The 72,089-nt window shown below is 41.3% G+C and overlaps 1 protein-coding gene and 1 long non-coding RNA gene across 2 annotated transcripts; both read right to left on the reverse strand.

Annotated features, from left to right (window-relative positions):
- Nucleotides 1-10,434: 10,434 nt before the first annotated feature.
- Nucleotides 10,435-10,962, reverse strand: LOC124214323 (uncharacterized). Its single transcript, XM_046616583.1, has one exon. The coding sequence runs from the start codon at nt 10,960-10,962 to the stop codon at nt 10,435-10,437; it is 528 nt and encodes a 175-aa protein (XP_046472539.1).
- Nucleotides 10,963-16,527: 5,565 nt separating this feature from the next.
- LOC138190663 (uncharacterized) lies at nt 16,528-17,236 on the reverse strand. The gene is made up of 2 exons (XR_011176685.1): nt 16,982-17,236; nt 16,528-16,626 (listed from the first exon to the last, which is right to left on the reverse strand). It is a non-coding gene; the product is annotated as an uncharacterized lncRNA (long non-coding RNA).
- Nucleotides 17,237-72,089: the final 54,853 nt, after the last annotated feature.

A 72,089-nucleotide genomic window follows, 5' to 3' on the forward strand; every position in this document is an offset into this window, starting at 1 on the left:
TACATTGAGTAGTTTCATGCAGTGTTTCGAGAATTTTTGTTTTTTTAGCTTCTGACATAGCTGTTAGAGCTTTAGCTACTCTATCGCCTACTTTTTTTTTCACAAACCTCCCATTCTTCAAACGTGAAGTCATTATAAATAAATTATTTTTTAACTCCAAGATAAAAGTAACCTCAAAACATTAAAACTCTGTAGCACACGTCTCAGATATAATAATAATATACAGAAAGAGAATACAATGTTGCCAGATCTGAGAAACGACGCAATGGGTATATTTTTGGACTTCTGCGCACGTTCGCGCCACTGAAAATGTACACTGCACCTCAACTTTTTGTTATTGCATCATAGTATAGTTTACATAGGGGGACTGTTTTAGAAGTTGAGGACCACTGCTAGGTGGGAACGTCCTTAAACCGTGGACCATGATTCACACAAAGTCGATAGATACCATAAGAAAGAATAGAAATTATGAGCAACTTCGTAACGATACTATTCAAAGGCAGAAGCCTTACCTTGGCTGGTCACTTCAGGCACACAAACTGACTCTAATTTAAATCAAACTTAGAATAAAAGAACGAATGTAGAAAGGAAGGAAAGGACTTGAATTTACAGGAAGAAGTTAACGATAGTGCAACGATAGAGAGTATGGAAAAACGGTAGATACAAGAACGGTAGAATGAGAGGAAGAAGAATCGGCAGCTTAAATCGAGAGAACAATCGGGAGGATGCGGAAAACAAAGCTGTCGCTCAGCAGGTCAAGCGTAGAATAGGAGGTCGTAGTTCGTCTCGCCGATCTCGCGGTTGTCGTGAGGTAATTCTTCTTCTTTGATTGGTGGGTTGACCCCCACCGCAAATAGGCCATCCCCCTGTAGCGAATATTGGTTACTGCGTTGTCATACGTTTTCCAAAATTTTACCCGTACTGAAAGATGACACTGAAAGTCATATTGCTAGATATGATCGACTAATTGTATTATTTGGCAACAAATCATCTCGTAAATACCAGCATCCACATCAAGATAAAATCATAAGAAGTCAATTGAGGTTACTTGCTCGGTTTGTGATAGCATTAAAAGACCTAGATCCAGAAATTACGGATTTGCAATCTCTATATGATCCTAAATTTTATGATACAGCTCTGAAAGCAGTGAATAAAGTGGCTAAATTCCGCGATGAAGACGGTACTTATGAAACTCCAGCTCCAGCTGCGGCACTTGGAACATGCTTGAAGAAAATTGGAGCTATTCTAAAAAGTGACTGCATCAAACGACATGATGCTGAGAAGAAACAGCTGACTATAGACTTTTTGAATTTACTCGAAGAAGATTACGGTTGCAGTGGAAATAAATCAATTAAAAACAATACAATAATAAGGAAAAATGAATAGATGTTTTGTTCAATATCTATACCTGTGTATAAAATAAAAGGACTGGCTCATGGTTCCATAATTGCTTGAAATACTTATCCTTTCATTAACCTCGTGAGTTTTCTTCTTCCTTATGGGCATTATACTTGTAAGTCCAAACGAACCTCACTGCTATGTTCTGATCGATGAGATATTATTTTTCATGTCAAGGTTGTTTCAACGACTTATTGAGTAATTATCAAGTGAATAATGGCATTTAATTTTTGATGTATTTGTGTACATGCTGACGTTACATTGGGTGCTTTCCAGCTACTGACACAACCATTGAACTCAAATAATACTGGAACGCACTTTCTCATAAGCTACTGCAGTAGCCAAGCGTGCCGAGAGCCATAAGCTGCGATTGAAAGCGAATAATTTTTTGAAGAAGTTATCGCAATTTTTCATTGTTGAAACGTATAATTTTTGAAAAACTGGTAATTCGAAAAATTAACGACGGAGCCAGGAATCGAACCTGGTATCTAGCGATGCTTTACCGGAGCCTTACTCCACTAGACCACCTAGCCGCCCTGACTCTGATGTCGTTAATTTCTCTCAGTGTGACATACTATTACAGCACAAGAAAACAAATTTGAACTTACTGGTGATGAGAGGAATTAACGACATCAGAGTCAGGGCGGCTAGGTGGTCTAGTGGAGTAAGGCTCCGGTAAAGCATCGCTAGATACCAGGTTCGATTCCTGGCTCCGTCGTTAATTTTTCGAATTACCAGTTTTTCAAAAAAAAAAAAAAAATTATACGTTTCAGCAATGAAAAATGCCTCGTGATTAATATTAATATTGATGATGCATATCCGCATTTCAGTATTAGACGGTCATTGACTGTCTTACGAGCTTCGCATCAAGAAGCGTAAGATTCCAAAATGTAAACACACTTACAGACATTCTTACAAGTTGTGTCTCGAAGAGGAAGAACACTTTCTATATTCACATATCGCAATTTTTGTTAATTGAAGTTTTGAAGCAAGCATTACTTCGCGTGCGATTAAATATTGAATGAATTCTCAAAGTAATATCAAAATTGAAAATTATAAAATTATTATCAAACATAGAAAATTTGCGATTATATTTATTTTAGAAAATATTTGAAGGTTCAATTACACCCGAAAAAAGTTAATTGCAAAATTTCAATTATCGAAGAAAGCTATTCCTGTAAGAAAAAAATTGCTCCACATGATAACCCTGAAGTGATACACGTTTTAGAGTCCTGAAATCAACCATGGTATTACGAAATACATACTTGGGTGAACAGAACACTATAAGCTAACAATATTCCGTAAAATCCAGTACCGAGGTGAAATTTGAGGCATCGAATTTGCCGTCGGAACCAAGTGTACTCTGTGCACACTCTAGAAAAACTGTCTTTTTTGTAGAAACCGCGTTAACCTGAAAGCAATGCGTTTCGGAGTCCTGAAATCAATGCGTGTCGGAGTCCTGAAATCAACCGTTGCATGACACGATGCACTTGCTTCAGTTACTTGAGAATGTTGCGTGATATCGTTTAGGGTAATTCAGCGATAGACTGTGATTTCTCATATGAAAATTAAAGTACTGTCAAGACCTGAGTTTGCCGGAAAAAACGTAGGGGTGTCTTTGGAATTATTATTATTAGTTTGGGCATTGGAGAAAACCCGATCAAAAAATCATAAATGAGCCGTAGATTTTGTATTCACCCCAACGCGTAATTTACAACCGAAATTCGTATCTCGAAGAACTGCATTTTACAGACGGTGGCGCGGGGGGTGGAGGTACTTTGAATGGTAGCGGAATGGAATGAAAATCTGATGTGAAACGAGCTGTTATTTATAAATAAAACGATATGTCATTACTTCAAAGCACAATATAACCCCAAAGATCTGCGTTTCAGTGATGCTCATACTCTACTTCCAGAAGAATGCATTCATATATTCTGTTGCTAAGACTGTTGTCATCACCTGCAGAGTATGGTGTGAAAAATTGGAGTCATAGTTTTAATTTCCTCGTTTGATCTCAAAAGAATGTCAAGATTCTTCACTCTTATTTGAATACATATTATTCTCAGTCCTGAAAAGAACCCTTCCATAAAACATAACGTGACCGCAATTTTCATATAACAGGTAATTAACATGAAGGTGAAATTATGAGATTGGATTCCGATGCATTATGCAGTGTACTGGCATATAACGAAAAGTATCAAGCGATGGAGGATGCAATGCAATGTGTATCCGGTCATAAACAAGCGATTTCTCGTAATGAAATGTAAACGACGCTCCCGAGGTTGATTATCATAACCTCAATCGTCTAAATTTAAATAGTTTTTCATTTACGCGATTGACGTCCTAGAAAAATTCATACAGGATTTTAGTGAAAGATAATGGTTGCATACAGATAACTAGGACGTGAAACACTCAAGTATTCACAATTAAATAAGCGATGCATGTAATGTCCTGAAATGAACCCTTGCATAACGCAATACATACGTGGGCAAAGACAATACTTTTATCGTACATTTTCCCGTGAAATTTATCACTGAGTTAGGATTCCAGTCATCAAAATCTCATTTCAAACCGAGTGTACTCTGTGCACAATCTAGAACAATTTTCCTTTTTGTGGAAACCGCGTTAACCTGAAAGCAATGCGCGGCCGAGTCCTGAAATCAACCGTTACTTGGCCTAATGCATTTGGGCGAATTACTTGGAGGATGTTTCATCAGATTATTGACGGTACTTTGGCGATTGAGGATGATTTTTCATATGGAAAGTTTTTTCAAAACTTCTGTATTCCAGAAAAATCAGAGGGATGTTCAATTGAACGGAAACAATTTCTGATCCTCGAGAAAAACCGCTAGTGCTATCACCGATACTCTAGACATTATTCTCAAATCAACACATTCAACAAACTCAACTCATTTTTGTTCCTCGCAATCAGGTCACGTTGCTCGTGAAATACTCTTTATGCGAGAAATCATGACCAATCATTTTTCAATTACTTGGATTGAAATAATCCGAAACGCCCTGATGTGTTCTATTCAAGTGCCCTGTCCCATGTAATATTGTTTCTAGGATTCTGACTCAAGGGTAGATACTGGAATAAAGCTTTCAATTATTTCAAATATTCTTTATTTTGATTAAGGTATCCAGTTTTTGAGATACATTTTACTCAAGAAATCGTATTGCCATGCTCAATGGAATAGAAAAATACGAATTAACGGTATTTTCTCTACACAAGTATAACCTGTGTTGTAATGGTTGATTCCAGGACCTTATATACAACGCTTGTGTTGCCGAGATTTTCGAAACCTTATGATGTTTTAGTAACCTATTTGCTATCATTCTGGTCCACTGAAAATGAAAGTGAATTCTTCTGGAATTTCAGTATTGTCAGGGCACTACCGAAAGCTCGACCAAAAGCCAGAAGTCTTAAGGTTATATCTGAACACTGGACAGCTGTTCACATTTATTGTCAATTACAGCTCGTGTATGACTTGATGGACATTGCATCTGACAGTGTTTCATTGTTTTTTCTTAATGTTTTCTGAAATACTGTGAAAATCTTCAGAATCCCGTCGGCGGATTACGATTTGGTCTTCAATGTATACAACGTCCGTCGTCTAGGTTATGTTGACATGTAACACAAATCACTTGATGATTGTAAGAATTTTACTCGAATTTGGAAATTGTGGTTACGTCCTGAGTTGAATTATTCGTTTCCGTTAGCTCACAGACTTTGATTACTAAAAATCTTGATAAAAAATATCGTATTGTAGGCTTTACAGTACGCTTCACATGACCGGAATCACTTTGGAACGATATCTAGGTAAAATAGTAAAATTTCCATAAAATAGGCGGCGTATAATCAAATGTTGGGTTAAATACAGCTGTTTTATTTGATAAAATACATGTCTTGGCCTTTAAATTACCATTTTCAGGTCAAGTGTATAACAGTGTATAAACTTGTATAAAACTGTATAAAACTGTACATCATTCCATTTATCGTCTGTTTCAAGAACTGGTCCTGGAACTGTACAATATATCGAGTTTATACGATTTTATACGATTTTATACTATATACGGACCTGAGATGTACCAAAACACACCTATTGGTTATTTCAAGGTCAGACACGAAAAGCACCATAAGCCGTATACATCTTTCAGGTCGGATCTGAAAGTAACCAAATGTCCTGGAAGAAACCACTACGTAACCGAAAATGACCTGGCAGCGACCATCTGATATATATATAGATACATATACATTGTAACCAATATTTTTATATAGTTGAGGGTAAAACGATAGAACGATAATTGGTTACCCTACGGCGCAGTCGCTAACCTGAATAATTAGATAGAGAGAGAGATACTAAGGGAGAAAGATACGATTGTTGGGCGCCAGACGCACATGCGTCAAAAATAGATAATTAGAGAAAAAGACAAAGGTAAAGGTAAAGGTAATAGATGAAGGTAAGGTCAGGTTCTACGACGGTTTTGCACAGTTCGCTCAGAGAGACAAGATAATGGTAGAGGGGCGGAGTCGAATCCAATAAATAAAATAAGAAACAGGTGAAGCAGGAATAATGTCAAATATATTAGGCAAGAAGCGATAAGTTTAATGACAAGCAAGCAGCTGAAGAGATTGAGATACAATTACGATAAATGCGATAATTAACAATATTTACAGCCAGAGAAAGGTTAAGCGAGAGAGTTAACAAATAACGAAACGTTTTCCGAATAAGCGGGAAATATGCGCAAGCTCGCGATACTAACGGTAATGATTAACCCGGTTTTATGATAGATAGGCAGAACAGAAAAAGATAAACTGTACTTAAATTAAGCGGTAAGCAAATAAATCATAAAATATGAGAAGCGATTATGAACACATGCGAAATACAACAATTATGGTAGTTATCACATTACCAGAATGATCAGAGATAGGCAGACAGGGAATTATGAATTACAAGGTAAATTCAAGCGACAGGTCAAGTAGAAAATTAGCATAAAATATAGAGAATAACAGATAATACGTAGCCTCTAGTTTGCGGTAAGCGCGAGAGAGAGAGATGATATTCGGTACGATAAAAGGCAACTCAAGATAAGACAAACAATATTCAAGATAATTACTATGCAACGTACGGCAAACCAAATAGACTACGGACAACTACGATCAGCGATATTAGCGAAGAAAATAGTGAAAAAGATGTTATGCGATACGGCACAATACTCCAATGTCAAATGAACGACGAGCGGGACCGCGCAGCGATGTAAGATCGCTCCCGCGGTACACTCACTAAGATACGATAATCAACGGTAATAGGTAAAGAGACAGATATAACTAATCAGAGAAAATATAACAAAATAGCAATGCTCAATAGCTAAGATAAAAATTGATCCTTCAACGGAACGCGCTGCTAGACAGCGATATTAGACAGTCAAATATTCCAGAAGAGACAGATAATAAAATAAGCAATAGTCACTACAATGCGTAAGTAATAGTCAACCAGTCGCGAAGTTACTTGCAATAAGACAGAGAAAGGGACAAGATAAGAGATAAGAGAGAATGAGGTACGAGCCCAGGTGGCTCAAGCAGACCAACTGCAAGATAAAGAGAAAAGATACGAGCCCAATTGGCTCAAGCAGACCAACTGCAAGGTAAAGAGAGAAAGAGATAAAGGTAAAGGTACGATATATTGCAAGTAATCTCGTGGCTTCACAAAATAGAAAAGGAACCTCACTTACGTAAAAGAAGATATAACAGGTGCGAGAGAATGCGATAAGGTAGCGATAAGACACAGAAGATTACGATAGCACGTCGGTATGATACGAGAACTGAACGTAGAGTGACGAGATGAGCGATGATCCTGATTTTCGTCGAGCTGCTGTCACGTGATTCTTCCTCAAATTTGCGGTATTTCAATTGGACCAGCAGGTCGCGTAGGCCTGGTCCACGGGTAGGCGGCGATAATCCCTCGCCGCTTGTTTTTCTTTTCCCTCGACGACAGGTATCGAGGTATCGGGACGTCGGAAGGTGGTTAGAGATGTTTTCCTTCAGCTGTGTATCGTTGGTGAGAGAGGGGGGGGGGGGGGGGTCGTACTGCTCATGTGTTGCGATATTGAGGTGTGCGGCAATATTACGTCACCGGCCCTTTGGACTTGCGACCGACTGTAACTCACTCCTTGCTTTACTGGTACTCCCCGTTGTAGCTATTTCGTCGGCGCTGCATCCCGGCCCTCGCTCATTGAAGCCCTCATGCCGGAACGATCTGGTGGTGATGGCCCTCAACCCGGATCCCCACACTAGATCCACCAGATCCACGTGGTCAGCATATCATTAGCCTATTCCACGCCGCAGTCCTTCGATAAGACGGTTCGTGAAGAGAAAACCGTCTTCTATTGGATAGTCAACGACTTAGTAGATGTTAGGGTCGGTTCAGCTCCAGGCTGATGAGTATCGTCGACGGGAGGCTTCGTTGTGTTTTTGACGCACAGCCCTGTACGCCGCCTAACGATGCATTCGAGCGGTAGAAGCATTCATTCGTGGTTCGGCTCCTGGCCGATAAGTCTCAAATAGTTGGAGGTGCTGTTTGTGCATCACGCACGACCCTGTTCGACAACTAGATAGGCATCCATCGGGAGTGGTTTCAGCGGTATTCGTCCGTCTGTAGTCGGTTGTGGTCGATGTTGAGCTGGTACGTGACCCCTGTCAGGCAGTGTCCTGGTATCTTGACGCGAAGGTCTCGCGGATGGTTCTCGTAGAGCATTACAGAATTAGAAAATAGCATACAATTAGCTTAGTTAAGAGAAATCAACTTAAAGATAATTAGTCGTTCATTTTTGGAGTATTGGCCTCAGACGTGCTTTCGTTATTTTTAGCGATATCTGCACCTAGGGGAATGCGATAATTAAACAAAGTGACGGGGTACGAAATACCACGTCACAGCTCCCCCCTTCTTACGGAGGACCGAGGAGGTCCTTTGCCATTCGGAAACCATTATGTTGACTACTTACTTTTGCATGTGACTAGATGATCGTTAGGGATGTTAGAGATAGTTGCGATAGATAGGATTGAAATTGAGAACCCATGCGATACTTGACTTAGTTGAGAGACTTTGGAGTACGGCCTGCTGATTCTTGGCGAAACATAGTCTTCCAAGTTCTACTGTTGACCTGATCGGTTGTGAGTGAAGGAAGCGAAAGGATGAGCTAAATTTTTGCGAGAAGGTAGAAAGTTGATTGATTCGATTGCTTGGTTGAAGGGTGTTGTTGCAGAGGAGTCCAGACAATTTATGCGGTATAGAGCGATATTGAAATATTGGCCTCATGTAAGGTGTTATTCTGGGTGAAGCAACCAAAAAAAAGCAACCGTAAAAGCGTTATTTTTAAGATAATTGCGATAAAAGGAGTTTTGACCCCAAGTTGTCACTGCGTTATATGACTAGACATCGCAAAGATGACGCGGTAGAATTTAGGCGTTTATTTTACCGAGAGCAGGTTTTTTTAGTTTTTACTTTCTTCAATTTTGAAGAAGTCATGATGTTAAGGTCGAGTGGGGTTTTAATTGTTGGACGTCATTTTGTAACCGATTTATGAGAGTGGGGTTAATTGATCCCGTATCGGTGAATATGACAGAATTCAGGAGTGGATCGTGGGCGCACCGTGAGTGATTGGATACCTGTGATAAGGTGGATCACTGTTACTACGTCAGCGAGAAAATAATTGTGTAGTGGTAATAAGATAGTTTATTCACAAAAGCCTAACGGCAAAAAAAAAGAACAAGAACAATTTTGCGATAATAATAAAAAAAAAATATGCGATAAGAAGAAAAAAAAATTGCGATAATAAAAAAATTGCGATAAAAAAAAACGTTTGCGGTATAAAAAAAAACGGTAACCTTGGCGTGAGGCTGTGGTAATTGCGGTAATATAAAAATGAAAAAAAATTTTTGCGGTAATAAAAAAAATTTAAAAAAAATTGCGGTAATAAGAATTAAAAAAAAATTGCGGTAATAAAAATTGAGACGGAAAATTAGCGAGAGAAAAAAAAAGTTTGCGGTAATAAAAAAAATTTAAAAAAACTGCGGTAATAAAAATTGAAACGAAAAATTAGCGAGAAAAAAAAAGTTTGCGGAAGATAAAGAAAAAAAAACGGTCTTAAAATAATCGAAAATCGCGGTGGACGGGGCCGCCGCCGCGCCGGGTCCAATAAACATCCGGTTCCCCCGGAGGTGGTGGGGAGGTGCCTCGTAGCCTGCTGGGCACTTCGGTTGGCGGGTGGCACTCCGGGCACTCCGGGTGCAGATAACCATATATACCACACTTGTAGCACGCCCGATCTTCGGGCACCCTGTCTGCACACGCCGACACCCGGTGGCCGTATTGCTGGCAGATCCAGCACGAGCCGTACGGGGATCTGCCACCGACCACCGGTCGCGGGTACCTCGGTTTCACCAGTGAGACCGCGGGTGGTGTTGGCCGGGGGTTGGTGCTGGCCGCCCGGGGCGCGGCCCTCTCCCGGGTGTGATGGTGGTCGGGTGGGGTGGAGGCCCGTTTCACCCCCGTTGTCGGCGGCTGGTCGTCAACGGTGACCCTGGTCTCGCGGGTCTGGGTACCGGCTGACCGCGTCTCGCACCGGATGGACGGGTGCCCTGACTGGGTCGCGACCTCGTGCCGGCCGAGGCCGTTACCGGCCTGGGTACCCCGGGTGCTGTCGTCCGGGTGCGGATGTATAATGGCGGCCTGTCGCAGGGCCCGGTAGCTTTCCGCCCGGTCCTCCTGGACCTCCAGGGCGGCGGTCGTCAGGTCCAGCCAAAAGGCCGGATGCTGACGCCTCAGCTGCTGCAGCAGCGGCTGGTGGCGAGCCAGCCTGGCCCAGCGCCTGGGTTCTGCCTCCGCCTCGGGGAACTGCGGCTTCTCGAACTCCCCTTCCATCCCGCTGGAGTCGCTCATGTTCGATTTGGTTGCGGTATATGTGGTTGCAGTATATGGGTGGTTGCGATATTGAAATGTTTTGCGGAAGTTTTTGCGGTATCTGTGAAAGTCAAGTCTAATTGTTACGATATGCCTTTAAATGCCCAATATGGGTTTTCCCAATCACCTTGTTGCTAACTACGTCGCTGAGTTCAACTACTACAGGGGAGATGGTTCTGGTAATGCGATATGGTCCATGGAATTTCTTAGCCAGTTTGGCGCTGTAATTCTGAGCAGCCGAAGAAAGAGTATGTTGGCGTTTCAATACTAGTTCTCCCACGGAGTACGGCTGGGTCCGATGACGGCGATTGTAATAACCCGCTTGTCGTTCAAACGCGTTAGCCAGGTTTTCGACGACCCATTCCCGTAACAGTTGGAGGCGTTCTATATGCTCCTTCCAGAGTTCCGGACTCTGTCTTTCCACTTGTACGTCGCCGCTGGCTATTCGCCGAAGAGAGTTTATTGGAACTGGTGTCCGACCGAGATTTAAGAACGCTGGACTCGTTTGGGCGGAAGTATGATATGCGGTATTGTAAGCGAAACGAAAGTCGGGTAGGTGAAGGTCCCACTCACGGTGTTCTTGCTCGAGGAAAGCGATAATCATGGTTTTTAACACGCGGTTGACTCGTTCTGCGGGATTTGCTTGAGGGTGATACGGTGGCGTCGTCGTGTGGGTTACGTGGTAGGTATCGGCAAGTTCTTTTATGGTTTTGTTTACGAATTCGGTGCCATTGTCAGTCAGTAGTACTTTGGGGGTGCCCCAGCGTGATGCGATTAAATCGGTGAAGGCGTCACTAATATTACGACTGGTAGCCTTGCGCAAAGGACAAATCTAGACCCATTTCGTAAACAGGTCCTGAAAGACAAGGAGATAGGCGTAGCCTGAGCGACTGGGAGGGAACGGACCCATTATGTCGGCGGCGACTACTGTCCACGGTTGTTCGATGACCCTACGTCCCATTAAACCTGCTGGGGCCCGTTGGTCAACCTTGCTTCGCTGACAGGCGTCACAACGCTTAAGGTGTTGGACCACGTCGTGATACATGTTAGGCCAATAGTATGCAAGAGCTAATCTGCGGTAAGACTTGTCGACACCTAGGTGACCGGCCTGGGGGTCACTATGTGCTTCTTGCAAGGCGCGAGAATGAAGATTTGCGGGTAGGACTAGTTTCCAAGCATCTAGATCCTGAACTAGGGTACCGATTATTGGATCTTCGTGATGAAAATATAACTTGTCCCCATCTATTTTCCAACGCGGAAATTTCTTAGGCTGCGATATTACTTCGGCTCTACGACGATCGTACCAGGGGTCATCCGATGGTATTATAACGGCGGCTACTTCGGGGAAGCGGGATAGTGCGTCAGGAACTACGTTTAGCGCACCTTTACGGTGGATGATTTCGAAATCATAACTAAGTAGCTCGAGAGCCCAACGGGCCAATCTTCCCGTGGGGTTTTTGAGATTATGGAGCCACTTTAGACTACTATGATCGGTAATGACGGTAAAATGGTAGCCCTCAATGTAAGCGCGATATTTCTGTATGGCCCATAACACGGCGAGACATTCCAGTTCGGTCACTGAATATTTTCTTTCGGCGTCCGATAGGGTTCGACTGGCATACGCGATAACACGCTCCGCGCCATCTTGAGTCTGGGTTAATACTGCCCCGATTCCGACATTACTAGCATCCGTGTGTAAGACAAAAGGTACTTCAAAATTCGGGTAGGCTAATGTTGGTGCGGTAGTTAAATGAGTTCGAATTTCATCGAATGCGGTATTTTGTTCCTGATCCCAAATCCAGTCCTGAGACTTCTTTAAAAGCCTAGTTCACGGTTCGGTAATTGAGGCAAACTTGGGAATAAAGCGACGATACCAAGATGCCATTCCTAGAAAGCGTCGGACTAACTTGACATTAGTCGGTACTGGATAATTAACTACCGGCGAAACTTTATCCGGGTCTATTTGTAAGCCGTGTTCATTTACGAGAAAACCGAGGTACTTGACCTCCGAGCGACAAAACTTACTCTTTTCAGGGTTGACGGTTAATCCTGCGGAATGAATGACGTGTAAGACATGTTTGAGCCAATGAAGGTGCTCGTCGAAAGTTTTAGTAGCTATTATTATATCATCCAGGTACGCAAACGCATGTGGATCCATATCCGGTCCTATTAGTCTATCTAATAGCCTCTGAAACGTGGCCGGTGCTCCGGTTAGGCCAAAAGGCATCCTAGTGAAATGAAATAGTCCTTTCCCGGGGACTATGAATGCGGTAATTTCACGGCTGTCTTCGGTAAGCGGAATTTGATAATACGCCTGGCTAAGGTCGATGGTCGAGATATAGCGAGCTGAACGGAGCTTGTCTAGGATACTGTCCATTCTAGGCAGAGGGTACGCGTCTTTCTTAGATACCTGATTGACTTTGCGGAAATCTATGCAGAAGCGATAAGAACCATTTGGCTTCTTTACCATTACTATAGGGCTAGCCCATGCGCTATGAGATGGTTCGATGATGCCGGCTGCTAGCATTTTGCCTACCTCTTCATCTATAGCCTCCTGTATTTTAGGCGATACGCGGTAAGATCTCTGGCGGATCGCGAGAGCGTTCCCTACGTCAATTCGATGGGAAGTGAGCTTGGTTACTCCAATGTGTTCAGGCATAGGCGGTATTTCGGACTTCATAAAGGCTGCTAATTCGAGATTTTGCTGTTCCGATAAGGTGACTAAACCGTTGCAAAAAGGATTAGCAGCTACGCGTGGATCATTATCGAATGTGTAAATACGCTAAGGGTCATCCTGGAAACGCCAGGTCAACGCGGCAAAATTCACTACGATCCCGAATATCCGAATGAAGTCTAACCCAATGATACAAGAGAAGCTAAGACTGGGCACTAGCCGAGCGGGAATATTATGGTACACCCCTCGTAGCATGACCGGTAAGTCCACTTCACCGGTAATCTGTGCCTCCTGTCCGGCGGCCATTTTGACCGGACCTAAGCGAGACGGTAAAATTGGAAGATTTAAAGCAGTAACTAGCGATATAGCCTCTGGGCCAAGAAAGGTGCGAGAAGAGCCACAATCAAATAGTGCTGCGACTGGTTGCGATAAAATTTCGAAGTTGAGAAACAATAGCGGAATTCTAGCGGGCGCTTGGATCGGATTACAAAAATCTGACGATTCGGGTGACGGAGGGGATTCCGCGGTTCCACGTTCGTGCGGCTCCATCACTGGTTTCCCGCACACCGATTCGGGCACGTCACCTTAGTATATCCGACTTTGCCACATCGGAAACAGTATAGACCGGTCGCGGGTTCGGGACAATTCGCATATCGGTGACCGGGTTTTCTACACCTATAGCAGATCAGCGTACCTTTCGGGCTCGGCAGAAAGGGGTTGCCGGCGAACTCAGGAGAGTTATTCGCGATGCCCGCGGTATCCGTCTGAGCCGTGGTAGCGGTAGGAGTGGTTGGCGCACTGGTATCGTTTCGACTATTGAATCGCGGGGTCTTAGCACGCGGTTGTGCACTTCGACCGTTGGGTCGGTTACCCTGTGTCCCACGATTAGGTGTTGATTGAGCGAATTGGGCCGCGTTGGCCAGTTCCGTCTCGGGTTCCGGGCCTTCCTCGAAAAAGTTAATTGCTGCGATATTATTGCGATAGGGCTTTGGGTTTCTTTGCCCGCGGTAAGCTAACTCGGGTAGTACCGATCGTTCCGGGGTTGGCGGTGCCTGATAATTATTCGCTACGCGGAAGCTGATTTCTATCAGACTCGCAATGTCTTCTAATTGATCGAGGTTCTGTAATTCGTCCCGTCGAATTGCAACCTGTAATCGCGGTAATAAGTTGCGGTATGCGTAATCTAACTGTTCCTCTTCCGACCACGCGGGCCTCAATCCGTCGAAATACGCCCTCATACATGTCAAATAGTCAGCGACTGACTCGAATTCGCCCTGGGTTCGCCTACGAATTTCCTCCCTCAATGCGAACTGCAATTCCGGATTGACAAATCTACGGCGCCACGCGGCTTTAAATTCTGCAAAAGAACGCCACGTCTCGCGTTTGTTGCGGAACCAATAAATTGCGACACCTGACAAAAAGAACGGGATGCTATTTGAAATATCCTCGTCGCGAATGTTAATAAGCGATCGGCCCTCGTCTATACGTGCGAGAAATGCTTCGGCGTCCTCGTTACGCGTTCCCGAAAACTTGAGATTCCATTTCCTCATAACTTCGTACGCTGCTAACGCTGTCGGTCTAGACGGTGATGCGAAGTTGCTGTTCATGCTCGTTCGCGGGAAGTTATATTGGCTGTCCTCGAAACCCTGGTTGCGGAAGGCAGGTCTCCGCAGCGGCGGTGCGTCGCGATATTCATAAGGCGGAGAATTCCCGGTGCGGTAGTCAAACGGTTGCGGATTCGCCGGGTGATACTCCCGTGGTCTCAAAGGCGGCTGCTGAACGGGCGCCGGCTTAGCCGGTACGTCATTGCCGGGCAGGAATTCTGGCGGTATATTTCGCGGGCTAATTCGGCTAGGCTGTGGTTCCGGTGGCCGCTTCCGAATCGCGCCGGTTGCTGACGTATCGGGGTTACGGTTCGACGGTCGCGTCACGTCACGAATCTCATCGTCGGTATAAGGCGCGGGGTTGATTGGTTGCGTCTGTGTGGGTAACGTCATGCTATCGCTGTCGTCTGTCGGTGTAGCCATATAAGCGTCGTTGAGAGCAGGGGGGTCATCCATGCTTAGGCCGTGTTGTTTACAAAAATTCGTCAGCCGCTGACGACGGACTGGTTATATGCCTGCTGTTGACAACGAGCGTCCTTCTAATTCGGTGTTTAACTCGGCGTCGGTCAAGGAGTCTACCCACGCCTTAGCGGACGTGTGTATTGACATAAGAAGTATTGACTAGCGATAGGTGACCCGAAGAGAAAGAAATTGCGGTATTGCCAGATTATTGAATCGGTTAACTAGCGTGACCCTGTAAAGCCGGAAACTGCGATATAAACAACGGAAGATTATGTTATCCTACCCAAGCCAAAGGTTTCACAATAAATTTTGTTGCGCAAGAAGGTTAGTATGGTAACCTCGCTGAAGAAACCAAAACACAGCGATCTAGCGAATCAATAACAATTTTGATTACAACAAGGGATCACTCCTGCCACACACTAGACTGAGCAGTTTATAAGGTCAGGATGTTCAGGTCGTATCGTATTATCCCTGAGTTTTTCTATTGTTATTATTCGAGAGGTACGTCGGTTATTCTCTGCAGTATCCAAGTGTTTTTATGTTCGCGATAGTTATGGCAGTTATGTTGTGCGATATTTAAATATTTTTCGACTTTGCGCTATTTAGATAGTTTTTGAATTTGTGTTATTGATGGCGGTAAAGCCGTGCGATATTTAAACAGTCTTGAATTTTCGATATCTTTAATTTAGCGATATTTATGCTGTACTCGGTCGCAATGTGGAATTCTTATATTCAAAATTTGGTTTATATCCAATCTCGGTCGCGGCAATCAATTAATTTAAATATGCTGCTCAATTGTCTGAGTTCCTCGCAATTTTATCAATTTTTGGGGTTTCTGGGGTTCGTGTTCGGTCTCTTACTTTTCTCTGGTGCTTTGACGGTATACGATAAAATTTGCTTTCACCACTGAATAAGATAATCCCTCTTTATTGGCGTGGCCCCACGTTGGGCGCCATTTTGTAACCAATATTTTTATAAGGTTGAGGGTAAAACGATAGAACGATAATTGGTTACCCTACGGCGCAGTCACTAACCTGAATAATTAGATAGAGAGAGAGATACTAAGGGAGAAAGATACGATTGTTGGGCGCCAGACGCACATGCGTCAAAAATAGATAATTAGAGAAAAAGACAAAGGTAAAGATAAAGGTAATAGATAAAGGTGAGGTCAGGTTCTACGACGGTTTTGCATAGTTCGCTCAGAGAGACAAGATAATGGTAGAGGGGCGGAGTCGAATCCAATAGATAAAATAAGAAACAGGTGAAGCAGGAATAATATCAAATATATTAAGGGATCGTCTCAGTGTGACCCTCCGAAAAATCACTGATTTTCGCGAATTTTTTTTTTAATGTTCAAATAAACTAATCGGTCCGGTTTTTTTTTATAAATAAATACGTTTATGAAGAATACAAAATGATTTTTTTAAAGTTTATTTATTGAGTGCATCATTGTTGTATAAATTGTTGTAATTTCACGTGAAAAAAAAAGGTGCTGCACGGTTTCCACGATGACGGCCGCAATTTTGATCTGAAGAAAAAATTTCAAAAAGATTATTGATCTATAGGAAAGTCGCTATCGCGCTATGGAGGGGTTTTTTTTTTTTTTCAAATTTGACAAAATGGCGGCGGTTTGAACAAAAAGTGTCGAATGTGGCCCTTTTTTTCGACAGTTTTTCGTAAAAAAAATAGGAAGTTTTCAAAAAAAAAAAAAAAAGCTTCCATAGCGCGATAAAGAATGACGTTTAAAATGTTCTCCCGAAATTGGAACTAGATATCTTTAAAACTCTTTCTTTGAGAGTGGAAACCGTTTTGAAAAACACCATTCTGAGAAAAACGCGTTTAAAGATTGAAGTTGGAAAAGTTTATATAAATCGTTTACTTACGATCAATCGGCGATGCCAGGTCTTGATTTTTTTCTTGTGGGTTTCTCTCGTACGTCTATCCGTGGTGGATGTCAAAAACGAACTGAAATGCTTGGACAGTTTATTCTGCAAGGTTATAGAACCTAAGCACCTTAGTACACGCGCAGGTAGAAAAACCGTTCCCTTTCTACAAGAAACGCTGTAGCGACCGTAATAATTTGAATTTCGATTTAAAAATTTGAGAGAATGTTTAGAACAGTGTATACTATACGATAATGCAAAAAAAAAAAACAATTTTTTGAAAATTTCACACTGAGACGATCCCTTAAGTAAGAAGCGATAGGTTTAATGACAAGCAAGTAGCTGAAGAGGTTTAGATACAATTACAATAAATGCGATAATTAACAATATTTACGACCAGAGAAAGGTTAAGCGAGAGAGTTAACAAATAACGGAACGTTTTCCGGATAAGCGGGAAATATGCGCAAGCTCGCGATACTAAAGGTAATGATTAACACGGTTTTAAGATAGATAGGCAGAACAGAAAAGATATACTGTACTTAAATTAAGCGGTAAGCAAATAAATCATAAAATATGAGAAGCGATTATAAACACATGCGAAATATAACAATTATAATAGTTATCACATTACCAGAATGATCAGAAATAAGCAGACAGGGAATTATGAATTACAAGGTAAATTCAAGCGACAGGTCAAGTAGAAAATTAGCATAAAATATAGAGAATAGCAGATAATACGTAGCCTCTAGTTTGCGGTAAGTGCGAGAGAAAGAGAGATAATATTCGGTACGATAAAAGGCAATTCAAGATAAGACAAACAATATTCAAGATAATTAATATGCAACGTACGGCAAATCAAAGAGACTGCGGACAGCTACGATCAGCGATATTAGCGAAGAAAATAATGAAAAAGATGTTATGCGATACGGCACAATACTTCAATGTCAAATGAACGACGAGCGGGACCGCGCAGCGAGGTAAGATCGCTCCCGCGGTACACTCACTAAGATACGATAATCAACGGTAATAGGTAAAGAGACAGATATAACTAATCAGAGAAAATATAACAAAATAGCAATGCTCAATAGCTAAGATAAAAATTGATCCTTCAACGGAACGCGCTGCTAGACAGCGATATTAGACAGTCAAATATTCCAGAAGAGACAGATAATAAAATAAGCAATAGTCACTACAATGCGTAAGTAATAGTCAACCAGTCGCGAAGTTACTTGCAATAAGACAGAGAAAGGGACAAGATAAGAGATAAGAGAGAATAAGGTACGAGCCCAGGTGGCTCAAGCAGACCAACTGCAAGATAAAGAGAAAAGATACGAGCCCAATTGGCTCAAGCAGACCAACTGCAAGGTAAAGAGAGAAAGAGATAAAGGTAAAGGTACGATATATTGCAAGTAATCTCGTGGCTTCACAAAATAGAAAAGGAACCTCACTTACGTAAAAGAAGATATAACAGGTGCGAGAGAATGCGATAAGGTAGCGATAAGACACAGAAGATTACGATAGCACGTCGGTATGATACGAGAACTGAACGTAGAGTGACGAGATGAGCGATGATCCTGATTTTCGTCGAGCTGCTGTCACGTGATTCTTCCTCAAATTTGCGGTATTTCAATTGGACCAGCAGGTCGCGTAGGCCTGGTCCATGGGTAGGCGGCGATAATCCCTCGCCGCTCGTTTTTCTTTTCCCTCGACGACAGGTATCGGGGTATCGGGACGTCGGAGGGTGGTTAGAGATGTTTTCCTTCAGCTGTGCGGTATCGTTGGTGAGAGAGGGGGGGGGGGGGGGGGGGGTCGTACTGCTCATGTGTTGCGATATTGAGGTGTGCGGCAATATTACGTCACCGGTCCTTTGGACTTGCGACCGACTGTAACTCACTCCTTGCTTCACTGGTACTCCCCGTTGTAGCTATTTCGTCGGCGCTGCATCCCGGCCCTCGCTCATTGAAGCCCTCATGCCGGAACGATCTGGTGGTGATGGCCCTCAACCCGGATCCCCACACTAGATCCACCAGATCCACGTGGTCAGCATATCATTAGCCTATTCCACGCCGCAGTCCTTCGATAAGACGGTTCGTGAAGAGAAAACCGTCCTCTATTGGATAGTCAACGACTTAGTAGATGTTAGGGTACGTTCAGCTCCAGGCTGATAAGTATCGTCGACGGGAGGCTTCGTTGTGTTTTTGACGCACAGCCCTGTACGCCGCCTAACGATGCATTCGAGCGGTAGAAGCATTCATTCGTGGTTCGGCTCCTGGCCGATAAGTCTCAAATAGTTGGAGGTGCTGTTTGTGCATCACGCACGACCCTGTTCGACAACTAGATAGGCATCCATCGGGAGTGATTTCAGCGGTATTCGTTCGTCTGTAGTCGGTGGTGGTCGATGTTGAGCTGGTACGTGACCCCTGTAAGGCAGTGTCCTGGTATCTTGACGCGAAGGTCTCGCGGATGGTTCTCGTAGAGCATTACAGAATTAGAAAATAGCATACAATTAGCTCAGTAAAGAGAATTCAACTTAAAGATAATTAGTCGTTCATTTTTGGAGTATTGGCCTCAGACGTGCTTTCGTTATTTTTAGCGATATCTGCACCTAGGGAAATGCGATAATTAAACAAAGTGACGGGGTACGAAATACCACGTCACAATATGTACACTGGATTGGACTAAGCGTGGTCCCGTCACGCCAATTGAACGGTAGCCATTTTGTACAGATTCTTGTCACTTCAGATATGTATATATATATATATATATTCATACATATACATATATAGATGTGTATATAATGGATTGCGATGGAAAATTACGGTAACAATTATTGAGGTAACAATGAGTACCTGCGTTTTTTGCAAAACTAAGCAATCAAAATATTGTGGGCGATCGTTTCACAAGTGTGTATACAACGCTGAAGCGTTCTGCAAATGATAACTTGCAGATGTCATGTCAGCATACGAAGTATTCACTAATTATATTACGAGTCTCGTTTTCGAGACTACATCGTAGTACCGTCTACTTCACGTTAGTGTGTCACGAATATTCAGAGCTTATAAAAAAAAAGAGAGCGCCTGGCCCCCTGGCGCTGCGGTTGTTCCTTCTCCAAGTCATAACGTTTTTCGTGCGTAAAAGTGTAGCACGTTTAGAGCATTGTTCCAGTTTATTCATCAAGAAAAATCATGGGAAAATCACACAAGAGGAAGAAGAATAAGGAGAATAAGAGCGAGAAGTTCTTTAAAAAGTTGAAGAAGATAGTTGATGCGATGCCTGATAGCTCTTCAGATACGACTTCGAGTAGCCCGAGACGCGAGGTTATGCAAACAATTGCTGGCAATCAGGAGACATCGACTAGTCGTCAAGGTATTTTCTTCTGTTTTTCTTTCGTTATTTCCGTAGACCGGGCGGCTTTGCCGTACGGAGACAAGTTCACAGAAATTGTCTCGGGTCGAACAAAACCTAAAAAGGTTTGAGCGGGTGTCGCTCGCGGAAATAACGGGCCATAGACTCGGCGGTTTTGTCCGTACGAAGGCAGACTCTCAGAGTTCTGCCTTGAGTCGATTGTGAATGTAATTCGCAAAAATGAATGATTATTGCATATTCCGCATTTATCATGGCCACATGACTCGGCGGCCCAGGCCGTACGAAGGAAATCTCTCAGAGTATTTTCTTAGAGTCGAACTGTACGATTCCCCTGTATGGAGGAATCGGCAGATGGCCCAAGGTTACGATCGCGTAACTCGACGGCATTAGCCGAACAAAGATAGAGTAATTTTGTCAATCACGAGGTTGTTGCGAAATGAGACTCGTTTGCGTAACAAATACGAGAGGCTGTCTTTATCGCAGGTTAATCCATTGCAGGCTTGTCACCAACGAACGACAACAATGGGGGAAATATTCTCCCCGTCGCATCGGTTGATCCATCGCGAGATACCGAAGGACAAACTCCAGCGGATGCTGAGAGTCAGGCTACAGAGGACGCAGCACAGGCTTTCGACGAAGAGACCCTGCGTATCCTGGGTGCCCTTGAAAAATCTGGTACGCCAGAATTACAGCTAAACTCAACTTTGGCACAAAATTGGGAAAAATGGATAGCCGAAGGACTCAAGAAAGACGACCTAGAGGAGTTGTTGTCAAAGTATGCGCGAACAGGCAATTGTCGCTTGGAAGCGCCAGTGTTAAACGCAGAAGTAGCGTCATCGCTCTTCGAGTCGGCCACGAAACGAGACAAATACTTGAGAAATGCGCAAAATATTCGCGGTTCAGCTATGGCCGCATTGGGTGCTGGAATTTCGTTGCTGTTTACCCCCAAGGAAGACGGCATTGACGAGTATCAATTGTTGGAGTATCTTGCCGACGCGGGTCGACTGCTGGCACACGCTTCTCGTCTGGACTCGATTACACGAAGATCGTGCATTACGCCGTCTCTCGACAAGAAGATCAAGGGAATTCTGGACGAAACTAAGCCCGACGCTTTTTTATTCGGCGAGAATTCGCCAGGAAAAATAAAAACGGCAAAGTCGATCGAAAAGGTGGGCTTGGAGTTGAAGGCTCAACCATCGGTGCCCAAGGCGCCTCTTCGTAACTCGAATTCGGGAAACTGGAAAGGCCCGTCGTCCAACTCGTTTCGAGGGGGATCTCGGGCGGGCGCGAACCAGAGAGGATCGAGGAAGACTGTCAAATTTGTCCCGAAGTCGAATCAGTCGTATCAACAACGAGATCAACAACGAGCTTGGAGCCAGAGTCGCAAGCAGAGCTCGTACCAACGCTCGCGGGACAGGCCTTAGAGGTAAATAAAGCAGCGGGGCGGCTGCAAAAGTTTCTCCCCCAATGGGAAAAGATCACGCGGGATCGATTCATTTTAAACTGTGTAAGAGGGTACAAAATTGAATTTGACCAGTCAGTACACCAATCTCTACCGCCCCTCCTCAGCAAAAATTCAATTCTGGGATATGAAACTGGCGAACGCCAAATTGTTAGATCTGGGCGCAGTCAGACCCTGCTTGCCATGCCCGGGACAATTTATTTCGTCGTATTTCTTAGTACCAAAAACAAACGGAAAAATGAGATTCGTGTTAAACTTGAAAAAGCTCAATAACTTTATAGTCACGCAGCATTTCAAGTTAGAGGACATTAGAACTGCGACGAAACTAATCTCGCGAGGTGATTTTATGTGTAACATAGATTTACAAGATGCATATTTTTTAGAATCTATGCACGTGGAAAGCCGGAAATATTTGAGATTCATTTTCGGGGATATAATGTACGAATTTGTATGCCTCCCGTTCGGTCTATGCACAGCGCCGTATATTTTTACAAAAATCCTAAAACCGGTAGTGAATTATTTACGAGGGAAAGGATTCATCTCGACAATTTACTTAGACGATATCCTCTGCATCGGCTCGAATCTTAACGCGTGTCGCACAAACGTAGAAGTCACTATTAAAGAACTGCAGTGACTAGGGTTTATAGTGAATTATCAAAAAAGTAGCTTGATTCCCAAGAAAGATTGCACTTTTTTAGGATTCGTTATCAACTCTCGAAAAATGAGATTGGAGCTACCGGAAGTCAAGAGAAAGAAAATGGTAGCCGTGATCGACGACTTTAGCCATCGCAAGTTTTGTACAATTCGGGAATTCGCTCACCTCATCGGGAAGTTAGTCGACTGTTGTCGCGCAATTGAGTATGGATGGTTATACACCAAGAGATTCGAACGAGAAAAGTTCTTCGCCCTGTTGGTCAGCGGGGGGGATTACGATGCACAGCTCGAATTATCCGCAGATTTGCAGATCGAATTCGATTGGTGGAAACAAAATATTACAACGTCATTTGGTCCGATAAGAAGTTTTCGATTTATTAAGGAGATTTACTCGGACGCGTCAAAAACGGGCTGGGGCGCGTATTGTTGTAATGAAGGCACACACGGTTTTTGGAGTGACACCGAAAGGGGGCTGCACATTAAACAACTCGAACTAATTGCCGTCTTTATGGCCCTTAAATGTTTTGCAAGCGAATTGTACGATTGCAAAATTTTACTAAGAATCGATAATACGACAGCTATTGCATATGTGAATCGAATGGGAGGAGTTCAATATGCCGCTCTTCACGGGATAGCAAAAGAGATTTGGCAATGGTGCGAGTGTAGGAAAATTTGGATTTTCGCATCTTACATAGCGTCCAAGGAAAACGTCGAGGCCGATAGGGAGTCGAGGATAAAGAATATAGACACGGAATGGGAACTGTCGAGTTGGGCATACGAGAAAGTAATTTCGGAATTTGGCAAACTAAAATTGGACCTGTTTGCATCCAGGATTAACGCGAAATGTCAAGCTTATTGTTCGTGGCACAGAGATCCTGATGCCTTAGCTATTGACGCGTTCACGATCAACTGGAAGTCGTAGTATTTTTATGCATTTCCACCGTTCGCATTGGTACTCAGGTTCCTTCGAAAAGTTATCGCAGATCGTGCCTGTGGGATTCCGATAGTGCCGAATTGGCCTTGGCAACCATGGTTCCCTATATTTATGCACCTTCTCGTAGAGAAACCGATGATCTTCGCTCCCGCTAAATGGCTTTTATTGTCTCCTTGTAGGTCTCTCCAGCATCCATTACAGAAATCACTGGCTTTGATTGCCGGGAAATTGTCGGCGAATCTTACCGCCGCAAGAAATTCCCGGACTCAGTGATCGAGACGTTGTTGGCTTCTCTCGCCGAGAGTACATGGAAGCAGTACCCGGGACCCATTAAGCTATGGGCGAATTTCTGTCGAGAGACGGAAACAGACATTTACAAAGCGAGCGCGAACCGCATTCTCGAATTTCTGCAAATGAGATACGGTTCAGGAGCCTCCTATGGCACATTAAACGCGACGCGATCGGCGATCTCGTTAATATCGACGAACGACATGACTAACGATCGGATTATCAGTAGATTTTTTAAAGGTATTCTTCGGCTTAGACCAACGAAACCTCGATACGACGAAACATGGGACGTCGACATCGTACTTACGTACATTGCGAACTTATATCCTCTCGAATCATTAAACAATCAACAATTGTCAGAGAGATTAGTTACGCTGTTAGCTTTAGGTACGGCTCATCGAGTGCAAACTTTCTCGCTCATGAGACTTGACAATATTTGTCACTCGGCACAGGGCTTCGAGATAAGGATCTCGGACATCATTGAAACGTCGAGACCAGGGGCTTTCCAGCCACTTTTGTTATTGCCGTACTTTCGCGAACAGCCTAGACTGTGCATAGCGAGCACGTTGAAGAGATATTTGGAAATAACAAAACCACTCAGAGGCGATTGCAGTAACGTACTGATCACTTCGAGAAAACCCTTCAAATCGGCGAGTACCCAGACAATAAGTCGTTGGATCCGGTCAGTGTTGGCTAAGAGCGGCATAGGACCTGAGTTCACGGCGCACAGTACAAGGCACGCGTCTACGTCGGCTGCCTTGGCAAAGGGGTTGGATATTAGCGCGATAAGAAATACAGCGGGCTGGTCAAAGGACTCGCAGGTATTTGCAGAGTATTATAATCGGGCAGAAAAGACTTTGCAGCAACCGTGTTCTCATAATATTTATAAGTTATTGCATAAGATATCATTAATTACATTTTGTTAAAATCGAAGTAAGCGAATAAAAAACCGCTGATTCTTGTTCTCGAGAGACCACTGGTCTGGATACAAGTTACGTTTTTGTTGCCTGAGGCTGTTTAGAAAATAATAAAATAATTTTTTCTCTGAACATCTAAATTTGATCTCGAAAACGAGACTCGTAATATAATTAAACGATCAAACGAACTTACCTGTTGTGAAGTTCGATCGTAATTATATGTAGAGTCTCGTTTGAGATGATTACATCCCACCCATTGAACGTTTTATTTCCGTTCGTTTCTATCATTCCCTCCCCCTTTATTTATGGAAATGTGTTTGTTTTATTATTTTCAATCCTTATGGAGTACTTTAAACAATATGACTTGGAGAAGGAACAACCGCAGCGCCAGGGGGCCAGGCGCTCTCTTTTTTTTTACAAGCTCTGAATATTCGTGACACAATAACGTGAAGTAGACGGTACTACGATGTAATCATCTCAAACGAGACTCTACATATAATTACGATCGAACTTCACAACAGGTAAGTTCGTTTGATCGTTTAATTATATTTAACGAATATTATAGCGTAATTCAGATCTGGCGCACTTTTTGTGATAACTTTCCCTACAAGATGGCGGAAATTCAGCTGTTCGATTGGATGTACGAGTTTTTACGTTGGGTATACGGTAACACCAAATCCAGTGTAGTTGTATATCAGTGCTTTATACGAATACACGCTGGGTCGCCGTACTTTGATCTCTTCTTCTGGTTTGTCACTTCGTTACTATCGCAATGACATTCTTCCTCATCAAGGGAATTGGTTGTATTTCTGTTTCAGATGAACAGGAGCTTCGGAATCACGTCAAGCGTCAACTCTTCATTTAAGAACGTGAATGTAATGATTTTCGAAAAAAGTGTCCAACAGTAGAATCAATCTAGTAATCTATAAACCAAGCGTGTACGAAAATTTGTCTTAAAAATTTTCAAATAATTCTGCACGGTATGGATTCGACAGGTCAAGCGGGAGAGAAAGATGTTGGAATTGCCATGCTTTAAATTACCGAAGGTATGTACTCCGTGTTGACTTTAATAATGAAACGAAATTTATCAAGAAGAAAAATGTACTCACGTGAACTTCACTTTGACTAAAATAGAGAAATCCAAAGGCATTACGATTCCACACGTGATACACATCGTCGGAACATGAGTTTCATCGACAATCTCAGTTAAATTTACACAAGAATGGAATTGTCATTTGAGAAACTACAATATGCTAGTATTTGAACAGTGATAATAGGTTCATTTATACTCGTTTCCACACCACCGCAAGCGGTAGAGCACCCGGCGCGTTTTTTTTTCACGTGGTATCCCCAGAAGGCCTACTCCACGGAGAACGGTTGAAAGATTGATCCTAAGTTCTTCGAAAAATTGAAGATGACTTTATGTCACACAATAATTATGGTGAATTGTTTTTCTCGATTCGATTTTACTCGCGTATATTCGCAGTTTGTTTAAAATTTTTCAGTTCACATAATCCGCTTGCTATATATTATAGATGAAAGATGACTGTTTTAATAATGGATAAGAGATGGTTGTTTTATTTATAGATGAAAGATAGCTGTTTCAATTATGGATAAAGAGTGATTGTTTTAATCTCATACATGAACGGCGATCGACTCCGGAACCTTTCGTTCTGACTACCGATGCTTCGAAATATGCAACTGGTTCCGTAGTTGACTATAAAAAAGACGGCACTGACCTTCCAGTGGCATACGCATACAGAATTCTGAAAAAAACGAAAGTTAATTACTCGGTATTCGATAAAGAATTTATTGCCGTCATTTGGTCCATAAAACATTTGCGACCTTATTTATACGAAAGGACATTCACACTATAATCACTGATCACGAGTCCCTACGATGGATCAAGAACGTAAAGGACATGACATCCTGACAACTACACTGGAGATTAGAGCTAAAATGGTATTTATATACCACTTTTGACGTCCCGGAATGAAACATCAACAAAAAAACAAAACTAAAACAATTTGTTCTTGCAGATCGCTTACACCGAAAAATCTACAGACTATCACCGAAGCACTGTTTTTGTTAAGGGACTCGGGTGCCCGATACGGACTGATACGATCAGAGGGAGGACCGCGACGCGAGGTAGGTCATCTTTATGATATTGCGTTTGCGCTTACCTTTTAATCAGTGATGCTCGTTTCTACCCCCGGCTCTGGACTGCTGTTTCGGATGATCCGTCCTTCCACCTCGGATTCCGGAAGCGGTGAATACGCCCGAGGACTCAGGATGTGATTGTAAACCTCTAACTCGTTTTTGATGCCTCGGATCCGAGCGGCTTCTGCTGCCTCTCGGTTGCGACGGCGTCTTATGCTGATCAAGTGACGACGTATAGTGGATTTAGAATTGGGTTTCGGCATATTTACGACGGAATGGATGAGTATGGGTAAGCGAGAGGAGTGCACTGAGTTAACTTTAACCTATTTTTCGTTTTCCAGCCTTTTGATTCAGAGAAATTATAATATCTATAGATGAAAATTCTACCGCTCAAGCTGCGAAGCCAATGCGACTGTTCAGTTCAAATACTGAATGCGAAGTGACGTCTCGGTCCGCTGCGGTTAAACCGTCTGGCTTCGGAGGGGATGGATCCCGATGCGCATGTCCAGTTCCCCCACTATTGGTTTTGGATGACACGTAGGCCCCCCTCTCGCTCGGACCGTCCGCTAGTGGTAGGGATGGGTATCGAATGCCGAAATATCGATATTTTTATGTCGATTTATCACAAAGCTATTATACGATGTTCCGATATATTGGTGCAAAAATATCGACATCACAAATATCGTATCGGATTTGTACAAAAAAAATATGCGATGGGAATATAAATAAAACATTATTATTGCAATTATAATATTTGCAAAGATAACTAAATAACATTTTTATCCGTTTTATTCTTCTTTTATCCTCAATGAATACATAGAATGATTAATATTAGTCGTGGAAACAATATTTCTATTCACTAGTGATAATATCTATCGTATTTCGTACCTGGGTTTATTTCACAGTCTTGAAGTTTTCTTTCGATATTCCGACTCCTGGATATATACGAAAAATCACAACATACACCAATTATCAGTTCGCAATTCGTACTGCTATATTTTAGAATATAAATACATAATTTTTCTAACATTTATTCCCATTTCGAATGATTGCTCAGACGAATTAGTTATCATACTTGTTGAATGGATATACATTTCTATTCATTAGCACCCTTTCTCTCGATCGTATTGTTTTATTCGGCTTTTTTTTCATTTCGAAATATCCTTTCGATTTTTTTGAGTCGTGGATATAGATGGAAAAATGTTACATACATCTATTAAGACATATTCTCACAATGTCAGTCAAATTCGTTTGCAATTTATACTGCTATAGTTTAGAATATGAATAGATCGTAATTTTTTTCATCGAATAATTGCTCAGTCTATTCATTGGCGAGATTTCTCTCGATCGTATATTTTTTCCACATAATTTCTCCACATAGTTGGTTGTGCAACTGTTCGAAACAATGACTTGCAGACAGTGTTGACGCTGTGCCACTTTGCCATCTTTTGTGAAATGACGCCGAACTTTAAATTTCAAAAGGGCCATCCTGGATCACTTCTCCTTGAGATCGAAACAAAACATTTTTTCATGAAGGCGAGGCTCACTACGGACGATAAAAAGCTAGCGTGCGGGAGAGCTGATGCAATGCGGTTCGTACAAGACCGATACAGAGAGTTTAGCCGGGTGAACAAAACTCCGAAGAAATTTTGACGTATTTTTCTCGAAAACGCCTTGGTGGAATAAAATTAAGACCGTGTACCGAATCTCGCTCATGCGCGCATTCAGCGCAAAACAGTATAACGTGCTCTAATTTTTTGAGGTTATGTTGTCCTTATCCTTCGTCTTGGTTCTCTCCAGCGATTTATATATCTAAGTATATTTTTTTATATTTAAAATGATCTTACTATAAAATCATTACGGAGGGAAGCTTTTCGTGAAATGAGTTTTGTTGCGTTGCGGAGAGAGTGAAGTGTCTCTCACGCAATGGCGACTCCGACCGACGAACCGACCACGAGGCACACCGTTCTCCTTTTTCTCCTGTATTATCTCTCCATCCGTTTTGCGTAGTATAAAAAAAAAAAAAAACGAATATCGAAGCGAATATCGATGAAAAAATATCGATATACGCTGAAAGACCATGACCTCTAATTCGATTCGATATTTCGGTATATCGAATTAACGATATCGATATATGTAATATCGAACTGATGTCGCCCGTCCCTAGCTAGTGGTGTCTTCCACTGACATATATATACACTGGATTGGACTAAGCGTGGTCCCGTCACGCCAATTGAACGGTAGCCATTTTGTACAGATTCTTGTCACTTCAGATATGTATATATATATATTGTAACGTGGCAGTTCGGTTAGGCCTGCCCGTTACAAGAGACTCCCTGAACCCTGGGCGAGATCCCGGGATAAGGGTCTAGAAAATCGAGTCGCGGAATAATATCAGAGAGCGCCAGAACTGGAGTCACGCACCCGAGCTTCGACAGGGACGAAATAGAGCATTGCGAACAAGATATTTCAGGTTTTTGTTTTTTTTTTTTTTTTTTTTGAGTGCACCGGCTACCCTCCAGTGACCAACTCCGACACCGAACATCTTCCGAGGCAAGGCGAAATCACGACGATCTCGCGGGAAGGATACCGAGGCTGCGGAGGGGGAGGCAACGCAGATCCCTGCAGCGCGGGAATCCAAGGCGGACGCGATTCCCGCTGGCGGCCGGCGCGCCGCAGCCTCCCCGCTCACCCCGCTTACGCCCAACCAAGGCAACCGCGAGGTACCAGCTAGCGACGAGGGAGCACCACCCCGCCCAACCCCAGGACTACGTAGAGCTGCGCGGGAGACGACATCGCGATCTAGCCTTAAGTTCTGCGCCGCGTAGAGACGACAGGTGCGCGGCAAGTTGCGCAATCCCCAAAATCGATGACCGATCGATTGTTGCGCATTCTTAGGGTGATGACGTCACGAAAAATTAGCGCGACGAGATCGGCGTTGCGACCATCCGAGCTCACTCGAGTTCTGGCGGTTCACGAGAGCGAGTGAACGGAGCGATTGTGCGTTTTTTTTTGGTATTTTGAGTTTTGAGTGATTGCGAGGAGAATGAGCCGACACGAGGGAGTTGGTCCCTTTGTCAATTGGATGTGGAGCGGTAAGCGTTGCTAACATTCTCGCGATCGAATTTCGAGGGTAATTGAGTACAGGCTGATCAGATGAAGGCTCGCCTTTTGGTAGTTTGCGTGTCGAAAAGTACTCGAAATTCGTTTGCCGATTCTTTTGCTTGGTGACCGTAGCCTGAGTTGCGCGTGAGAGAGTAACGTTAACTTCGGGGAATCCAGAAAATCGAGTCGAGCCACGGGTTGAGCCGAGACGTTATTGTCTCGAGCTTGAGTGTGACCGAAGTCCGTTACACGGGGTCAATTCACGTCATCCGGCACAGCTTCGATTATCGTACAGGTCGCGAGCAATCACGGGGAGCATTCGAATTCGCGACTGCGACCCGCCGTCGCCGAGGAAGTGAAGCTCGGGTGCGTGCTGATAAGCGTATGCGTTTTTAGAGGAGGATCGCGGGTGTCGCGACGAGCCTAGCATCACTTTAGTTATTTAATATTCTTTTTAGTTATTTGATATTCTTTTTTTTCTTTCTTCTTTTTTTTTGTTTGTATTATCAGTTAGTATTGAGTTGGCGATCAGCGCCATTGTGTAGAGGACGTTCGCGGGCAGCGCGTCGAGCCCGATTTTGTTTTTGGTTTTTAGGAAGTAGGATATTGTTAAGACGGCGACTAGCGCACGTAGGCCGTAGAGGTCTCCTAGATTTATTCAACTTTTTTCTTGTGTTTTGTTTGTTTGTTATTATTTTTTTTTATTTGGAGTATTTCTACCTTTCGTATTTAGTTTAGGTAAAAGTGAAATTGTAGTTGGAATCGCGAAGGACGACTTGCGTGGTCGCATTATCATTCTTTTTATTTTTTTTTTTGTATTATTTACTTTTATTTCTTTTGTTTTTGTTGTATCGCTGATGAGAAATATATCATTGGGATTTTATAGTAATTAAGCCACATCACGTGTTGGCGTACCTGTGTTGCAATTCTCTCGACCCAAACTTTACCCCTCCCCTCTCCGCGGTACTGAGCTACCGAGCATATAGTCGCGGTGTGTGTCGTATTAACGATTTCGAGGCGTGTTGATCACGCCAGGCGCCCAACAAACTTCGCAACATTGTTTTAGATCCAGGGTACATCGTGGACGCCAAATTATTGTGCACGCGGTAAGTTCCCGGTTATTTGCTCCGAGTAACGGAGGTGCAGAAAAATCCACGTCACAATATATATATATATATATTTATACATTGTGACGTGGATTTTTCCTGCTCCTCGGTCACTCGGAGAAAATGACCGAGAACTTACCGCGTGCACAATAATTTGGCGTCCACGATGTACCCTGGATCTAAAACAATATCGCAAAGTTTTTGTTGGGCGCCTGGCGTGATTAACACGCCTCGAAATCATTAATACGCTATTCCTCGGGCATATGCCCGATAGCTCAGTACCGCGGAGAGGGGAGGGGTAATTTTTGGAGAGAGAGAGACACCCGAAATACACACGCTATTTAACAAAAGTAAAAGAAAATCTTATATTTCATCATAGCGGTGATACAAACAAAAGAAAAATATAATTCAAAAATCGCTCATCGCGAGTCTAAAACTAAATAGAAAATTACACGTAACCTACTCTATTTCTTACTCTAATGAGCTCGCGGCTCCCTAACTAAAACGTCACTCGACGATCACAAACATCCTCATACGCAATTCTCAAAACGTCACTCGACGATCGCAGCATCCTCATGTGCAATTCTCAAAACGTCACTCGACGATCGCAACATCCTCATGCGCAATTCTCAAAACGTCACTCGACGATCGCAACATCCTCATACGCAATTCTCAATTCGCAAATTCGCCATTTGTTCTCCATGGCGATGATTGCTCGAAACGAAACTAAAACTAATTATTCAACGGTGCGCCGTCAGGACTCGCAAACTAAAACACCATGCTCAAACTTCTCGTCTCAACTGCTGCGCAACGCAACGGCAATTTCGACTATACATCGCCTAACCTCGACTAAACACTATCTTAACTAAACGTAAACTTAACTAAGCGCAAGCACCACTACATTTAACTTCAACTATACATAAGCTCAAAGTAACTCAACTCAACCTACATTATCTTAACTAACGGGTACGGAACTCAATGCAGGCGCAACTAAACGTAACCTAAACTATACGCAATCGCAACGCATCCGAACTTAATTCTTTTCAAAATTCCCCAAAACGTTACTCGCTAATCCGAGCACTCTAATTCGGTGCTTCCCGACCTACTCGAGAGGTGACACAAAAAGAAAACGATAACGCGGCTCGACCCGGTACGGTGAAATTCGGCTATACTTGGTTTCACTAACGAGAAAGATTCAACTAAAACCCGTGACTCTACTCAACTTTTTCAGAAACTCAAAATTTACTTTACTCTAACCCGCGTACTCAGGCTACGGTCATCAAGCAAGAGAATCGGCAAAAGAATTTCGAGTACTTTTCTACCACGCAAATCCAAAACGGCTATCCGTTACTCGGCAAGCCTTTTCACAATTATGCTCGAAATTCAATCGCGGGGATAGAAGCAGCGCTTACCTTCTACATCCTTGCAACCCCCTTTCCATTCCCTTCGCGATTTTTGGGCGACTCCATGGCTTCGCGAAACTCCCCCAAAACGCGACTACTAATCACGACCGCCAGAACTAGAGTGGTTTCAAAAACCTACCACCTGCCGCAACACGGATCTCGATAAGCCATCCCACACGTGACGTCATACCCCCAAGAATACGCAATAATCGATCCGTCATCGATTTCGTCGATCGCGCAACTCGACGCGCACCTTCGATCGCATCGCTGCGCAGAACTTAAAGCTAGCTCGCAATCTCGTCCTCCGCGCAGCTCCATGACGTCTTGGCGGTGAGCGTGGTGCTCCCTCGTCGCTCGTCGGTCCGTCGCGAGTCCGCTGGTCAATTGTTGGCGGGGCGAAGGGGAAGAGGCTGCGGCGCGCCGGCCGCCAGCGGGAATCGCGTCCACCTTGGATTCCCGCGATGCGGGGATCTGCGTCGGCTCCCCCTCCGCAGCCTCGACATCCTTCCTTCGCAATTGTTGCTAGTCCGCCATTTCGCAATTTCCTCGAATTCGGTGTCGACTTCTTGCCTGATGCCGTTGTAGCTCGAAAAATAAAAAAAAACAAAAAAAACTGAAATATCTTACGCTGGTCGCTAAAGTGTCCCCTCTCGTAGTTTCGGATGCGTGACTCTAGTCCTGGCGCTCTTTTCCAAAAACTTCGCGACTCGATTTCGGAAATTCCTCAATTTTTGGTTCCGCCCAGGGTTCAAGGAGCCCCTTGTAACGGGCATCAAAAATGCCACGTTACAACATATACATATATGTCTGTGTATATAATGGATTGCGATGGAAAATTACGGTAACAATTATTGAGGTAACAATGAGTACCTGCGTTTTTTGCAAAACAAAGCAATCAAAATATTGTGGGCGATCGTTTCACAAGTGTGTATACAACGCTGAAGCGTTCTGCAAATGATAACTTGCAGAGGTCATGTCGGCATACGAAGTATTCACCAATTATATTTAACGAGTATTATAGCGTACGAATCGTGTGAGTAAAAAATCACAATATTTGAATTATAACCCAATCTTATTACAGTTGAAATTGAAAACTGAGGTATCACTGATACAGTTATTAAATTATAATTTGATACGATTCGATTCAAAACGTTATACACATGTCTTGAGCTCCACTTTGATGGTCAATGGATGCTGATTCCATAACGGTTGGCTTAGTGTTATACAAATTTCTGAATAATCCATATGAAACTCAGCACACTATTAGCTAAAGGATAATGGACGGTGACTTCTCAGAATTGAAGACTTCTTCCGAGCATCAAAAAAAATCATGCTTCAATACAAGTTTTTCGTCATATCAGCAGATGACCTTTTACATCACATAATGATAAATATTAATATACTTTCGAAAAAGTGATTTGTTCTTCGTTTAACGTATTAAACATCATTTTACACGTCAGAAACTTATTTTTGTGTGACCGTCGACTGAACATATATTCTTCAGTCAACGCAACGGTGTGACAAATATATCGTCGGATCTGAAAAGCTGATATTACGAAATACAGATCTGGCGCACTTTTTGTGATAACTTTCCCTACAAGATGGCGGAAATTCAGCTGTTCGATTGGATGTACGAGTTTTTACGTTGGGTATACCGTAACACTAAATCCAGTGTAGTTGTATATCAGTGCTTTATATGAATACACGCTGGGTCGCCGTACTTTGATCTCTTCTTCTGGTTTGTCACTTCGTTACTATCGCAATGACATTCTTCCTCATCAAGGGAATTGGTTGTATTTCTGTTTCAGATGAACGGGAGCTTCGGAATCACGTCAACCGTCAACTCTTCATTTAAGGGGGTCCTCTAGTTTCTCGGCTGTTTTTTTATGGCTTTTTCAACAATTTTTTACGGGCAAAGCATCGAAATAATCAATCTCATTGTTTTTGCATAATCTTTATCAACATTTAAATGAGCTTTACAAATTTTTTAAAGTCAAAATATATAATAGAATAGCAGCTATAGTGGCCGACAGGAAGACATCAAGTAGAAGAGGTGCTTGACGGTAACCAAGATTGCGGCTGTTCTGCTTATCTGAAATCAAAAAACCAAACGGCATTTTAATCTTCATATTCAAGACTAGCGATTGAACTAGAGTGAATTTTAAATTACAAAAATTGACATTTTTATACACTTTTGAAAATTACATTCTATTTTTTACTCATTTTTTCTTAAGTTTTTCGCTCGTACGAAAAAAACTATCGAAGCAATCATGATAATTCTAGTTCAATCGCTGGCTTATAACATATTAAAGATGCTGTATAAATTTGAACAAGATCGGTGCAATAGTTTCTGAAATATCGTGGTTACCGTTTCGAAAAATGGTGTTTCGAGAAAAACGCGTTTGAAAGTTCGCGCATGTGATTTATACTAAAAATTCCATCTCACCGTCAATCTGCTATGCCTGGACCATACAATAGGCCTTCCTCTTCTTCTTGGAGGTCACGCAGAGCTGCTCTGTCTTCTCTTTTCGCGATTCGGGCCTGTTCTACAACATCGCTCGTGCGCCTTTCTGAACGGTCGATCCGAGAGCTATCACGCTGTTGAACATATCCTTTAGCTTGTGGGCCGATTTTCACTCCCATGGTTTCCAAGGTCTTCAGGATAGCTTCGAATCCTTCGTTGAAGATTATGACAGCGAGAAACGTGGCGATTTCAACCACTTTTGGCCCAGAATGGAGGTGCTTCGGAGCAAAAGTCCAGATTTTTGGGCATGAATCTATTTCTTTTTCTTTCTCACACTTGCACGCCATAGAAATTTTAAAGCCCAGTCCTCGTATATCACGTTGATGGAAAGTCACCGTACTTTTGCACTCTTTACAAATAACAGCCGAAGAAATGGTTGAAAATACACTTACAAAATTCAAAATACAATACAAAACAGTCTGTTCAACGTTCACTTCAAAATTTTTATTTTGACGAAGTTTCGTCGCTGACGCCGATGTAAACGACTTGTCTTGTTCAAAAGTGTGTCGGTTGCCTGCGAATTTTCGCTTTTTAGGTCGATCGAAAAAATCAGCTACGTGCGACTCGCAAGAGAAAATATAGTACGCTTCGCAACTGCCACAGCAAGACTGAACTAAAACTTCACGGCGTCTTAGTCAATATTCAAAAGCGTCTGTCAACGGTCTCGGCTCCCCTTTACTCGGGCCTAATTCACAAAAGGTTCAGGTAGCAGTTAGATTTGGGGATATCAATCCAATGGTCAGCGCCGCTCGGCTTTCGGAGCAGCCCGGCGCGCGCTCCTGCTCCGTTCCAGGGCCATAACTTGTGAACCACTTCGAATATCGAAAAATCCTTTGGCACACATTTTCTACACATGTTGTAGATGTGATTTATGAAAAAAAAAAAAATCGATTTTTTCGACCCGAGAAACTAGAGGACCCCCTTAAGAACGTGAATGTAATGATTTTCGAAAAAAGTGTCCAACAGTAGAATCAATCTAGTAATCTATAAACCAAGCGTGTACGAAAATTTGTCTTAAAAATTTTCAAATAATTCTGCACGGTATGGATTCGACAGGTCAAGCGGGAGAGAAAGATGTTGGAATTGCCATGCTTTAAATTACCGAAGGTATGTACTCCGTGTTGACTTTAATAATGAAACGAAATTTATCAAGAAGAAAAAGGTACTCACGTGAACTTCACTTTGACTAAAATAGAGAAATCCAAAGGCATTACGATTCCACACGTGATACACATCGTCGGAACATGAGTTTCATCGACAATCCCAGTTAAATTTACACAAGAAAGGAATTGTCATTTGAGAAACTACAATATGCTAGTATTTGAACAGTGATAATAGGTTCATTTATACTCGTTTCCACACCACCGCAAGCGGTAGAGCACCCGGCGCGTTTTTTTTCACGTGGTATCCCCAGAAGGCCTACTCCACGGAGAACGGTTGAAAGATTGATCCTAAGTTCTTCGAAAAATTGAAGATGACTTTATGTCACACAATAATTATGGTGAATTGTTTTTCTCGATTCGATTTTACTCGCGTATATTCGCAGTTTGTTTAAAATTTTTCAGTTCACATAATCCGCTTGCTATATATTATAGATGAAAGATGACTGTTTTAATAATGGATAAGAGATGGTTGTTTTATTTATAGATGAAAGATAGCTGTTTCAATTATGGATAAAGAGTGATTGTTTTAATCTCATACATGAACGGCGATCGACTCCGGAACCTTTCGTTCTGACTACCGATGCTTCGAAATATGCAACTGGTTCCGTAGTTGACTATAAAAAAGACGGCACTGACCTTCCAGTGGCATACGCATACAGAATTCTGAAAAAAACGAAAGTTAATTACTCGGTATTCGATAAAGAATTTATTGCCGTCATTTGGTCCATAAAACATTTGCGACCTTATTTATACGAAAGGACATTCACACTATAATCACTGATCACGAGTCCCTACGATGGATCAAGAACGTAAAGGACATGACATCCTGACAACTACACTGGAGATTAGAGCTAAAATGGTATTTATATACCACTTTTGACGTCCCGGAATGAAACATCAACAAAAAAACAAAACTAAAACAATTTGTTCTTGCAGATCGCTTACACCGAAAAATCTACAGACTATCACCGAAGCACTGTTTTTGTTAAGGGACTCGGGTGCCCGATACGGACTGATACGATCAGAGGGAGGACCGCGACGCGAGGTAGGTCATCTTTATGATGTTGCGTTTGCGCTTACCTTTTAATCAGTGGTGCTCGTTTCTACCCCCGGCTCTGGACTGCTGTTTCGGATGATCCGTCCTTCCACCTCGGATTCCGGAAGCGGTAAATACGCCCGAGGACTCAGGATGTGATTGTAAACCTCTAACTCGTTTTTGATGCCTCGGATCCGAGCGGCTTCTGCTGCCTCTCGGTTGCGACGGCGTCTTATGCTGATCAAGTGACGACGTATAGTGGATTTAGAATTGGGTTTCGGCATATTTACGACGGAATGGATGAGTATGGGTAAGCGAGAGGAGTGCACTGAGTTCACTTTAACCTATTTTTCGTTTTCCAGCCTTTTGATTCAGAGAAATTATAATATTTATAGATGAAAATTCTACCGCTCAAGCTGCGAAGCCAATGCGACTGTTCAGTTCAAATACTGAATGCGAAGTGACGTCTCGGTCCGCTGCGGTTGAACCGTCTGGCTTCGGAGGGGATGAATCCCGATGCGCATGTCCAGTTCCCCCACTATTGGTTTTGGATGACACGTAGGCCCCCCTCTCGCTCGGACCGTCCGCTAGTGGTAGGGATGGGTATCGAATGCCGAAATATCGATATTTTTATGTCGATTTATCACAAAGCTATTATACGATGTTCCGATATATTGGTGCAAAAATATCGACATCACAAATATCGTATCGGATTTGTACAAAAAAAATATGCGATGGGAATATAAATAAAACATTATTATTGCAATTATAATATTTGCAAAGATAACTAAATAACATTTTTATCCGTTTTATTCTTTTTTTATTCTCAATGAATACATAGAATGATTAATATTAGTCGTGGAAACAATATTTCTATTCACTAGTGATAATATCTATCGTATTTCGTACCTGGGTTTATTTCACAGTCTTGAAGTTTTCTTTCGATATTCCGACTCCTGGATATATACGAAAAATCACAACATACACCAATTATCAGTTCGCAATTCGTACTGCTATATTTTAGAATATAAATACATAATTTTTCTAACATTTATTCCCATTTCGAATGATTGCTCAGACGAATTAGTTATCATACTTGTTGAATGGATATACATTTCTATTCATTAGCACCCTTTCTCTCGATCGTATTGTTTTATTCGGCTTTTTTTTCATTTCGAAATATCCTTTCGATTTTTTTGAGTCGTGGATATAGATGGAAAAATGTTACATACATCTATTAAGACATATTCTCACAATGTCAGTCAAATTCGTTTGCAATTTATACTGCTATAGTTTAGAATATGAATAGATCGTAATTTTTTTCATCGAATAATTGCTCAGTCTATTCATTGGCGAGATTTCTCTCGATCGTATATTTTTTCCACATAATTTCTCCACATAGTTGGTTGTGCAACTGTTCGAAACAATGACTTGCAGACAGTGTTGACGCTGTGCCACTTTGCCATCTTTTGTGAAATGACGCCGAACTTTAAATTTCAAAAGGGCCATCCTGGATCACTTCTCCTTGAGATCGAAACAAAACATTTTTTCATGAAGGCGAGGCTCACTACGGACGATAAAAAGCTAGAGTGCGGGAGAGCTGATGCAATGCGGTTCGTACAAGACCGATACAGAGAGTTTAGCCGGGTGAACAAAACTCCGAAGAAATTTTGACGTATTTTTCTCGAAAACGCCTTGGTGGAATAAAATTAAGACCGTGTACCGAATCTCGCTCATGCGCGCATTCAGCGCAAAACAGTATAACGTGCTCTAATTTTTTGAGGTCATGTTGTCCTTATCCTTCGTCTTGGTTCTCTCCAGCGATTTATATATCTAAGTATATTTTTTTATATTTAAAATGATCTTACTATAAAATCATTACGGAGGGAAGCTTTTCGTGAAATGAGTTTTGTTGCGTTGCGGAGAGAGTGAAGTGTCTCTCACGCAATGGCGACTCCGACCGACGAACCGACCACGAGGCAGACCGTTCTCCTTTTTCTCCTGTATTATCTCTCCATCCGTTTTGCGTGGTATAAAAAAAAAAACGAATATCGAAGCGAATATCGATGAAAAAATATCGATGAAAAAATATCGATATACGCTGAAAGACCATGACCTCTAATTCGATTCGATATTTCGGTATATCGAATTAACGATATCGATATATGTAATATCGAACTGATGTCGCCCGTCCCTAGCTAGTGGTGTCTTCCACTGACATATATATACACTGGATTGGACTAAGCGTGGTCCCGTCACGCCAATTGAACGGTAGCCATTTTGTACAGATTCTTGTCACTTCAGATATGTATATATATATATATATATATATATATATTTATACATATACATATATGTCTGTGTATATAATGGATTGCGATGGAAAATTACGGTAACAATTATTGAGGTAACAATGAGTACCTGCGTTTTTTGCAAAACAAAGCAATCAAAATATTGTGGGCGATCGTTTCACAAGTGTGTATACAACGCTGAAGCGTTCTGCAAATGATAACTTGCAGAGGTCATGTCGGCATACGAAGTATTCACCAATTATATTTAACGAGTATTATAGTGTTACGCCCCGACGTACTGCCTTGGCGTACCTTTTTCAAAATTCCATTTCATTTCATTTCTTTAATTATTACATAACAATCTCATATTCTAATAAGGTCACGTACAGTCCTCGGCATCCGCTGACATTGTATCTTATTTGCTGACACCAGGAATCGCGCTATAAAATTACTGACCTAGTAACAGCGGCGCTCAGCCCGGGAATATCTCTCTTTTTAAGTCAAAATTATCATCAATAATTAGGATAAACCACTACCTTTGGAACCCTCAAATTAAAATAGATTCTTTGTTAAGATGTGTGGATGAATGCGTGAGAATTATCTTAAGATACCTTCTGTTAACATCTTGTACGTATAAGTGACGAGATTGAGAATCGTCGGAATACCATCGAATGACGCGAACTAACGCTGACCGTGTAGATTTGGACACCGGGAGGTCGCCCCCGCACTTAATTGGCTAATTACTGTTGCAACTTGTTGCAACTGCAGATTTTTTCCTATTAATACCCTCTGGCCCAAGCAGCCATGTCTTACGTCTGTCAAGTCGCGAAGTGCGTGGACGTAAACCCGGATTAGCCCTCTCGAGCAATAGTAGCGTTCGGAAGATCTTAGTTGTGACCGGCCTAAAGTCTCGCGCTAATTCGTCAAATTCGAGCATTCAGTTATTCTGTTAGCTGCAAGAGACTCACTTTCTTCTACATTTCCATCTTTTCTGTTCTTTACTAAATCTCATCTCTTCTGTGAATAGACATTTTTATGATATTCCATTTTCCATAATTAAATTGAGTTCGGCCCTGATTCAATCGAATCAGGTAATCTTAAATATAATTCCAAATCTAAAAGACTAAGTGACCGACGTTCAACACCGTTCGATTGATCAACTCTTCCAAACTTGAGGTGAGGCCCCTGGTCCAGCATTCTACCGACGCAGACCGACACGATCCGACGGCTCTCAATCTCGTCGACCGATTCACCTAAAGCTAAGTCAATCCGAGTGTTAATCTTCGAAATTAAACGAATTCTTGTTTCACCTTTATAATCAAAATCTACTTCAGTAATTTTCATTCAAAATCAAGTCTAGAATTGGTGGCTAGCTTCACTACCCCCAATTAAATCGTACTTATTGTTTCCAAGAATTAACGAATAAGACTTAACCATAATATATATATAATTGATTCAAGATAATCTAAAAAGAGAGATACAATCCAATAATCACGACCAACTAGTTAACCATCGTTCAGAGTAGATGTTCCTGGTACCAAATATTAATATCCTTCAGAATATTATAACACACGATTTGTATGAACTTGAACACTTTATAAATTGTTATTTTCGGCTCATATACAGAAACAGAATATACTTCATCTTTTACCAGTTGAATCATATTAAACATTTATTTTGAACGACCTTCTTCCCACTTTCTTTATTATAAAATTGCCTCAACAATTTAAACAAACCTCACAGACCTGTACAGGACTATAGCAACACGATCCTACAAATTACCGGCTTATCGAAAGGTAGGTCTTCTCTTAGTTTTAATAATTATTCATTGTCGTTACGTGGGAGCTTGATTATTCAGTTGATCATTAACTACCACCGCTCAGTACACCCTCACCCCCACGTAACACAAGAATTGGTGGCAGCGGTGGGATTCTGTTGCTAAAAGTGAGATTTGTTTAAATAAAAAAAAAAATAAGAAAAAAAAAAAATAAAAAAAAAAAATAGAAATTCTTAATTTTTTAATCTTTGTGTTAAAATTGAAAAACTGGTCAATCATATAAAAAAAATAAGGTATCTTTCTTTCTAGATAATAATTATATAATTAACGACCAATTGTGCATGAAACTCTGCGAATTATTACTTGTGTATTAGTATGTATATGTCATAATATCCTGATATCGTATATTGCCGAATTTTCCACTGGTCATTTGTGTATTAACTGTGTTCTCAATATTTGCCTGAAATTGGCCTGAATTATTTCGTGTGCATAAACAACCTTTCTCGATTTTGAAATGCCTAACGAAACGGGAAACCAGAGCGCGGACCGAACCAATGTATCCGCCCTAGACGCGAGTAATGCAATGATGGCGTCAATGGTGGAGTGCTTCGCGCTACAACACAGTACGCTTAATATTCCATATTTTGACGGGAAAAACATTCGTTTGAAAGATTTCTTACAAGACGTGCAAAACGGTTCAGTGTATGTTCCGCCGAATTCGGAAGGCGCATATGTAAAGTGCGTTCTAGGAAAATTGCAAGGAGCAGCTCGCGACAGTACATATGGCGAAACTTTCAATACGGTCAACGAATTAATAAAACATCTGAAAAGTCGATTTGCAGCTGAAAAGACTTATCCGTATTATCAACAAGAGATCGCGAATATACGGATGAAGCGTGATGAAAACGTGAGCGATTTCTACGATCGATTAAAAATCTTGGTCAGTGCAGCTCGCGTAGCTTTAGAAGACGAGTACGGAAAAACTGAGGTCGACGCGGTAATGAAAGTTCTACAAGTGAACGCGTTGGATGCTTATATTCGAGGACTACCTGAAGCTATCGAAAGATATGTTGAAGGACGTGTAAAGACATTGGAAGAAGCGTTTAAGTTAGCGCGAAAAACAGAAAATCGTATGCGTCAGGGAATAATATCTTCCGGAGAAACGCAGAGAGTACAAATTCCGCGACCGAACTCTCCAATGATCTATAACCAAAATAACGCGCCGCGATTGTATTCGAATTATGGCATCTCAGACGGAGCGGAGACACGCGCGAGAAGCCCGTCACCGAACGCGGCAATGTACAGACACCCGACGGCAAACGTCGCCGATCGACGATCACCCGAACCGAGGGGTTATTACCCATACGAGATGCCCGCTTACTCACAGTTTCAGCACCAGCAACCGCGTGGTTATCAATATCCGCCTTATTTTCCACAACACCCGTATTATTATCCGCCGATGACATATCCGTATTTACCACCTTATGGATATCCGCCCACAATAAATCCTGCATCGATTCCACAGAGATCGGGATCGCCGGGAGAAAGTTTAAATACGGGCAGATCGAATTCGCCAAATTCAAACACCCGTTCATACAACCCGAATCAGCAGTCCGGTTTTAATCAAACGAGGTTTGATGATTCGAACGTCAGAACACGGTCACCATCTCCGCGTAGAACGTCCGAAACAGCTGAATCTTTAAACTTGAACGCGACTCGTCGTCCGGACGCAACGGCGAGGTACGCGGCGCCCGAGCGTCAATCGACGGTCCGTTTTGTGGAACCGCCGGCCGGTGCATTGATACGCGCGGATCAGATCGAGAATCGCCACTGATCAGGATGACAGCTCCTGAATTAAAAGAACACTCAGCAATTTTTCTAATCGACACCGGCGCAGATATCAGTCTAATTAAAGCTAATGTTTTACATCCTGACGTTTTAATCAGTGTAGACGAAATTTCTATGATAACGGGAATAACAACCAACAAAGTTGAAACTTTGGGAATAACAAATTTAACTTTACAAAACGAACCAAGTAAATTTCACGTCGTACGGTCAACCTTTTTGCTAAATTGCGACGGTATATTGGGTAAAGATTATTTGCGCGAGCGTAAGGCTGAGATCTCTTTTACACATAACACCTTAGTAACGAAAACTGACCCGATTAGACCGATACGATTTATCGGATACGAAGAACATTCCGATACCGAAACGAAACCGCAAAAACGTTTCTTTAAAATTCGTGCGCGCACAAAGCAAGCCATTGGCATTGACGTAATCAGTTGTGGCACAAAAGAAGCATATTAGCCACGCGTAGAAACCATAGACGGCGTATACATTGGTGAGGCTGCAGTCTCGGTACAAGATGGCGTATGCCATGTTCTTGCAATTAATACCTTGGATAGAGATATTGAGATAGAGATTCCACCACAGGAAGTGATACCTTTTGAATATCACAACTTTCCGGAGGAGCATGAATATCACGATTCAAGTTCAGAAGACTTAAATTTAGAACCTGTAGTGACTGATCGATTTACAGAAATTCAATCAAAATTGCATCTAGATCATTTAAATATAGAGGAACGCGATCACGTATTAGATATCATTGAGGAATATCCGGAATTATTCCATTTACCTGGAGATAAATTAAAATCTACACTCGGAATTCAGCATCGTATACCAACCGAGGATGATATACCGATTAATACGCGACAATACCGGTTCCCTCCAATTCACAAAACCGAGATTGAAAACCAAATCAAAATTAAAATTGACAACGGAATAATAGTTCCTTCAAATTCACCGTATAATTCACCCGTGTGGATTGTACCCAAAAAACCAGATTCTGCGGGTAGAAAACGATGGCGCATGGTAATTGATTTTCGGAAATTGAATGAAAAGACAATTGGGGACGCGTATCCATTACCTAACATTACAGACATTCTTGATCATCTCGGTGAAGCGCGATATTTTTCAACTTTCGATCTTGCCAGCGGTTTCCAACAAATTGAAATGGACCCCCAAGATAGAGCAAAAACCGCATTCACAACACCAAACGGTCATTACGAATATCTTAGAATGCCTGAAGGGCTTAAAAACGCGCCCGCTACATTTCAAAGATTAATGGATCGAACATTACGCGGACTACAAGGAGTCGAAGTTTTCGTTTATTTAGACGACATCGTAGTTTATGCAAAGAATTTAGAAGAACACGGCAAGAAAATCCGCCGGTTATTTAACAAATTAAAAGACGCTAGATTAACGTTACAACCAGATAAATGTGAATTTCTAAAAACAGAAGTGGCTTATTTAGGCCATATTATTGGCAGATCAGGAGTTAGACCGGACCCAAAGAAAATTACGGCGGTTCGACATTTTCCACAACCTAAAAATCCTAAGAACATTAGACAATTTCTGGGACTAGCCGGTTACTACAGGCGTTTTATTAAAGATTTTGCGGGAAAGGCTAGGCCTCTTACAGACTTATTAAAGAAGGAATCACCATTTATTTGGGGAAAAGATCAAAAGAAAAGTTTCAAAATTTTAAGGAAATATCTATGCCAATATCCTATCTTGCAGTACCCAAATTTCAAAAAGCAATTCACGTTAACTACCGACGCATCCGACTATGCAATCGGAGCCGTTTTAAGCCAGGAAGTGGACGGTTATGACATGCCCGTCGCCTACCTGTCTCGTGCTCTGAGCAAAGCGGAACAAAATTATTTTACAACTGAGAAAGAGTGTTTAGCAGCTCTATATGCCGTACTACATTTTCGACCTTACCTTTATGGCCGAAAATTCACACTGGTTAGTGATCATGAGCCATTGCGCTGGATCGACTCGATTAAAGATCCCGGGCAGCGACTAATACGATGGAGGCTCAAGTTACGAGATTACGAGTATGAATTCAAACACAAGGCTGGACGACTTAACAGTAACGCAGATGCATTGTCGCGCAATCCAGTCCCTGTTACCGACGGTATTACCCAATCGTCGGAGTCATCTGATAGTGGAAACGATAGTGACAATCTAATAATTAAATCTGTAGACTCATTTCCAAAATATTCAGACTATTTGAAAATAATTAGAACAGCTGATATTGAAAATCCAAACATTATTAAAGTACACGAAAGCGTTTTCGATAGACTTGACAATTATGCGCATACCGTTTCTGTAGATCTTGAAATGAGTTCCGGTATAGCAAGCGATTTTAGAAAGAAGTATGGGGTACCGGAACACCTTCGCAGTCAAGCCGATATGCATTCAGTAGCTAAATTAGAACTGCCAGATCAGAAAATTTACTACATTATGACAAAATTAAACTTTTGGGACAAACCAGAATACGAAGACATGTACCTCAGTCTGATCAATTTTCGGAAAATTTTAGAAGATGACTCTGTTAAAACGGTTAGAATACCTAGAATGGGATGCGGTCTAGATAAACTAGCATGGAACAAAGTAAGAACCATGTTACGATTCATTTTTGGAGGAACGGGAATCAAAATTTTTGCTTGTACAAATTTAAAATTAATAGAGAATCAAAAACTCCAGACGATATTTGCTATTATGAACCCTGGGTCAAATTTGAAGGTCAGGACTAAACCGAACCAATGGAAGATATTACCCATCGATTCGAAAATTTCAAAATTACCTGCTCCAAAAATAAAGCGACCATTAGCCAAATCAGACTCGGTCCCAAGGAAAAAATCAGCTGACGAAACATTCTGTCCAAAAACAAAGACTACCATAGAGCCTGATGAGAACGCGATCTCAACAAGAACTCGATCGAGAGCTAGGACAACAGCAGGAAGTAGGCAAGCTGTTTCTGAGGACTCATCCGACGATGAATCTTCCGAACCGCCGGCCTACCGGAGGCAAAGAAGTATATTACCGAATTTAGGTCTTGAACAACCTACTACATCCCAGGGAACACAACAACCTGAACAAACAGACGTTCAGATTGACGACGACGACGTTGAATCTGATTCTGAGCCTGAAAATATAACAGTAAAATTAAAATCACCGCGTGATAGAGATAGCGATTCGGATGATGATGTATTTTTGCAAACAGAAGCGAGTCGTAAAGCTAAATTATCTATAGATCCTAAAGAATTGAGGAAATCATTTGACCTCTTTAATAAATCTTTGCGCGAAAGAAGTAATCTGAATCCGAAGGAGTTGCAAGATTCATTTGAACTCTTTGACAAGACCTTGCACGAGAGGAGTCTTCTAGACAACTCCAATCACTCGGATGCAGATGAAGTAGGGTTACCAGGCCATATATCAGAGGGTGAAGAATTAGACGAAACCATTCGTGAGGTACTCGACGAAAATGATGAGACGGATGACGATGAACTAAATAACAAAATTGAAAAATTTTTAGAAAGAGTTAATAGAAATCAAGGAAACAATAGCGAGGCTGGACAGACTAACACCAATCAAACTAATTTGAATGAGTCAGTAGTTAGTCGACCTTTGCAGAAATCGGCATTACCAACACCTATAGTAGCACCCAGACCAATAGCACTCTCAACCCCGTATCCTTTGAATATGATACCTGAGTTGAACGAGACGGGGGACATTTCAGTGAAAAGCAAGGTCAGTAAAACGCCAAGGCGTTTACAGCCGCAACTAGACTTCCGAGATTTACCAACGCGAATTGAAATCACGGAAAGTATACCACCAGATTTAGAAACAGTGTCGCCATTAAAATTTCCAAAAACAGGTTACCACTCAGGGAATAATATCTCATTCAGTCGTGAAAATTTGACATACAGAAAAGACAACTATGTACATTTCATATCAATAGATTCAGAATTTTCTACACCAGTCAGCAGGCTATTAAACGATTTGGAATTAATAAATGCAGACGATCACCGTGGTGCAAAACCAAAATTAGGCCAAGTCATTATTACAAAAACGGGAAAATATAGCATATTTAGCCTCGTAGTTAAAAGAAAACATTTTGACAAAATTGAATTACATAACGTCAAGGTAGCTTTAGGAAACTTGAAAACGACTCTATTAGATTTGAAAATAAAAACATTCAGAATTTCAAAATTAGGGGATATGACTGACGAACTGTCAATAGACATCTCAAATTTATTAATAGATATTTTTGAAAACGAAGATATAGACATTACAATCTGTTCAGGTATAACCGAGATACCACCATCAGAAATACGACTGGGCATAATTTCGGAAATGCATAGTGGACTGATGGGAGGACACAAAGGCGTGACCAAAACATATCGAAGAATCCGCGAAAGATTTTATTGGCCACGAATGAGAGAGGATATCAGTAATTTCATTCGGAGATGCGAAAGCTGTCAAGAACAAAAGCTAGTTCGCGTAAAGACTAGAGAGCCAATGCTAATAACGGACACTCCATCTGAGCCGTTTGAGAAAATTTCGCTAGACACAGTAGGTCCACTTCCGCAGACCCCTAGTGGCAATAAGCATATCTTAACTATGCAGGATAATCTGACAAAATTTTGTATCGCTGTGCCTATTCCCGATATAAGAGCTGAGACTGTGGCTCACGCAATGGTAAAACACCTGATTTTGCATTTTGGATCGCCTAAAACCATTCTAACAGATCGAGGAACAAGTTTCGTGAATAAACTATTACAAGAATTAGCTAAACTGTTCAAAATTAAACATATTACCACTTCCAGTTATCGACCACAATCAAATGGCGCATTAGAACGTAGTCATATTGTTTTAACAGAGTACATTAAACATTATATTGATGAGTTCGACGATTGGGATGAACTAGTTCAATTTGCTATGTTTTCATACAATACGGCGGTTCATGAAGCCACAAACTTTACACCGTATGAGCTAGTTTTCGGAAGAATAGCGCGCTGTCCAACTTCGTTTGATACTGATGAAAACCATTTAACGTACAACTCGTATCTTGAAGACCTAATGATCAGATTAAACGAAATGCAGGCCCTGGCTGCGACCAACTTAGTGCAGGCGAAGGAAAGGTCGAAAATGTATTACGATCGGACAGCACATCCATTCAAAGGCAAAGCAGGAGACATGGTACGCGTACAAATAGAAGCTAGAAAAGGAAAATTTAGCAAGCGATACCAAGGTCCATATAGAATTGTTAAAGTCTTGGAAAACAATAATGTAGTATTAGAAGGTAACAACGGTGAAAGATTCGTTAAACATGTAGACAAACTCGAATTGGCTTACTGATGGAACGCATTGTAGACTGATTAATGCGACTACAAATAAGAGATGGGGAGTAATGAACATTCATTTTCGAGGAAATAAGGAGGAAGAATACCATGGATTCATTAGGGGAATTTACCTTATTAATTATCGGATTTTGGATATTGAGGGAAACGAACTTGGAAGACTACATGATCACATCATTTACCAACAATCCTGGGATATTTCTAAGTAATTTTAAGCTTAACGCTAACGGATGGGGCGTGACCAACCGCAACGAGGGATATTCAACTGTAACTAGCTCTAAGTTTGAAGTCTAACACCTAAGAGGGAAGTTCAGCAATGAACTTGATCTGCCCTTAGAGTTCGTTCAGAAGCTTCTGAATGGATCAACTCAGTGTGATGTTAACCTTGAAACCTTTCCTTTCTTTCAAATTCCTTTCATTCCAAATTAACGTTAAAAATGCTACAGTATATTAGGAAAAAAAAAAAAAAAAAAAAAAAAAAAAAAAAAAAAAAAAAAAAAAAAAAAAAATGACCATTGGAACTTCGGCAATTATTTAAGGCAAATGGCAATTTGGTGAAAACTTTTACAAAACCTAACAGGAGAAAAGGCGAGTTCGAGTGGCTGAATGCAGTCGATGAGCTGTTTGGGTCCAGAATGCATTACTCCAAAGGAACCCAGATGCCAAAACAAGGCAGCACTTCAAAGTACTGCCAGGATTCCTGTTCGTCAACCTATTAATGAGTATCCGCTACGAGGGTACACATACGACTACGACTGTCAGTGGGTCACATAATACTGGGCCCACCACAAAGATCTGAATGCACGGAATCCGGCCACTACCAAGGCGTAAGGCTCTCCAACTAGCCGAGCATCCAGACCTCGCTCACCAATCAGAGGACACGGTACACCTGATGTACAGCAGCGCCAAAGCCAAATGTCAACCAACGCAGAACATACTAGCCGTTCCACCAACGTTTCGCATAAGTCATTTTCGCTATGAAGAACTCGGCTGACCAGTCTCACTGATCATAGAGAGTTATTCTCCCGCCGACCTTACATCCTAAATTGCGGTAGCAACGATTGTCACAATGTTCTAAGATATTCCACCTCTAATCATGATATTACTCCCTTACGTTAACCTGAGTTATAGTTGTCCTTAATGTGAAGGCCGGCTGACCAGTTCACTGATCACAGAGAGTTATTCTCCCGCCGACCTGAAATTTGTTTTAATATCTATATAATACCTTATTCATCATTATTATTGTCACACACACACACACAGACACACACATACATTATCATTTTGATGACTCTCAAGTTCTGTATACCTACTAGCCTTTAATTATTCATCAACGGGGACGTTGATGGTTTCTAAGTGGGGAGGGATGTTACGCCCCGACGTACTGCCTTGGCGTACCTTTTTCAAAATTCCATTTCATTTCATTTCTTTAATTATTACATAACAATCTCATATTCTAATAAGGTCACGTACAGTCCTCGGCATCCGCTGACATTGTATCTTATTTGCTGACACCAGGAATCGCGCTATAAAATTACTGACCTAGTAACAGCGGCGCTCAGCCCGGGAATATCTCTCTTTTTAAGTCAAAATTATCATCAATAATTAGGATAAACCACTACCTTTGGAACCCTCAAATTAAAATAGATTCTTTGTTAAGATGTGTGGATGAATGCGTGAGAATTATCTTAAGATACCTTCTGTTAACATCTTGTACGTATAAGTGACGAGATTGAGAATCGTCGGAATACCATCGAATGACGCGAACTAACGCTGACCGTGTAGATTTGGACACCGGGAGGTCGCCCCCGCACTTAATTGGCTAATTACTGTTGCAACTTGTTGCAACTGCAGATTTTTTCCTATTAATACCCTCTGGCCCAAGCAGCCATGTCTTACGTCTGTCAAGTCGCGAAGTGCGTGGACGTAAACCCGGATTAGCCCTCTCGAGCAATAGTAGCGTTCGGAAGATCTTAGTTGTGACCGGCCTAAAGTCTCGCGCTAATTCGTCAAATTCGAGCATTCAGTTATTCTGTTAGCTGCAAGAGACTCACTTTCTTCTACATTTCCATCTTTTCTGTTCTTTACTAAATCTCATCTCTTCTGTGAATAGACATTTTTATGATATTCCATTTTCCATAATTAAATTGAGTTCGGCCCTGATTCAATCGAATCAGGTAATCTTAAATATAATTCCAAATCTAAAAGACTAAGTGACCGACGTTCAACACCGTTCGATTGATCAACTCTTCCAAACTTGAGGTGAGGCCCCTGGTCCAGCATTCTACCGACGCAGACCGACACGATCCGACGGCTCTCAATCTCGTCGACCGATTCACCTAAAGCTAAGTCAATCCGAGTGTTAATCTTCGAAATTAAACGAATTCTTGTTTCACCTTTATAATCAAAATCTACTTCAGTAATTTTCATTCAAAATCAAGTCTAGAATTGGTGGCTAGCTTCACTACCCCCAATTAAATCGTACTTATTGTTTCCAAGAATTAACGAATAAGACTTAACCATAATATATATATAATTGATTCAAGATAATCTAAAAAGAGAGATACAATCCAATAATCACGACCAACTAGTTAACCATCGTTCAGAGTAGATGTTCCTGGTACCAAATATTAATATCCTTCAGAATATTATAACACACGATTTGTATGAACTTGAACACTTTATAAATTGTTATTTTCGGCTCATATACAGAAACAGAATATACTTCATCTTTTACCAGTTGAATCATATTAAACATTTATTTTGAACGACCTTCTTCCCACTTTCTTTATTATAAAATTGCCTCAACAATTTAAACAAACCTCACAGACCTGTACAGGACTATAGCAACACGATCCTACAAATTACCGGCTTATCGAAAGGTAGGTCTTCTCTTAGTTTTAATAATTATTCATTGTCGTTACGTGGGAGCTTGATTATTCAGTTGATCATTAACTACCACCGCTCAGTACACCCTCACCCCCACGTAACACAAGAATTGGTGGCAGCGGTGGGATTCTGTTGCTAAAAGTGAGATTTGTTTAAATAAAAAAAAAAATAAGAAAAAAAAAAAATAAAAAAAAAAAATAGAAATTCTTAATTTTTTAATCTTTGTGTTAAAATTGAAAAACTGGTCAATCATATAAAAAAAATAAGGTATCTTTCTTTCTAGATAATAATTATATAATTAACGACCAATTGTGCATGAAACTCTGCGAATTATTACTTGTGTATTAGTATGTATATGTCATAATATCCTGATATCGTATATTGCCGAATTTTCCACTGGTCATTTGTGTATTAACTGTGTTCTCAATATTTGCCTGAAATTGGCCTGAATTATTTCGTGTGCATAAACAACCTTTCTCGATTTTGAAATGCCTAACGAAACGGGAAACCAGAGCGCGGACCGAACCAATGTATCCGCCCTAGACGCGAGTAATGCAATGATGGCGTCAATGGTGGAGTGCTTCGCGCTACAACACAGTACGCTTAATATTCCATATTTTGACGGGAAAAACATTCGTTTGAAAGATTTCTTACAAGACGTGCAAAACGGTTCAGTGTATGTTCCGCCGAATTCGGAAGGCGCATATGTAAAGTGCGTTCTAGGAAAATTGCAAGGAGCAGCTCGCGACAGTACATATGGCGAAACTTTCAATACGGTCAACGAATTAATAAAACATCTGAAAAGTCGATTTGCAGCTGAAAAGACTTATCCGTATTATCAACAAGAGATCGCGAATATACGGATGAAGCGTGATGAAAACGTGAGCGATTTCTACGATCGATTAAAAATCTTGGTCAGTGCAGCTCGCGTAGCTTTAGAAGACGAGTACGGAAAAACTGAGGTCGACGCGGTAATGAAAGTTCTACAAGTGAACGCGTTGGATGCTTATATTCGAGGACTACCTGAAGCTATCGAAAGATATGTTGAAGGACGTGTAAAGACATTGGAAGAAGCGTTTAAGTTAGCGCGAAAAACAGAAAATCGTATGCGTCAGGGAATAATATCTTCCGGAGAAACGCAGAGAGTACAAATTCCGCGACCGAACTCTCCAATGATCTATAACCAAAATAACGCGCCGCGATTGTATTCGAATTATGGCATCTCAGACGGAGCGGAGACACGCGCGAGAAGCCCGTCACCGAACGCGGCAATGTACAGACACCCGACGGCAAACGTCGCCGATCGACGATCACCCGAACCGAGGGGTTATTACCCATACGAGATGCCCGCTTACTCACAGTTTCAGCACCAGCAACCGCGTGGTTATCAATATCCGCCTTATTTTCCACAACACCCGTATTATTATCCGCCGATGACATATCCGTATTTACCACCTTATGGATATCCGCCCACAATAAATCCTGCATCGATTCCACAGAGATCGGGATCGCCGGGAGAAAGTTTAAATACGGGCAGATCGAATTCGCCAAATTCAAACACCCGTTCATACAACCCGAATCAGCAGTCCGGTTTTAATCAAACGAGGTTTGATGATTCGAACGTCAGAACACGGTCACCATCTCCGCGTAGAACGTCCGAAACAGCTGAATCTTTAAACTTGAACGCGACTCGTCGTCCGGACGCAACGGCGAGGTACGCGGCGCCCGAGCGTCAATCGACGGTCCGTTTTGTGGAACCGCCGGCCGGTGCATTGATACGCGCGGATCAGATCGAGAATCGCCACTGATCAGGATGACAGCTCCTGAATTAAAAGAACACTCAGCAATTTTTCTAATCGACACCGGCGCAGATATCAGTCTAATTAAAGCTAATGTTTTACATCCTGACGTTTTAATCAGTGTAGACGAAATTTCTATGATAACGGGAATAACAACCAACAAAGTTGAAACTTTGGGAATAACAAATTTAACTTTACAAAACGAACCAAGTAAATTTCACGTCGTACGGTCAACCTTTTTGCTAAATTGCGACGGTATATTGGGTAAAGATTATTTGCGCGAGCGTAAGGCTGAGATCTCTTTTACACATAACACCTTAGTAACGAAAACTGACCCGATTAGACCGATACGATTTATCGGATACGAAGAACATTCCGATACCGAAACGAAACCGCAAAAACGTTTCTTTAAAATTCGTGCGCGCACAAAGCAAGCCATTGGCATTGACGTAATCAGTTGTGGCACAAAAGAAGCATATTAGCCACGCGTAGAAACCATAGACGGCGTATACATTGGTGAGGCTGCAGTCTCGGTACAAGATGGCGTATGCCATGTTCTTGCAATTAATACCTTGGATAGAGATATTGAGATAGAGATTCCACCACAGGAAGTGATACCTTTTGAATATCACAACTTTCCGGAGGAGCATGAATATCACGATTCAAGTTCAGAAGACTTAAATTTAGAACCTGTAGTGACTGATCGATTTACAGAAATTCAATCAAAATTGCATCTAGATCATTTAAATATAGAGGAACGCGATCACGTATTAGATATCATTGAGGAATATCCGGAATTATTCCATTTACCTGGAGATAAATTAAAATCTACACTCGGAATTCAGCATCGTATACCAACCGAGGATGATATACCGATTAATACGCGACAATACCGGTTCCCTCCAATTCACAAAACCGAGATTGAAAACCAAATCAAAATTAAAATTGACAACGGAATAATAGTTCCTTCAAATTCACCGTATAATTCACCCGTGTGGATTGTACCCAAAAAACCAGATTCTGCGGGTAGAAAACGATGGCGCATGGTAATTGATTTTCGGAAATTGAATGAAAAGACAATTGGGGACGCGTATCCATTACCTAACATTACAGACATTCTTGATCATCTCGGTGAAGCGCGATATTTTTCAACTTTCGATCTTGCCAGCGGTTTCCAACAAATTGAAATGGACCCCCAAGATAGAGCAAAAACCGCATTCACAACACCAAACGGTCATTACGAATATCTTAGAATGCCTGAAGGGCTTAAAAACGCGCCCGCTACATTTCAAAGATTAATGGATCGAACATTACGCGGACTACAAGGAGTCGAAGTTTTCGTTTATTTAGACGACATCGTAGTTTATGCAAAGAATTTAGAAGAACACGGCAAGAAAATCCGCCGGTTATTTAACAAATTAAAAGACGCTAGATTAACGTTACAACCAGATAAATGTGAATTTCTAAAAACAGAAGTGGCTTATTTAGGCCATATTATTGGCAGATCAGGAGTTAGACCGGACCCAAAGAAAATTACGGCGGTTCGACATTTTCCACAACCTAAAAATCCTAAGAACATTAGACAATTTCTGGGACTAGCCGGTTACTACAGGCGTTTTATTAAAGATTTTGCGGGAAAGGCTAGGCCTCTTACAGACTTATTAAAGAAGGAATCACCATTTATTTGGGGAAAAGATCAAAAGAAAAGTTTCAAAATTTTAAGGAAATATCTATGCCAATATCCTATCTTGCAGTACCCAAATTTCAAAAAGCAATTCACGTTAACTACCGACGCATCCGACTATGCAATCGGAGCCGTTTTAAGCCAGGAAGTGGACGGTTATGACATGCCCGTCGCCTACCTGTCTCGTGCTCTGAGCAAAGCGGAACAAAATTATTTTACAACTGAGAAAGAGTGTTTAGCAGCTCTATATGCCGTACTACATTTTCGACCTTACCTTTATGGCCGAAAATTCACACTGGTTAGTGATCATGAGCCATTGCGCTGGATCGACTCGATTAAAGATCCCGGGCAGCGACTAATACGATGGAGGCTCAAGTTACGAGATTACGAGTATGAATTCAAACACAAGGCTGGACGACTTAACAGTAACGCAGATGCATTGTCGCGCAATCCAGTCCCTGTTACCGACGGTATTACCCAATCGTCGGAGTCATCTGATAGTGGAAACGATAGTGACAATCTAATAATTAAATCTGTAGACTCATTTCCAAAATATTCAGACTATTTGAAAATAATTAGAACAGCTGATATTGAAAATCCAAACATTATTAAAGTACACGAAAGCGTTTTCGATAGACTTGACAATTATGCGCATACCGTTTCTGTAGATCTTGAAATGAGTTCCGGTATAGCAAGCGATTTTAGAAAGAAGTATGGGGTACCGGAACACCTTCGCAGTCAAGCCGATATGCATTCAGTAGCTAAATTAGAACTGCCAGATCAGAAAATTTACTACATTATGACAAAATTAAACTTTTGGGACAAACCAGAATACGAAGACATGTACCTCAGTCTGATCAATTTTCGGAAAATTTTAGAAGATGACTCTGTTAAAACGGTTAGAATACCTAGAATGGGATGCGGTCTAGATAAACTAGCATGGAACAAAGTAAGAACCATGTTACGATTCATTTTTGGAGGAACGGGAATCAAAATTTTTGCTTGTACAAATTTAAAATTAATAGAGAATCAAAAACTCCAGACGATATTTGCTATTATGAACCCTGGGTCAAATTTGAAGGTCAGGACTAAACCGAACCAATGGAAGATATTACCCATCGATTCGAAAATTTCAAAATTACCTGCTCCAAAAATAAAGCGACCATTAGCCAAATCAGACTCGGTCCCAAGGAAAAAATCAGCTGACGAAACATTCTGTCCAAAAACAAAGACTACCATAGAGCCTGATGAGAACGCGATCTCAACAAGAACTCGATCGAGAGCTAGGACAACAGCAGGAAGTAGGCAAGCTGTTTCTGAGGACTCATCCGACGATGAATCTTCCGAACCGCCGGCCTACCGGAGGCAAAGAAGTATATTACCGAATTTAGGTCTTGAACAACCTACTACATCCCAGGGAACACAACAACCTGAACAAACAGACGTTCAGATTGACGACGACGACGTTGAATCTGATTCTGAGCCTGAAAATATAACAGTAAAATTAAAATCACCGCGTGATAGAGATAGCGATTCGGATGATGATGTATTTTTGCAAACAGAAGCGAGTCGTAAAGCTAAATTATCTATAGATCCTAAAGAATTGAGGAAATCATTTGACCTCTTTAATAAATCTTTGCGCGAAAGAAGTAATCTGAATCCGAAGGAGTTGCAAGATTCATTTGAACTCTTTGACAAGACCTTGCACGAGAGGAGTCTTCTAGACAACTCCAATCACTCGGATGCAGATGAAGTAGGGTTACCAGGCCATATATCAGAGGGTGAAGAATTAGACGAAACCATTCGTGAGGTACTCGACGAAAATGATGAGACGGATGACGATGAACTAAATAACAAAATTGAAAAATTTTTAGAAAGAGTTAATAGAAATCAAGGAAACAATAGCGAGGCTGGACAGACTAACACCAATCAAACTAATTTGAATGAGTCAGTAGTTAGTCGACCTTTGCAGAAATCGGCATTACCAACACCTATAGTCGCACCCAGACCAATAGCACTCTCAACCCCGTATCCTTTGAATATGATACCTGAGTTGAACGAGACGGGGGACATTTCAGTGAAAAGCAAGGTCAGTAAAACGCCAAGGCGTTTACAGCCGCAACTAGACTTCCGAGATTTACCAACGCGAATTGAAATCACGGAAAGTATACCACCAGATTTAGAAACAGTGTCGCCATTAAAATTTCCAAAAACAGGTTACCACTCAGGGAATAATATCTCATTCAGTCGTGAAAATTTGACATACAGAAAAGACAACTATGTACATTTCATATCAATAGATTCAGAATTTTCTACACCAGTCAGCAGGCTATTAAACGATTTGGAATTAATAAATGCAGACGATCACCGTGGTGCAAAACCAAAATTAGGCCAAGTCATTATTACAAAAACGGGAAAATATAGCATATTTAGCCTCGTAGTTAAAAGAAAACATTTTGACAAAATTGAATTACATAACGTCAAGGTAGCTTTAGGAAACTTGAAAACGACTCTATTAGATTTGAAAATAAAAACATTCAGAATTTCAAAATTAGGGGATATGACTGACGAACTGTCAATAGACATCTCAAATTTATTAATAGATATTTTTGAAAACGAAGATATAGACATTACAATCTGTTCAGGTATAACCGAGATACCACCATCAGAAATACGACTGGGCATAATTTCGGAAATGCATAGTGGACTGATGGGAGGACACAAAGGCGTGACCAAAACATATCGAAGAATCCGCGAAAGATTTTATTGGCCACGAATGAGAGAGGATATCAGTAATTTCATTCGGAGATGCGAAAGCTGTCAAGAACAAAAGCTAGTTCGCGTAAAGACTAGAGAGCCAATGCTAATAACGGACACTCCATCTGAGCCGTTTGAGAAAATTTCGCTAGACACAGTAGGTCCACTTCCGCAGACCCCTAGTGGCAATAAGCATATCTTAACTATGCAGGATAATCTGACAAAATTTTGTATCGCTGTGCCTATTCCCGATATAAGAGCTGAGACTGTGGCTCACGCAATGGTAAAACACCTGATTTTGCATTTTGGATCGCCTAAAACCATTCTAACAGATCGAGGAACAAGTTTCGTGAATAAACTATTACAAGAATTAGCTAAACTGTTCAAAATTAAACATATTACCACTTCCAGTTATCGACCACAATCAAATGGCGCATTAGAACGTAGTCATATTGTTTTAACAGAGTACATTAAACATTATATTGATGAGTTCGACGATTGGGATGAACTAGTTCAATTTGCTATGTTTTCATACAATACGGCGGTTCATGAAGCCACAAACTTTACACCGTATGAGCTAGTTTTCGGAAGAATAGCGCGCTGTCCAACTTCGTTTGATACTGATGAAAACCATTTAACGTACAACTCGTATCTTGAAGACCTAATGATCAGATTAAACGAAATGCAGGCCCTGGCTGCGACCAACTTAGTGCAGGCGAAGGAAAGGTCGAAAATGTATTACGATCGGACAGCACATCCATTCAAAGGCAAAGCAGGAGACATGGTACGCGTACAAATAGAAGCTAGAAAAGGAAAATTTAGCAAGCGATACCAAGGTCCATATAGAATTGTTAAAGTCTTGGAAAACAATAATGTAGTATTAGAAGGTAACAACGGTGAAAGATTCGTTAAACATGTAGACAAACTCGAATTGGCTTACTGATGGAACGCATTGTAGACTGATTAATGCGACTACAAATAAGAGATGGGGAGTAATGAACATTCATTTTCGAGGAAATAAGGAGGAAGAATACCATGGATTCATTAGGGGAATTTACCTTATTAATTATCGGATTTTGGATATTGAGGGAAACGAACTTGGAAGACTACATGATCACATCATTTACCAACAATCCTGGGATATTTCTAAGTAATTTTAAGCTTAACGCTAACGGATGGGGCGTGACCAACCGCAACGAGGGATATTCAACTGTAACTAGCTCTAAGTTTGAAGTCTAACACCTAAGAGGGAAGTTCAGCAATGAACTTGATCTGCCCTTAGAGTTCGTTCAGAAGCTTCTGAATGGATCAACTCAGTGTGATGTTAACCTTGAAACCTTTCCTTTCTTTCAAATTCCTTTCATTCCAAATTAACGTTAAAAATGCTACAGTATATTAGGAAAAAAAAAAAAAAAAAAAAAAAAAAAAAAAAAAAAAAAAAAAAAAAAAAAAATGACCATTGGAACTTCGGCAATTATTTAAGGCAAATGGCAATTTGGTGAAAACTTTTACAAAACCTAACAGGAGAAAAGGCGAGTTCGAGTGGCTGAATGCAGTCGATGAGCTGTTTGGGTCCAGAATGCACTACTCCAAAGGAACCCAGATGCCAAAACAAGGCAGCACTTCAAAGTACTGCCAGGATTCCTGTTCGTCAACCTATTAATGAGTATCCGCTACGAGGGTACACATACGACTACGACTGTCAGTGGGTCACATAATACTGGGCCCACCACAAAGATCTGAATGCACGGAATCCGGCCACTACCAAGGCGTAAGGCTCTCCAACTAGCCGAGCATCCAGACCTCGCTCACCAATCAGAGGACACGGTACACCTGATGTACAGCAGCGCCAAAGCCAAATGTCAACCAACGCAGAACATACTAGCCGTTCCACCAACGTTTCGCATAAGTCATTTTCGCTATGAAGAACTCGGCTGACCAGTCTCACTGATCATAGAGAGTTATTCTCCCGCCGACCTTACATCCTAAATTGCGGTAGCAACGATTGTCACAATGTTCTAAGATATTCCACCTCTAATCATGATATTACTCCCTTACGTTAACCTGAGTTATAGTTGTCCTTAATGTGAAGGCCGGCTGACCAGTTCACTGATCACAGAGAGTTATTCTCCCGCCGACCTGAAATTTGTTTTAATATCTATATAATACCTTATTCATCATTATTATTGTCACACACACACACACAGACACACACATACATTATCATTTTGATGACTCTCAAGTTCTGTATACCTACTAGCCTTTAATTATTCATCAACGGGGACGTTGATGGTTTCTAAGTGGGGAGGGATGTTACGCCCCGACGTACTGCCTTGGCGTACCTTTTTCAAAATTCCATTTCATTTCATTTCTTTAATTATTACATAACAATCTCATATTCTAATAAGGTCACGTACAGTCCTCGGCATCCGCTGACATTGTATCTTATTTGCTGACACCAGGAATCGCGCTATAAAATTACTGACCTAGTAACAGCGGCGCTCAGCCCGGGAATATCTCTCTTTTTAAGTCAAAATTATCATCAATAATTAGGATAAACCACTACCTTTGGAACCCTCAAATTAAAATAGATTCTTTGTTAAGATGTGTGGATGAATGCGTGAGAATTATCTTAAGATACCTTCTGTTAACATCTTGTACGTATAAGTGACGAGATTGAGAATCGTCGGAATACCATCGAATGACGCGAACTAACGCTGACCGTGTAGATTTGGACACCGGGAGGTCGCCCCCGCACTTAATTGGCTAATTACTGTTGCAACTTGTTGCAACTGCAGATTTTTTCCTATTAATACCCTCTGGCCCAAGCAGCCATGTCTTACGTCTGTCAAGTCGCGAAGTGCGTGGACGTAAACCCGGATTAGCCCTCTCGAGCAATAGTAGCGTTCGGAAGATCTTAGTTGTGACCGGCCTAAAGTCTCGCGCTAATTCGTCAAATTCGAGCATTCAGTTATTCTGTTAGCTGCAAGAGACTCACTTTCTTCTACATTTCCATCTTTTCTGTTCTTTACTAAATCTCATCTCTTCTGTGAATAGACATTTTTATGATATTCCATTTTCCATAATTAAATTGAGTTCGGCCCTGATTCAATCGAATCAGGTAATCTTAAATATAATTCCAAATCTAAAAGACTAAGTGACCGACGTTCAACACCGTTCGATTGATCAACTCTTCCAAACTTGAGGTGAGGCCCCTGGTCCAGCATTCTACCGACGCAGACCGACACGATCCGACGGCTCTCAATCTCGTCGACCGATTCACCTAAAGCTAAGTCAATCCGAGTGTTAATCTTCGAAATTAAACGAATTCTTGTTTCACCTTTATAATCAAAATCTACTTCAGTAATTTTCATTCAAAATCAAGTCTAGAATTGGTGGCTAGCTTCACTACCCCCAATTAAATCGTACTTATTGTTTCCAAGAATTAACGAATAAGACTTAACCATAATATATATATAATTGATTCAAGATAATCTAAAAAGAGAGATACAATCCAATAATCACGACCAACTAGTTAACCATCGTTCAGAGTAGATGTTCCTGGTACCAAATATTAATATCCTTCAGAATATTATAACACACGATTTGTATGAACTTGAACACTTTATAAATTGTTATTTTCGGCTCATATACAGAAACAGAATATACTTCATCTTTTACCAGTTGAATCATATTAAACATTTATTTTGAACGACCTTCTTCCCACTTTCTTTATTATAAAATTGCCTCAACAATTTAAACAAACCTCACAGACCTGTACAGGACTATAGCAACACGATCCTACAAATTACCGGCTTATCGAAAGGTAGGTCTTCTCTTAGTTTTAATAATTATTCATTGTCGTTACGTGGGAGCTTGATTATTCAGTTGATCATTAACTACCACCGCTCAGTACACCCTCACCCCCACGTAACAATAGCGCACGAATCGTGTGAGTAAAAAATCACAATATTTGAATTATAACCCAATCTTATTATAGTTGAAATTGAAAACTGAGGTATCACTGATACAGTTATTAAATTATAATTTGATACGATTGGATTCAAAACGTTATACACATGTCTTGAGCTCCACTTTGATGGTCAATGGATGCTGATTCCATAACGGTTGGCTTAGTGTTATAGAAATTTCTGAATAATCCATATGAAACTCAGCACACTATTAGCTAAAGGATAATGGACGGTGACTTCTCAGAATTGAAGACTTCTTCCGAGCATTAAAAAAAATCATGCTTCAATACAAGTTTTTCGTCATATCAGCAGATGACCTTTTACATCACATAATGATAAATATTAATATACTTTCGAAAAAGTGATTTGTTCTTCGTTTAACGTATTAAACATCATTTTACACGTCAGAAACTTATTTTTGTGTGACCGTCGACTGAACATATATTCTTCAGTCAACGCAACGGTGTGACAAATATATCGTCGGATCTGAAAAGCTGATATTACGAAATTCAGATCTGGCGCACTTTTTGTGATAACTTTCCCTACAAGATGGCGGAAATTCAGCTGTTCGATTGGATGTACGAGTTTTTACGTTGGGTATACGGTAACACCAAATCCAGTGTAGTTGTATATCAGTGCTTTATACGAATACACGCTGGGTCGCCGTACTTTGATCTCTTCTTCTGGTTTGTCACTTCGTTACTATCGCAATGACATTCTTCCTCATCAAGGGAATTGGTTGTATTTCTGTTTCAGATGAACGGGAGCTTCGGAATCACGTCAACCGTCAACTCTTCATTTAAGAACGTGAATGTAATGATTTTCGAAAAAAGTGTCCAACAGTAGAATCAATCTAGTAATCTATAAACCAAGCGTGTACGAAAATTTGTCTTAAAAATTTTTAAATAATTCTGCACGGTATGGATTCGACAGGTCAAGCGGGAGAGAAAGATGTTGGAATTGCCATGCTTTAAATTACCGAAGGTATGTACTCCGTGTTGACTTTAATAATGAAACGAAATTTATCAAGAAGAAAAATGTACTCACGTGAACTTCACTTTGACTAAAATAGAGAAATCCAAAGGCATTACGATTCCACACGTGATACACATCGTCGGAACATGAGTTTCATCGACAATCTCAGTTAAATTTACACAAGAATGGAATTGTCATTTGAGAAACTACAATATGCTAGTATTTGAACAGTGATAATCGGTTCATTTATACTCGTTTCCACACCACCGCAAGCGGTAGAGCACCCGGCGCGTTTTTTTTCACGTGGTATCCCCAGAAGGCCTACTCCACGGAGAACGGTTGAAAGATTGATCCTAAGTTCTTCGAAAAATTGAAGATGACTTTATGTCACACAATAATTATGGTGAATTGTTTTTCTCGATTCGATTTTACTCGCGTATATTCGCAGTTTGTTTAAAATTTTTCAGTTCACATAATCCGCTTGCTATATATTATAGATGAAAGATGACTGTTTTAATAATGGATAAGAGATGGTTGTTTTATTTATAGATGAAAGATAGCTGTTTCAATTATGGATAAAGAGTGATTGTTTTAATCTCATACATGAACGGCGATCGACTCCGGAACCTTTCGTTCTGACTACCGATGCTTCGAAATATGCAACTGGTTCCGTAGTTGACTATAAAAAAGACGGCACTGACCTTCCAGTGGCATACGCATACAGAATTCTGAAAAAAACGAAAGTTAATTACTCGGTATTCGATAAAGAATTTATTGCCGTCATTTGGTCCATAAAACATTTGCGACCTTATTTATACGAAAGGACATTCACACTATAATCACTGATCACGAGTCCCTACGATGGATCAAGAACGTAAAGGACATGACATCCTGACAACTACACTGGAGATTAGAGCTAAAATGGTATTTATATACCACTTTTGACGTCCCGGAATGAAACATCAACAAAAAAAACAAAACTAAAACAATTTGTTCTTGCAGATCGCTTACACCGAAAAATCTACAGACTATCACCGAAGCACTGTTTTTGTTAAGGGACTCGGGTGCCCGATACGGACTGATACGATCAGAGGGAGGACCGCGACGCGAGGTAGGTCATCTTTATGATATTGCGTTTGCGCTTACCTTTTAATCAGTGGTGCTCGTTTCTACCCCCGGCTCTGGACTGCTGTTTCGGATGATCCGTCCTTCCACCTCGGATTCCGGAAGCGGTGAATACGCCCGAGGACTCAGGATGTGATTGTAAACCTCTAACTCGTTTTTGATGCCTCGGATCCGAGCGGCTTCTGCTGCCTCTCGGTTGCGACGGCGTCTTATGCTGATCGAGTGACGACGTATAGTGGATTTAGAATTGGGTTTCGGCATATTTACGACGGAATGGATGAGTATGGGTAAGCGAGAGGAGTGCACTGAGTTAACTTTAACCTATTTTTCGTTTTCCAGCCTTTTGATTCAGAGAAATTATGATATTTATAGATGAAAATTCTACCGCTCAAGCTGCGAAGCCAATGCGACTGTTCAGTTCAAATACTGAATGCGAAGTGACGTCTCGGTCCGCTGCGGTTGAACCGTCTGGCTTCGGAGGGGATGGATCCGGATGCGCATGTCCAGTTCCCCCACTATTGGTTTTGGATGACACGTAGGCCCCCCTCTCGCTCGGACCGTCCGCTAGTGGTAGGGATGGGTATCGAATGCCGAAATATCGATATTTTTATGTCGATTTATCACAAAGCTATTATACGATGTTCCGATATATTGGTGCAAAAATATCGACATCACAAATATCGTATCGGATTTGTACAAAAAAAATATGCGATGGGAATATAAATAAAACATTATTATTGCAATTATAATATTTGCAAAGATAACTAAATAACATTTTTATCCGTTTTATTCTTTTTTTATTCTCAATGAATACATAGAATGATTAATATTAGTCGTGGAAACAATATTTCTATTCACTAGTGATAATATCTATCGTATTTCGTACCTGGGTTTATTTCACAGTCTTGAAGTTTTCTTTCGATATTCCGACTCCTGGATATATACGAAAAATCACAACATACACCAATTATCAGTTCGCAATTCGTACTGCTATATTTTAGAATATAAATACATACTTTTTCTAACATTTATTCCCATTTCGAATGATTGCTCAGACGAATTAGTTATCATACTTGTTGAATGGATATACATTTCTATTCATTAGCACCCTTTCTCTCGATCGTATTGTTTTATTCGGCTTTTTTTTTCATTTCGAAATATCCTTTCGATTTTTTTGAGTCGTGGATATAGATGGAAAAACGTTACATACATCTATTAAGACATATTCTCACAATGTCAGTCAAATTCGTTTGCAATTTATACTGCTATAGTTTAGAATATGAATAGATCGTAATTTTTTTTATCGAATAATTGCTCAGTCTATTCATTGGCGAGATTTCTCTCGACCGTATATTTTTTCCACATAATTTCTCCACATAGTTGGTTGTGCAACTGTTCGAAACAATGACTTGCAGACAGTGTTGACGCTGTGCCACTTTGCCATCTTTTGTGAAATGACGCCGAACTTTAAATTTCAAAAGGGCCATCCTGGATCACTTCTCCTTGAGATCGAAACAAAACATTTTTTCATGAAGGCGAGGCTCACTACGGACGATAAAAAGCTAGAGTGCGGGAGAGCTGATGCAATGCGGTTCGTACAAGACCGATACAGAGAGTTTAGCCGGGTGAACAAAACTCCGAAGAAATTTTGACGTATTTTTCTCGAAAACGCCTTGGTGGAATAAAATTAAGACCGTGTACCGAATCTCGCTCATGCGCGCATTCAGCGCAAAACAGTATAACGTGCTCTAATTTTTTGAGGTTATGTTGTCCTTATCCTTCGTCTTGGTTCTCTCCAGCGATTTATATATCTAAGTATATTTTTTTATATTTAAAATGATCTTACTATAAAATCATTACGGAGGGAAGCTTTTCGTGAAATGAGTTTTGTTGCGTTGCGGAGAGAGTGAAGTGTCTCTCACGAAATGGCGACTCCGACCGACGAACCGACCACGAGGCAGACCGTTCTCCTTTTTCTCCTGTATTATCTCTCCATCCGTTTTGCGTAGTATAAAAAAAAAAAAAAACGAATATCGAAGCGAATATCGATTAAAAAATATCGATATACGCTGAAAGACCATGACCTCTAATTCGATTCGATATTTCGGTATATCGAATTAACGATATCGATATATGTAATATCGAACTGATGTCGCCCGTCCCTAGCTAGTGGTGTCTTCCACTGACATATATATACACTGGATTGGACAAAGCGTGGTCCCGTCACGCCAATTGAACGGTAGCCATTTTGTACAGATTCTTGTCACTTCAGATATGTATATATATATATATATATATATATTGTGACGTGGATTTTTCCTGCTCCTCGGTCACTCGGAGAAAATGACCGAGAACTTACCGCGTGCACAATAATTTGGCGTCCACGATGTACCCTGGATCTAAAACAATATCGCAAAGTTTTTGTTGGGCGCCTGGGGTGATTAACACGCCTCGAAATCATTAATACGCTATTCCTCGGGCATATGCCCAATAGCTCAGTACCGCGGAGAGGGGAGGGGTAATTTTTGGAGAGAGAGAGACACCCGAAATACACACGCTATTCAACAAAAGTAAAAGAAAATCTTATATTTCATCATAGCGGTGATACAAACAAAAGAAAAATATAATTCAAAAATCGCTCATCGCGAGTCTAAAACTAAATAGAAAATTACACGTAACCTACTCTATTTCTTACTCTAATGAGCTCGCGGCTCCCTAACTAAAACGTCACTCGACGATCACAAACATCCTCATACGCAATTCTCAAAACGTCACTCAACGATCGCAGCATCCTCATGTGCAATTCTCAAAACGTCACTCGACGATCGCAACATCCTCATGCGCAATTCTCAAAACGTCACTCGACGATCGCAACATCCTCATACGCAATTCTCAATTCGCAAATTCGCCATTTGTTCTCCATGGCGATGATTGCTCGAAACGAAACTAAAACTAATTATTCAACGGTGCGCCGTCAGGTCTCGCAAACTAAAACACCATGCTCAAACTTCTCGTCTCAACTGCTGCGCAACGCAACGGCAATTTCGACTATACATCGCCTAACCTCGACTAAACACTATCTTAACTGAACGTAAACTTAACTAAGCGCAAGCACCACTACATTTAACTTCAACTATACATAAGCTCAAAGTAACTCAACTCAACCTACATTATCTTAACTAACGGGTACGGAACTCAATGCAGGCGCAACTAAACGTAACCTAAACTATACGCAATCGCAACGCATCCGAACTTAATTCTTTTTAAAATTCCCCAAAACGTTACTCGCTAATCCGAGCACTCTAATTCGGTGCTTCCCGACCTACTCGAGAGGTGACACAAAAAGAAAACGATAACGCGGCTCGACCCGGTACGGCGAAATTCGGCTATACTTGGTTTCACTAACGAGAAAGATTCAACTAAAACCCGTGACTCTACTCAACTTTTTCAGAAACTCAAAATTTACTTTACTCTAACCCGCGTACTCAGGCTACGGTCATCAAGCAAGAGAATCGGCAAAAGAATTTCGAGTACTTTTCTACAACGCAAATCCAAAACGGCTATCCGTTACTCGGCAAGCCTCTTCACAATTATGCTCGAAATTCAATCGCGGGGATAGAAGCAGCGCTTACCTTCTACATCCTTGCAACCCCCTTTCCATTCCCTTCGCGATTTTTGGGCGACTCCATGGCTTCGCGAAACTCCCCCAAAACGCGACTACTAATCACGACCGCCAGAACTAGAGTGGTTTCAAAAACCTACCACCTGCCGCAACACGGATCTCGATAAGCCATCCCACACGTGACGTCATACCCCCAAGAATACGCAATAATCGATCCGTCATCGATTTCGTCGATCGCGCAACTCGATGCGCACCTTCGATCGCATCGCTGCGCAGAACTTAAAGCTAGCTCGCAATCTCGTCCTCCGCGCAGCTCCATGACGTCTTGGCGGTGAGCGTGGTGCTCCCTCGTCGCTAGTCGGTCCGTCGCGAGTCCGCTGGTCAATTGTTGGCGGGGCGAAGGGGAAGAGGCTGCGGCGCGCCGGCCGCCAGCGGGAATCGCGTCCACCTTGGATTCCCGCGATGCGGGGATCTGCGTCGGCTCCCCCTCCGCAGCCTCGACATCCTTCCTTCGCAATTGTTGCTAGTCCGCCATTTCGCAATTTCCTCGAATTCGGTGTCGACTTCTTGCCTGATGCCGTGATAGCTCGAAAAATAAAAAAAACAAAAAAAACTGAAATATCTTATGCTGGTCGCTAAAGTGTCCCCTCTCGTAGTTTCGGATGCGTGACTCTAGTCCTGGCGCTCTTTTCCAAAGACTTCGCGACTCAATTTCGGCAATTCCTCAATTTTTGGTTCCGCCCAGGGTTCAAGGAGCCCCTTGTAACGGGCATCAAAAATGCCACGTTACAATATTTATACATATACATATATGTCTGTGTATATAATGGATTGCGATGGAAAATTACGGTAACAATTATTGAGGTAACAATGAGTACCTGCGTTTTTCGCAAAACAAAGCAATCAAAATATTGTGGGCGATCGTTTCACAAGTGTGTATACAACGCTGAAGCGTTCTGCAAATGATAACTTGCAGAGGTCATGTCGGCACACGAAGTATTCACCAATTATATTTAACGAGTATTATAGCGTACGAATCGTGTGAGTAAAAAATCACAATATTTGAATTATAACCCAATCTTATTATAATTGAAATTGAAAACTGAGGTATCACTGATACAGTTATTAAATTATAATTTGATACGATTCGATTCAAAACGTTATACACATGTCTTGAGCTCCACTTTGATGGTCAATGGATGCTGATTCCATAACGGTTGGCTTAGTGTTATACAAATTTCTGAATAATCCATATGAAACTCAGCACACTATTAGCTAAAGGATAATGGACGGTGACTTCTCAGAATTGAAGACTTCTTCCGAGCATCAAAAAAAATCATGCTTCAATACAAGTTTTTCGTTATATCAGCAGATGACCTTTTACATCACATAATGATAAATATTGATATACTTTCGAAAAAATGATTTGTTCTTCATTCACTGTATCAAACATTATTTTACTCGTCAAAAACTTTTTTGTGTGACGAATATATCGTTTGATCTAAATAGCATATATTACGCAGTTCAAATCTAGCGAGCATTTTGTGACAACTTTCTGTACAAGATGGCGGAAATTCAATTGTTCAATTGGACGCACGAGCTCACACGTACAGTATACGGTAATATCCAATCCAGTGTATTGTAACGTGGCGTTTCAGAATCGCCCGTCACAAGGACACACAACCGCTATTATTTTTAGTTTACGCGTCCTCAGCAGGGTACTCCAACCAAACTCTATACAAAATAGGCAATAACTACTTTTAACTAATTCTTTTTTGTAAATTCTTTATCTCGCGCTTCGGCGCAAGCTAACAAGGTACTTGGACGACAACGATCCCGACCAACAAGGGACCACTAGCTACCGCTTGCAGCTCTCGACGACTTCGCCTACCGGCAGTTTCATCAGACTACACTGGTTACCTTGGTGCACCTTTATATACACCTGGGGTAGCATCCACCCGAACCTTCCGTATCGCCTCGACTGCCGGTGAACAGGGAGATAAAAATCCTCCCGGCGGCTGAGGGCACCGTTTCTCGAAGATGAACCAGCCGCCAGCTCTATCGGACCGACCCCAAACCACTACGTTCAGGTTGATCAAGCCATCGTTCTGAGGATCGACGCCGCCTTCCTATCGGCAGGGACTAATTGTGTGGGTCGTGGTTTACGGTTTGGACAACCGTCTGACTGCACGACCTCAGGTACAGGCAGCTAGCTACTGCCTGTACAAAAGCCGGTGGAGGTGAACAATGAGGCGTCACTCTCCACCCGGTAACTTTGGCCGAGAGGCACCCTGTGTATGCCTCTGCCAAAGAAGTCCCCGATGATAGGCAGCCTGGACCGTAAACCGAAGCAGCTACAAAATCGTACGAGTTGGTGTCAACGACGAAATCGCGAGCAGCACATTACATCACATCTAGCGGTAATTTTGGAAAACGTATGACCACGCAGTAACCAATATTCGCCCCAGGGGGATGGTCTATTTGCGGTGGGGGTCAACCCACCAATCAAAGAAGAAGAATCACCTCACGACAACCGCGAGATCGGCGAGACGAACTACGACCTCCTATTCTACGCTTGACCTGCTGAGAGACAGCTTTGCTTTCCGCATTATTCTCCCGATTTAAGCTACCGATACCTTTCCTTCTACCGCTATCGTTCTATCGTTTATTCTACCGAAAACCTTTATCCTATAAACTCTTTTCATTCATTTTCCCTTCCTTTTCAGTTTTGCTAGTATAACGTATAATTTAAATTATAGTCAGTTTGTGTGCCTGAAGTCAACCGCGAAGGTAAGGCTTCTGCCTTTGAACAGTATCGTTACGAAGTTGCTCATAATTTCTATTCTTTCTCATAGTATTTATCGACTTTGCGTGAATCATGGTCCACGGTTAAAGTTGCAGTAAGCCGCCGTGTGGCTGCATGATTTCGGTCATTAATATTATATTTATTGTTTCTTGGTTGCATCGGGTGATGCCGTTTTGTGTGAATCATGGTCCACGACTTCCGTGTGGCTGCATGATTTCAGTAACTTATTATTTTCGTATCTGAGCGACCTCGTAGCTGCCAAATAATTACTCTTCCTGTATTTATGACTTTTCTGATTATTTGTGAATCTCTATTATCTTGCTTCCGTATTTTCTATCGTATTTCGAGCCCTATTGGCTTGATATTTTATTCCATACTCTTTTTGTAATAGTAGTGTGCTTTATATTTTATTTCTGTTATTGCTTAATACATTTTTATTTATTTTTGTACCTATTGTATCATATATCGAGTTCCTTGGAGTACAAGCGAGCGTAGAATCAGCCCTAGATATTACCGCACTTTTTCTTTATTGCTATTGGCAATTTCATATTATTTTTGCCTGTTATTCATTTCTCTGTATTTCGTAAATTAAGTTCTGTGAATTATTCTTTTGTATTGCGGTGCATTTTAGTGTATTTCTCTATTTTGTAAACTCTCCGAAATTCTCACACTCTCATAATTTTGTATTCTGTAATCTCTCAAAAGTCATGTTGAGGAATTCATCATTTAATTCCTCAAGTACGTAATAATTATAAATTATCGAATCTACCGTTTATGAATACTTCTACCGAAGGCTATCTAGTCGATCGTTTGCCGACTTGGTAAATTGTTACTGAATGTCAATCCCTCATACTGGTTATAATTCATGGTAAATTTGTCGTATCATCCACCGAACTATCGTTACGTTGTTTTCTACCGATCGCAGTAAAGTTCTCTCGTTCTAATTGACAGAATAATAATTTTCGTAGCGTCATTTGCAACTTGGGCAAGATCACGTCGCCCAGTGACGTGTAGTTCTAAGTCAACTCTTGCATTATATCGCATCTCCCGACCTACGTCCATTTTTCTCCGTCAACTACCGTCTCTCGTTTTAAAGCTACCGTTTACTGCTATTCTACCGAAATTTTTGTGAACAACAATTATTTATTTTATTAACTACCGCTGTCGATACCATCTTATTTGCCTGTCTCAATCATGTAACCTTCTCGACAATATACAATCGATTGACCTGTTCATTTTCCTTTTGCCTGGAGTCTATTCTTTATTTTGCTATTTTCTTCAATTCTGGAATTACCGTTAGCTGCCTTGAATTCCGCCACTCCACCGGGATGTACGCGATCGTACCTGTGCCTAGCCAGCCATACAACGGGTTCTCTATTTATCTCTTTTGTACGGTTCTGTGTTATTTTTAGTGATTTGTATTATTGTTTGAAAATCGACGCTAACGCGTCTGGCGCCCAACGTAATTGATTTTGTTATAGTTTGATATTGTGGACAAGTAGAGAATCGTGCCAAAGTGTCAACGGTAAGTCCTTATCCGAGGGTAACAGAATTTAGCGTCACAGTACTCAAGTCTTTAAAGCATTGTGCAGATGTTGTGAAATTATTATCGTTGTATAATATTTTTTCGAATAAGTATAATATATTTGTTAATTATCGAATTAATTCTGTCAATGTACATATGGAAATGTACATCTTTTGTAGGTCATGTACTCTGGAATGTTTTACTATTAAATTGCAGTATATGATATCATTTTTCAAATCTTGTATAATATTCCACGTATGATGACTTGTGGAAAAAATTGCCAATTGCATATACTGTAATCCTCTTGGTAGGACAGAATGGCAGAGGGGCAAGAAACTGAAATCTTCAGCCGTGACGACTGGTGGAAAAAATTCGAAAACATTGTAAAATGTATACTTGATGCAATTAAAATAGAAAAGCAATCAAATCAAATTCAAACCTCAGTTTATTTCAACTGCAAGGCGTCGCAGGTAGGGAATACACAAAGAGTACCATTATATCTCTAATCTGGAGTTAATTGGGACGGAAAGCTGCAAGAATCTGCCATTTTATTACACC

The sequence above is a fragment of the Neodiprion pinetum genome, chromosome 3 (assembly GCF_021155775.2).
Source record: "Neodiprion pinetum isolate iyNeoPine1 chromosome 3, iyNeoPine1.2, whole genome shotgun sequence".
Taxonomy (NCBI): domain Eukaryota; kingdom Metazoa; phylum Arthropoda; class Insecta; order Hymenoptera; family Diprionidae; genus Neodiprion; species Neodiprion pinetum.

Bases quoted from the DNA above. Each gene is read 5' to 3' on its own strand.
- LOC124214323 (XM_046616583.1), bottom strand. From the start codon at position 10,962: ATGATTATCGCTTTCCTCGAGCAAGAACACCGTGAGTGGGACCTTCAC.